Here is a 72,089-nt window from a genome sequence, read left to right as displayed (position 1 = left end):
TCGTACCAAGCATATTGAGATTGATTTTCATTTTGTTAGAGAGAGAGAGTTGCTAGACAACAGATGGCTATTCGGTTTATCTCAAGTAAAGATCAAGTTCCCGATGGCTTTACAAAGGCCCTTCCAGTCATGAAACTAAATGAATTCAAGCGTAATCTCAACCTTTCAAAAGGTTTCAATTAAGGGAGGGTGTTAGAATATGTAATAGGTCTCTTTCTGTTATGTTTTGCACCTAAAACGTATGTGTATTGGGTGTCTCCTTTTTGTACAAACTCTTGGTCGAGTTCCGGCCCTATATATCAACACGCATCCGATGAGAGACGAACTCATCGTTCCAACCCTAAACTTCAATAAACTCCACGTATCTATACCAAAAACTAGAGTATCTCCACGGAATAAATAAAAAGGCTAAAGCAGCTCTAACTTTTCAGTACCATGGAGCCGGGGGGGGGGACACCGAAGCACTCCTCAACCTTATTCGTTCAGGTCAGGAGCAGCCTAGCAGTCCAACACATTTTGGTCCTGGCTAGCCATTCTGGATTAGTTTGCACAATTTCATCAACATGTGGTAATATATGAATGAAAGGGACCACAAAAACTGAATATAATCTAATAAAATATCACTAATTAGGAAGTCACATAGTTCACACGCAAGGACCAAGGACCGGATGAAAATGCAAAAGGACGGAAGTTTCATAGAGACTAAACAAATTAGAGATAGCATTGTGTTGGCGAACAATGGCTTGCTTTTTCTCGAACCAAGCCCTTTGTTCCGGCTACATGAGGCTTAAGTCAACGAACATGATTCGCTTCTCCTCGGCGAGAAATTTTCTCTCGGCCTAAATGGCTTGGATTTCAAGAGCTCTCTTTGTGAGGTCCATGCAGCTAGCAGAAGTGGACCTTTCTCCCGGAGTCGCTTATCACCCCTCTTGGCAAGTGCCTCCTTGTTCTCGGCTATCAATCCCTTCAAGGTCTTGCTCAGTGCAAGTGCGGAAGTATCACACTTCAGGTCGGCCTTGGTGGCCCCTTGGCCGAGATGGAATGGCACCATTGCCAGGGCCTTCCTATACTAGATGGCGTAATCCTCGCCTTGGGTCTCTATCTCGGTCCCAAGGCCCTCGTCCAGGATGAAGCCACGACCATGGATCATTTTTTGCATGTAGGCATCAGGGTCCTTAACATAGTATGCCTAGGAATAATTGGACATCTAAAGCCTAGTCTCAAATGCATGCAAACGAGTAAATAGATGATTGTGACCGTACCTGGTTGACCAACATCAGGAGTGGCATTCCCTTGAACACCTTGGGGGACCTCTGGCAACGATGATCGCTGCCCACTTAGCCGGGAGGACGGCGTCTGGAGGTCCTGGACGGGCCACAAGGTCCCCGGTGGGAAATTCGGCGTGCGACGTACCAGATACGACCTTGCCACTTGGGAGGTTACCGATGTTGTGGAAGAGGCGTCGACGACCGTGTGGACATGATCGAGCGCCTCGCCCTTGATCATCATGAAGGCCTGGGCGGTGGCCTAAGTGGTGAAGAGTTGGGTGCTGGCAAGAATAGCTAAGAGGAGCCCAACATTGGCCTTCTTTGCTTTTGCATTTCCGCGCCAAGCACCGTGCTTCTTGGTCTCGAGCATCGGCTCCTTCACTGTCATTTCTTTCTGTGGGGCCTTGCCATTGATCTTTCAGATGGCAGCCGGGGCAGCAGTGGTGGGGAGGTAGGTGCAACATCCTCCACCACATGCCAGGGTTGGTGCCGGAATTTTTTTCCTTCGAGTGGCGGGAGAGGATGTGGCCATGCAAGTAGAACAGGGGGATGTGCACGGATGCAGTTGTTGTCTATGCGGCGCCTTTCAACTAAAATTTGGTCTTGGAATGGATCATCGTGCACAGCTTGGTTTGTTTGTGTTGGGTCGCTGGCCTGAGGTCCACATGTGTCCTTCTATCCACGCGGGTCAAAATGGATAGCCACGGTTCGTTTGCCTTAGGCTGTTGGAGATGTCCTTACTCTGAGAGCAGAAGCCATGATTTTCCCAATCTTCCGCAAACTCTACGTGTGACTATGTAGTGAAGTGTTCAGCTTTGCCATGCATCAGCCAATATAGGGCCTGATTGGTTCCTCACGCCATTTCCTGCATCTTGGGAAATTGGCTCTTGAAAAATTGTGCCTGGAAATGAAATCGCCTATTCATATTTTGCAACTAGTTTGGTTGTCAACAATTCCATCTACAAGATTGTAGCGGAAGCCAAGCCCCAGTTATTTGGTTGCCTCCAATCAGCGCAACGGGTAATTGACAATCGTTTGGTTACATGTAGTTTCCCTAATAGGGTTACCTCAACACAAATATGGTGAGCTTGTCAAGCATAGATACAATTGCAATCATGACGATAATATTGCATCACAAGTTCACGAACACCTGCTCGTGATATACCAACTGGCAAAATATACATGCCTTGCATTAATTTTCATCAAGCCTAGATACTCCCAAAATATACATCATTTTCATGATCATAATCAGTACCACAACGAGCACCACTATCATCAGCACCACAATAAGAACCACTACCAACACCACCACCACCACCCCATGTGAGCCTACTCCTTGATGTCTACGCACGCTTCTATTCCGGTAGACAGTGTTGGGCCTCCAAGAGCAGAGGTTTGTAGAACAACAACAAGTTTCCCTTAAGTGAATCACCCAAGGTTTATCGAACTCAGGGAGGTAGAGGACAAAGATATCCCTATCAAGCAACCCTGCAATCACGATACAAGAAGTCTCTTGTGTCCCCAACACACCTAATACACTTGTCAGATGTATAGGTGCACTAGTTCGGCGAAGAGATAGTAAAACATAGGTGGTATAGATGGTGGTAATATTGCAGGAAGTAAAGATGCAGTAAACGAACATGTAGCAGAACAGTAAATAAACGGTGTTTGCAGTGTTTGGAAACGGTGACAGAAAATAGCTTAGTTGTCGGGGTCCGGAGGCAATTCTCTGTGGTGTAAACAAGGCCTAGGGATCATACTTTCACTAGTGGACACTCTCAACATTGATCACATAACTGAATAAACAAATACTACTTTCTCTACACTCTCTTGTTGGATGACAAACACCATTCATTGTGTAGGGCTACAAGAGTCACCTCAATGTCGGAGTTAACAAGCTCCACAACATTCGATGTTCATATTTAAATAACCTTAGAGTGCATGCTAGACCAACGCAATTATACCGAGTACTAACATAGCATGCACACTGTCACCATCAGGCTATGAAAGGGGGAATAGATCACATCAATACTATCATAGTAATAGTTAACTTCATAATCTACAGGAGATCACAATCATAACCTACGCCAAGTACTACATGATGCACACACTGTCACCATTACATCATGAAGGAGGAATAGAATACTTTAATAACATCACTAGAGTAGCACATAGATGATATTCAACTAGATCACAAAGCTCATGATCACATAAAGATCACATGGGAGAGAGAGATGAACCACATAGCTACGGTACAGCCCTTAGCCTCGGGGGAGAACTACTCCCTCCTCATCATAGGAGACAGCAGCGGCGATGAAGATGGCGGTGGTGTCGATGGAGATTCCTTCCGGGGGCACTTCCCCGTCCCAGCGGCGTGCCGGAACAGAGACTTCTGTCCCCCGAATCTTGGCTTCGCGATGGCGGCGGCTGCAGAACTTTTCTCGTACCGTGGCTTATTGGTTTAGGGTTTTCGCGACGGAGTCCTTAAGTAGGCGGAAGGGCAGCCTCGGAGGGGCCCTGGTGGGGCCACACAATAGGGGGGTGCGCCCCACCCCTTGGCCGCGTCGCCCTAGCGTGTGGGGCCCCCTGGCTCCCCTCTGGTCTCTCTCCGGTGTTCTGGAAGCTTCGTGGAAAAATAAGATACTGGGCGTTAATTTCGTCCAATTCCGAGAATATTTCCTTACTAGGATTTCTGAAACCAAAAACAGCAGAAAACAGGAACTGGCACTTCGGCATCTTGTCAACAGGTTAGTTCCGGGAAATGCATAATAATGACATATAATGTGTATAAAACATGTGAGTATCATCATAAAAGTAGCATGGAACATAAGAAATTATAGATACGTTTGAGACGTATCACTCCTCATAGGTAATGCGTCCCCAGGAAGGTAGTTAACCATCTCATCATGCTTTTAGGGATCATCGCATGATACCAAGTGTCTTGAGCCTTCTGCTCCATGATGTGGCTGCGAGCACGATGGATTCCAGTCGAAGAGATGGGTGCTGCTAGAACACGGCCAACGAAGATGATCTTCATCCAACCATAGTTTTCTTTGGGCTTCTTGCTGAGATCAACATCCCTCGGGTTATACTGCAAGGAAGAAGTAAGTTCGTTAGTTCTTGGTTATCTGCGAGCTAAGGAAGAACTGAATTAACCGAAAGAAGTGCAAATTGATCCAACCTTGATATGAGCAAAGTACACATCATCGTCAATCATGATTGATGTTGTCTCCTCTGCCCATCGCACATCTATAATTGTACATTGCCCCTATGTGTGGTTTTAGTACTTAAGCACAATCCCTACGGACTAATGTTTTCATTGAGTTTTATATGAAGGAATATTCCATAGGTAATGTATGTAGTCCATGTGTTGGATTAAATTATGGATCCCATGAATATAAAGATATTCCTGAGTATTGAGTATTAGCATCAAGATCTTGAGGTTTTGATTTTAAGAGAAGAATATAAGATATGGCTCTAAGCCGATGTCATGATACTCATGAATTGAGCTATGGTTGACCAAGGTTTATAGCATGCAATCAAATGAAGAGTTATTTATGTATATCAAGATATTATGATAGAGAATGAGGAGATACAAGGTTGACCAAGACTAAAAGCAAAGATTGGATTCAAGTTGGTCAACACATGAAGCATAAAGAGTGTACCACATGAGATCATATGATCTTGTGGTATGGTAAGCCTTGTCAATTATGATTTGTGAACTAGCCCATCATATACATGTGTTTGTGTTGTCTATCTGGGTTATGTATCATTCCATGGGCATGGATAAAAAGTAAGATCTCATGTAGCTTATGATAGGATGACATCAAGTGGTGATCTTCATCAAGGTTGAGAAGGGCAAGTTCAAGATGAGCATATCGAGAAAATCATGCTTGAAGCTCGCCGTCCATTTCGTGATAATGGACATGTGAACATGTGCCATGATAAAGCTATCCCATAGTGATGTATGGGGGAGAAAACTATGAGTATTCATGAAGCAACAATGATCAAGTGAAGCATTTCGTCTTGAATGAAGCATGAAGTCTCATAATCAACATCATGCGGGATGCGCAAGGCAAATGTATGGTCTTGATAGGTATTCCTTTACTAGTCTCTCAAGGTGGTTGTTGGGAGACCGGGTTATAGGTTAGATAGCCGCACTATCAAGAGAACCTTTTGGTTGAGTAACTTGATCACATCGTCTTATGGAGCTCAATCATTTGCATGATCTGTATCTCCTTATTCATGTTTCTTCTTGGTGTTTCTCTGTGTGAGGCTTTGAGATTATATCTACCTCCACCGAAAACATAATTTGTATGCATCATCTAATGCGTTTTCGAGTTTGGAGTTTTTACTGGTTCTTTGTGTAGAAGGTCTCACCTTTAAATTCATGATAAAATATCCTTTGTTGGTCCTAATGTTTCCAATAAAATTAGTTTCATATTAATTGGAGTTCTGGAACAATGTGAGGAGAGCTTTGCTCTCAAAGAAAAAAGATGGTTTGAATGGTTTCCGCCAAACCGGTGCACCAACCGGCGCCACCGGTCTCACCGCTGGAATGGCATGACCACATCGTTCTGTGCAACAACTATCGCTGGTCTGGTTACCGTACCGAACCGGTGGCAAACCGATGTGCGAACTGGCGACCAATGGTCATACCACCTCAGGTCTGTTGGCACGCCTGGTCCATAGAAACGGTCTCGGCTGGCCACTGGTCGTTCGATTAAACCGGCGTGTGAGCCAGCGCCGTCGGCTGCTGTGCCGGACTAACCGCCATGTAGGTCAGTTCGCCAACTTGCCGCTCGGATGGCTTCGCAGAATCCCTCCAAACGGCTAGTTTTCTCATTGTACTATAAATATCATTTGTTCCGTCTTGAGAAAAATGTCAACCATTCCTTTAGCTCTCTCTCTCTCTCAAACACATTCCATTGTTGACCTTGAAAAGCTTGCTTACTCTCCCATCCCTCCCATGATTCTTGCATATCTTTGAGTGCTTTGGAAGAGGAGATCCAGATCACTCCGCCAATCAATTCCTTCTCTAAGTGGGGGGGGGGGGGACCCATTAGATCTTGATCGAGTCATTTGTTGGTCTCAACCTTTGTTATTTCTTTCTAATTCCTCTCAAGCAAACTTGTTGCTTTGGTGGGATTTGAGTGTGGAAGATTTGAACACCTTTGGTGTTCTTTCTTTGCATCCTTGCATAGTGTTGAGCTCTCAATTATGTTTTTTTCGAGTGAGAGACCATGAGCTTGTTACTCTTGGAGGGTGACCTCCTAGTTGGTTGGCGGTTGGTGCTCCGGTGAATTCTTCATGGAGGATTATGAAGAGGCCCGGGATTCTTCTTCGTGGAGCTTGTGAAGTTGTTGTGGAGCTTGCTATGTCTAGAGTGGAGGAAAACCTCACCATAAGAGAAGGGCCTTTGTCCGTCGTTAAATTGGCTCAGAGAAGAAAGTGAGCCTTCGTGGCATTCGGGAGACCTTCCTGGTAACCCACATCTCTCCAACGTTGACAACCCACATCTGAAAGAACATCTCTCATATTATGTTTTGTGTGTTTGATGTCAATGTATGTGATACACTAATGTTTGTTTAAGTGGTACAGGGATTATATAGATACATTTGTATGTGTGTTGGATGTGGTCAGTTCTGTCAAAAGAAGCAGCAAAAAGATCATCAGGCCGGATAATCCGGGCCGGATATTTCCAAAATATCCGGCCCCAGTTTTTCGGCTAAGGACTTGAGGAAGTGCGGCTCAGTATGCCTCTGGATAGGGGCCGGACATTTGCCCGGATATTTGCCCGGATTTGTCCCAGGGCCAGATTATCCGGGGCAAATATTTCAAGAATATCCGGCCCCCTCGAAATCGGCTAAGGACCAGAAGAAAAGCAGCTCTGGACAGGGGCCGGACATTTGGCCGGATATTTACCTGGTTTTGTCCCTGAGGCCGGATTTTCCGGCCCTGGGCCGGATAATCTGGCCCCCCGGAAGGCTCAACGGCTGGATTTTGGGAGGGGTATTTATACCCCTCTTCTTCTTCCTTCCTCCTTTGCTCAATCATTGCACAAGAAATCTGCCAAGCTTCACCTCCATTGGAGTCACCTCAAGAACACAAGATTTGCAAGATCTCCTTCCTCCCCCAACCAAAGCTCTTGATCTTTGGAGATTCGAAGGAGAAGACACCGATCTACATCCTCACCGAAGCGTTTTTCATTTCCCCCTCATTTGTTTGAGGGATCTCATGCTAGTGTTCCTATTTGGTTCCCTAGTTGATTTGTGTTGATGTGTTGTTGTTGATTGTTGTATTGTTACAGATTTGGGAGCCTCCAATTCAGTTGTGGATGTGTGCCCCAAGAACCTTGTAAAGGCCCGGTTTCCGCCTCGAGGAAATCCCTTAGTGGAAGTGGGCTAGGCCTTCGTGCCGTTGCTCACAGGAGATCTGAGTGAAGCCTTCGTGGTTGTTGGTTTGGCTTTCGTAGCAACCACACTCCTCCAAACGTAGACGTACCTTCTTGCAAAGGAAGGGAACTACGGGAATCATCTCCGTGTCATCGCGTGCTCCACTCTCGGTTACCTCTATCCTATTCTATCTCTTATATTGTGTAGCTATATCTTGCTTAGTTGCTTATCTTGTCATATAGGTAAATTCACTTAGTTGCATATCTAGAGAATTTACCTTTGTGTCAAGCCTAAATTGAAAAAGAACTAAAAATTGGTTAGCACCTATTCACCCCCCCCTCTAGGTGCGGCATACGATCCTTTCAATTGGTATCAGAGCCTCGGCTCTTATTTTGGGCTTAACCGCCTAAGAGTATGCCGAACGAGGAGCCTTCGGAAGGGGCCGCTAAGACGGTCTCCATGGAAGACTTCAATTCGTTGAAGTCCTCCATGGAAGCACAAATGGAAAGCATGAAAAAGATGATTGCCGAGCTTTTGACTCCGGTCCCCCCCAAGGCTCCCATCGTAGAGGTAAAGGACACGGGTGCGTTAGAAGAGGGAGATGCTTCAGCATTACCCTCCTCTACCAAACCCGTGGAAGGTGATAACTTAAACACTATCAAATCTCCCATTGCATCTCCTAGGGCAACTAGTGGAGGTGAGAGCTAAAATCGAGTAGCTCCACCTTTTCTATCTCCCGATATACCGGTTCCCCATCCCCATATGAACATTCGGGGCGACCCACCTAAGTTTTTCGTTGATAATTTTGATACTTGGCAATTTGAGTTTCGCTCTCATGTTTGCAGTGCCTCCAATGAACTTTGGAGAATCATTGTGGAAGGCTTCAAGCCATACAACCCCGACAAGTTGACTAGAAGAGAAGCGGTTGATAGTCAACTCAACAACACCACCTTGCACATGATTCAAACTAGTGTGGGGACAAAGTACTTGTCTCGTGTTCGGAACTACACCACCGCCAAGGAAGCTTGGGATGGTTTGGCCGCTAGTTGCATTGGAAGTGAGAGCACGAGAAGGAACAAGTATAATGCTCTTAAGAATAAAGCCGAAGGATTCATGAGGCTACCGGATGAAGATCATGAAGTCATGTATGGAAGACTTCTCACCGTTGCCGATGCCTTCCGACTTATTGGTGCCACCCACATCAATGACTCTTGGATCAAGGAGAAGTACATTGAATGCATGATGCCGTTTGTACCCATTGATGTCAAGACTCTTGTCGGGAGAGAATGCTATTCCTCTCTCACGTCTCAACAAGTCGTGCACGAGATGCAAGCTCTCAAGATGCTTGAGCAAAACTCTCATGACTCTCGCAATCGAGCTCTTGGGATGACAAAAGGGTCCAACCTTGCCTTGGCGGTCAACTCCGTTGAAGAAGTGTTTCCTCAAGAATCTTATAGGGCATCTTGGAGTATGTCCTATCCGGAAGACTTGGAACACCACTACCATGACCACATGGCATTCCATGCTAACTCTTTTTGGGTTGACCCATCCAAGGCCAAGGAAGACAACATCAAGAGAAACAACTCAAGGGGGTCCACTAGTTCGGGGCCAAGGACAAGATCTTGCTACAATTGTAATGACAAGCGCCATTTCATTGCCGAGTGCCCCTATGAGAATAGGGAAACTCATGGTGGAAGGCTCATTCCCAAGGACAAGAGAAAAGATTCAAAGGACAAATATTCAAAAGCCCCCAAGAAGAAATTCTACAACAACAAGACCAAGAAGGGCAAGAGGCCCTCAAAAATTGTGCTAGTGACTAGGGAAGAATATTCTTCCGATGAAGTTGAAAGCTCTAGTGATGATGAAGATGAAGAAAGCTCAAAGGAAGTGGCCGCCATTGTCACCACCAACATTCCCTCTTCATCTCTCTTTGAATCTCCCAATGAGAATCCTCATATCAAGAATGCACATTGCTTCATGGCAAGGTCCTCCTTGGACACATCTATTGTGCTATCAACTCAAGAAGAATATACCTCCGGAGATGATGATGTTGATGATGAAGAAGATGCAACCTCTAATGGATTGGTCGCTCTTGCCTCCCTCTCCACTAACTCTTCATCACCAAGTGAATCCCCCAATGAGGTCATTCATGTGGAGGAAGAAAGTTGCCTCATGGCTAAATCCTCCGAGGTATCATCTCCTAACCCCTCTATGCCTATCATTTCAAGTGATCTAGGGGTTGATCTTGCTAGTCTAAAAGTGAAACAAGAAATGCTAGAGTTTGATGATTTCATTCTTAACCTACAAGGTAATACTAAAAAGCATGTTTCAAATCTCATGGTTCGTATGGCTCAACTAAATGGTACTCTTGAGAAAAAATGCCAAATAGAGAGAGAAGATGCTCTTGAACTACATGCTCTTAGAAATGCCCTTGAGGAAAGCCAAGAAACCATAGCTTCTCTTGAAGAGAGGTTAGAAAATCTTGGAGATCCTCAAGATAAAATTAACAAGCTCACTAAAGCTAGAGATCTTGCTAGAGCTAAGACTAAAGTGCTTTCAAAGGAAAAGGCCAAATTTGGTGTTGATCATGAGAAACTTGTGAGAGATCTAGATGAACTAGAAAAGGCACACAAAGCCTTGAAGAGTGAATACTCTCTCCTCTCCAAGTCTTATGAGCAATGATACGTCCCAAACGTATCTATAATTTCTTATGTTCCATGCTACTTTTATGATGATACTCACATGTTTTATACACATTATATGTCATTATTATGCATTTTCCGGCACTAACCTATTGATGAGATGCCGAAGAGCCAGTTGCTGTTTTCTGCTGTTTTTGGTTTCAGAAATCCTAGTAAGGAAATATTCTCGGAATTGGACGAAATCAACGGCCTATTTTTCCACGAAGCTTCCAGAAGACCGAAAGGATCACGAAGTGGGGCCACGAGGCGACGACACGCCAGGGCGGCGCGGCCTGGGCCCTGGCCGCGCGGCCCTGTTGTGTGGGGCCCCCGTGGCGCCTCTTGACCTGCCCTTCCGCCTACTTAAAGCCTCCGTCGCGAAACCCCCAGTACCGAGAGCCACGATACGGAAAACCTTCCAGAGACGCTGCCGCCGCCAATCCCATCTCGGGGATTCAGGAGATCGCCTCCGGCACCCTCGCCGGAGAGGGGAATCATCTCCCGGAGGTCTCTTCATCGCCATGATCGCCTCCGGATCGATGTGTGAGTAGTTCACCCCTGGACTATGGGTCCATAGCAGTAGCTAGATGGTTGTCTTCTCCTCATTGTGCTATCATGTTAGATCTTGTGAGCTGCCTATCATGATCAAGATCATCTATTTGTAATCCTTCATGTTGTGTTTGTTGGGATCCGATGAATATTGAATACTATGTCAAGTTGATTATCAATCTATCATATATGTTATTTATGTTCTTGCATGCTCTCCGTTGCTAGTAGAGGCTCGGCCAAGTTGATACTTGTGACTCCAAGAGGGAGTATTTATGCTCGATAGTGGGTTCATGCCTCCATTAAATCCGGGACGATGGACGTAAAGTTCTAAGGTTGTGGATGTCTTGTTGCTACTAGGGATAAAACATCGATGCTTTGTCTAAGGATATTTGTGTTGATTACATTACGCACCATACTTAATGCAATTGTCTCGTTGTTTACAACTTAATACCGGAGGGGTTCGGATGATAACCTCGAAGGTGGACTTTTTAGGCATAGATGCATGCTCGGATAGCGGTCTATGTACTTTGTCGTAATGCCCCGATTAAATCTCATAGTACTCATCATGATATATGTATGTGCATTGTTATGCCTTCTTTATTTGTCAATTGCCCAACTGTAATTTGTTCACCCAACATCTGCTATCTTATGGGAGAGACACCGCTAGTGAACTGTGGACCCCGGTCCTATTCTTTACATCTGAAATACAACCTACTGCAATTGTTCTTTACTCGTTCTTCGCAAATAAACATCATCATCCACACTATACATCTAATCCTTTGTTTACGGCAAGCCGGTGAGATTGACAACCTCGTCTGTTACGTTGGGGCAAAGTTCCGTGATTGTGTTGTGCAGGTTCCACGTTGGCGCCGGAATCCCCGGTGTTGCGCCGCACTACACTCCTCCGCCATCAACCTTCAACGTGCTTCTTGACTCCTACTGGTTCGATTAAACCTTGGTTTCTTATCGAGGGAAACTTGCTACTGTGCGCATCACACCTTCCTCTTGGGGTTCCCAACGGACGTGTCAACTACACGCATCAAGCAAATTTCTGGCGCCGTTGCCGAGGAGATCAAGACACGCTGCAAGGGGAGTCTCCGCTTCCAATCTCTTTATTTGTTTTTGTCTTGCTTTGTTTTGCTTTACTTTATTTACTACTTTGTTTGCTGCACTTATATCAAAACACAAAAAAAATTAGTTGCTAGCTTTACTTTATTTACTGTCTTGTTCTCTATATCAAATACACAAAAAATTAGTTACTTGCATTTACTTTATTTAGTTTGCTTTATTTACTACTGCTAAAATGGGTACTGTTGAGAATACTAAGTTGTGTGACTTCACTAGCACAAATAATAATGATTTCCTATGCACACCTATTGCTCCACTCGCTACTACAGCGAGAATTCTTTGAAATTAAACCCGCTTTATCGAATCTTGTTATGAGAGAGCAATTTTCTGGTGTTAGTTCTGATGATGCTGCTGCCCATCTTAATAATTTTGTTGAACTATGTGAAATGCAAAAGTATTAGGATGTAGATCGTGACATTATAAAATTAAAATTGTTTCCTTTCTCCTTAAGAGGAAGAGCTAAAGATTGGTTGCTATCTCTGCCTAGAAATAGTATTGATTCTTGGACTAAATGTAAGGATGCTTTTATTGGTAGATATTATCCTCCCGCTAAAATTATATCTTTGAGAAGTAGCATAATGAATTTTAAGCAATTAGATAATGAACATGCTGCTCAAGCATGGGAGAGAATGAAATCTTTGGTAAAGAATTGCCCAACCCATGGACTGACTACTTGGAGGATCATCCAAACCTTTTATGCAGGATTGAATTTTTCTTCGCGGAACCTATTGGATTCAGCTGCTGGAGGTACCTTTATGTCCATCACTTTGGGGGCGGCAGCAAAGCTTCTTGATGATATGATGATAAATTACTCTGAATGGCACACGGAAAGAGCTCCACAAGGTAAGAAGGTAAATTTCGTTGAAGAAACCTCCTCCTTGAGTGATAAGATTGATGCCATTATGTCTATGCTTGTGAATGGTAGATCTAATGTTGATCCTAATAATGTTCCTTTAGCTTCATTGGTTGCCCAAGAAGAACATGTTGATGTGAACTTCATTAAAAATAATAATTTCAACAACAATGCTTATAGGAATAATTCTGGTAACAACTATAGGCCATATCCTGCTGCTAATGGTAATAGTTATGGTAATTCTTATGGGAATTATTACAACAATAATAGGAGTGTACCCCCTAGTCTTGAATCCATGCTTAAAGAATTTATTAGTACACAAACTTCTTTTAACAAATCTGTTGAGGAAAAGCTTGATAAAATTGATATTCTTGCTTCTAAGGTTGATAGACTTGCCTCTGATGTTGATCTTTTAAAATTGAAAGTTATGCCTAATAAGGATATTGATAATAAAATTGTTACTACAGCAAATGCCATCTAAGTTCGAATTAATGAGAATATAAGATTGATGGCCGAATTGCATGCTAGGTTGGAAAGAGAAGAAAATGAAAAACTAGCTAAAGAGAAGAATGTAGCTAAAGTTTGGACTATTACCACCACTAGTAATGATAATGCTTCACATATTGCAACACCCCCTACTATCAATGGTAAAACAATTGTTGTTGGCAATGCTTCTACTCCTAGTGCAAAGCGTGCAAAATTGCCTGAAACTGCTAAAACTGCTGAAACTGCTTGTGATAAAACCGCTGAAATTTTTCAAAATGTTGGGGACAATGATTCCATTGCTGTAGGTCATAATGATTTAGACTTTGATGATTGTCACATCTCTGAAGTTATAAAGTTCTTACAAAAGCTTGCTAAAAGTCCCAATGCTAGTGCTATAAATTTCGCCTTTACAAAACATATTACAAATGCTCTCATAAAAGCTAGAGAAGAGAAACTAAAACTTGAAACCTCTATTCCTAGAAAGTTAGAAGATGGTTGGGAGCCTATCATTAAGATGAGGGTCAATGATTTTGATTGTAATGCTTTATGTGATCTTGGTGCAAGTATTCTGTTATGCCTAAGAAAATTTATGATATGTTTGACTTGCCACCATTGAAGAATTGTTATTTGGATGTTAATCTTGTTGATAATGCTATAAAGAAACCTTTGGGGAGGATTGATAATGTTCGTATTATGGTTAACAATAACCTTGTCCCCGTTGATTTTGTTGTCTTGGATATTAAATGTAATGCATCTTGTCCCATTATATTGGGAAGACCTTTTCTTCGAACTGTTGGTGCCACCATTGATATGAAGGAAGGTAATATTAAATGTCAATTTCCTCTCAAGAAAGGTATGGAACACTTCCCTAGAAAGAGAATGAAGTTACCTTATGATTCTATTATTAGAACAAATTATGATGTTGATGCTTCATCTCTTGACAATACTTGATTCACACTTTCTGCGCCTAGCTGAAAGGCGTTAAAGAAAAGCGCTTATGGGAGACAACCCATTATTTTACTTCTGCACTTTGTTTTATATTTGAGTCTTGGAAGTTGTTTACTACTGTAGCAACCTCTTATTATCTTTATTTTATTGCATTGTTGTGCCAAGTAAAGTCTTTGATAGTAAAGTCAATACTAGATTTGGATTACTGCGCAGAAACAGATTTGTTGCTGTCACGAATTTCGACCTGCCTCTCTGTAGGTAGCTCAGAAAAATCTGCCAATTTATGTGCGTGATCCTCAGATATGTACGCAACTTTCATTCAATTTGGGCATTTTCATTTGAGCAAGTCTGGTGCCTCAATAAAATCCGTATTTACGGACTGTTCTGTTTTGACAGATTCTGCCTTTTATTTCGCATTGCCTCTTTTGCTATGTTGGATGAATTTCTTTGTTCTATTAATGTCCAGTAGCTTTGTGCAATGTCCAAAAGTGTTAAGAATGATTATGTGACCTCTGAACATGTGAATTTTTGATTATGCACTGACCCTCTAATGAGTTTGTTTTGAGTTTGGTGTGGAGGAAGTTTTCAAGGGTCAAGAGAGGAGGATGATACAATATGATCAAGAAGAGTGAAAGGTCAAAGCTTGGGGATGCCCCCGTGGTTCATCCTCGCATATTTTAAGAAGACCCAAGCGTCTAAGCTTGGGGATGCCCAAGGCATCCCTTCTTCATCGACAACTTATCAGGTTCCTCTAGTGAAACTATATTTTTATTCCGTCACATCTTATGTGCTTTACTTGGAGCGTCTGTTTGTTTTTGTTTTAGTTTTTGTTTGAATAAGATCGGATCATAGCATTCTTTGTGTGGGAGAGAGACACGCTCCGCTGTTTCGTATGAACACATATGTTCTTAGCTTCATCTTTAATGTTCATTGCGAAATTTGAACTACTTCATTCATTGTTATATGGTTGGAAACGGAAAATGCCGCATGTGGTAAATGGTTTAATGTCTTGAATAATGTGATACTTGGCAATTGTTGTGCTCATATATATCATGGTTAAGCTCTTGCATCATGTACCTTGTACTCATTAATGAATAACTACATAGAGCTTGTTAAAATTTGGTTTGCATGATTGATCTCTAGAGTCTATATATTTTCTAGTTGAGGTGTTTGAACAACAAGGAGACAATGTAAAGTCTTATAATAGCTACAATATGTTCATATGTGAGCTTTGCTGCACCTTTTATACTTGAGTTTGCTTCAAACAACCTTGCTAGCCTAGCCTTGTATTGAGAGGAATTCTTCTCGTGCATCCAAATCCTTGAGCCAACCACTATGCCATTTGTGTCCACCATACCTACCTACCACATGGTATTTCTCCGCCATTCCAAAGTACATTACTTGAGTGCTACCTTTAAATTTCTATTCTTTGTCTTTGCAATATATAGCTCATGGGACAAATAGCCTTAAAAACTATCGTGGTGAAGAATATGTACTTATGTGTCTTATTTCTTAATAAGTTGCTTGTTGAGCGGTAACCATGTTTGCGGGGACGCCATCAACTTTTACCTTTGTTGAATATCATGTGAGTTGCTATGCATGTTCGTCTTGTCCGAAGTAAGGGCGATTTTCATGATCAAATGGTTTGAGTATGCATACTTGTTAGAGAAGAACATTGGGCCGCTAACTAAAGCCATGATTCATGGTGGAAGTTTCAGTTTGGACAATCAATCCTCAATCTCTTATGAGAATATTAATTGTTGTTGAATGCTTATGCATTAAAGAGGAGTCCATTATCTGTTGTCTATGTTGTCCCGGTATGGATGTCTAAGTTGAGAATAATCAAAAGCGAGAAATCCAATGCGAGATTTCTCCTTAGACCTTTGTACAGGCGGCATAGAGGTACCCCTTTGTGACACTTGGTTGAAACATATGCTATGCAATGATAATCCGTGGTAATCCAAGCTAATTAGGACAAGGTGCGAGCACTATTAGTATACTATGCATGAGGCTTGCAACTTATAAGATGTCTTATACATAACACCTATGCTTTATTACTACCGTTGACAAAATTGTTTCTTGTTTTCAAAATGAAAAGCTCTAGCACAAATATAATAATCAATGCTTCCCTCTGCGAAGGGCCTATCTTTTACTTTATTGTTGAGTCAGTTTGCCTATTCATTCTATCCCGAAGCAAACACTTGTATCAAGCTGTGTGCATTGATTCTTACATGTTTACTTATTGCACTTGTTATATTGCTTTGTGTTGACAATTATCCATGAGATAAATATGTTGAAGTTGAAAGCAACCGCTGAAACTTTATCTTCCTTTGTGTTGCTTCAATGCTTTTACTTTGAATTTATTGCTTTATGAGTAACTCTTATGCAAGTCTTATTGATGCTTGCTTGAAAGTATTATTCATGAAAAGTCTTTGCTATATAATTCATTAGTTTACTCATTATCTTCATCATTGCTTCGAATCGCTTCATTCATCTCATATGCTTTACAATAGTATGATCAAGATTATGATAGCATGTCACTTCAGAAATTATCTTTGTTATCGTTTACCTACTCGAGGGCGAGTAGGAACTAAGCTTGGGGATGCTTGATACGTCCCAAACGTATCTATAATTTCTTATGTTCCATGCTACTTTTATGATGATACTCACATATTTTATACACATTATATGTCATTATTATGCATTTTCCGGCACTAACCTATTGACGAGATGCCGAAGAGCCGATTCTTTGGTTTTCTGCTGTTTTTGGTTTCAGAAATCCTAGTAAGGAAATATTCTCGGAATTGGACGAAATCAACGCCCAGGGGCCTATTTTTCCACGAAGCTTCCAGAAGACCGAAAGGATCACGAAGTGGGGCCACGAGGCGACGACACGCCAGGGCGGCGCGGCCTGGGCCCTGGCCGCGCGGCCCTATTGTGTGGGGCCCCCGTGGCGCCTCTTGACCTTCCCTTCCGCCTACTTAAAGCCTCCGTCGCGAAACCCCCAGTACCGAGAGCCACGATACGGAAGACCTTCCAGAGACGCCGCCGCCGCCAATCCCATCTCGGGGGATTCAGGAGATCGCCTCCGGCACCCTGCCGGAGAGGGGAATCATCTCCCGGAGGTCTCTTCATCGCCATGATCGCCTCCGGATCGATGTGTGAGTAGTTCACCCCTAGACTATGGGTCCATAGCAGTAGCTAGATGGTTGTCTTCTCCTCATTGTGCTATCATGTTAGATCTTGTGTGCTGCCTATCATGATCAAGATCATCTATTTGTAATCCTTCATGTTGTGTTTGTTGGGATCCGATGAATATTGAATACTATGTCAAGTTGATTATCAATCTATCATATATGTTATTTATGTTCTTGCATGCTCTCCATTGCTAGTAGAGGCTCGGCCAAGTTGATACTTGTGACTCCAAGAGGGAGTATTTATGCTCGATAGTGGGTTCATGCCTCCATTAAATGCGGGACGATGTGACGGAAAGTTCTAAGGTTGTGGATGTCTTGTTGCTACTAGGGATAAAACATCGATGCTTTGTCTAAGGATATTTGTGTTGATTACATTACGCACCATACTTAATGCAATTGTGCAGTTGTTTACAACTTAATACTTGGAGGGGTTCGGATGATAACTTTGAAGGTGGACTTTTTAGGCATAGATGCATGCTTGGATAGCGGTCTATGTACTTTGTCGTAATGCCCTGATTAAATCTCATAGTACTCATCATGATATATGTATGTGCATTGTTATGCCTTCTTTATTTGTCAATTGCCCAACTGTAATTTGTTCACCCAACATCTGCTATCTTATGGGAGAGACACTGCTAGTGAGCTGTGGACCCCGGTCCTATTCTTTACATCTGAAATACAAGCTGCTGCAATTGTTCTTTACTTGTTCTTCGCAAACAAACATCATCATCCACACTATACATCTAATCCTTTGTTTACGACAAGCCGGTGAGATTGACAACCTCGCTGTTACGTTGGGGCAAAGTTACGTGATTGTGTTGTGCGGGTTCCACGTTGGCGCCGGAATCCCTGGTGTTGCGCCGCACTACACTCCTCCGCCATCAACCTTCAACGTGCTTCTTGACTCCTACTGGTTCGATTAAACCTTGGTTTCTTACTGAGGGAAACTTGCTACTGTGCGCATCACACCTTCCTCTTGGGGTTCCCAACGGACGTGTCAACTACACGCATCAAGCAACTTCAAATTAGGCTCGCTTCATATGACATACCTAGCACCTCTACTCCTTCATGTGATCATGCAAATATTATTGAGGAAAATGCTAGGTTGAAGGATGAACTTGCTAAGGCCTCCTCTCCCCAAAGTAAACTTTCTTTGGATGATCTTTTGAGTAAGCAAAGATCAAACAATGGGAAGGAGGGCCTTGGTTATAATGCGAAGGCAAAGAAGGCAAACAAGCAAAAGGCCAAGCCCGCACAAGAGAAGAAGAAAACCATCACTAATGGTGAAGCCTCCAAGGGCAAAACCATAAATGATGATGATGCGGGAATTGCTAACCCTCACTATGTTTTATTTAAAGATTATTATGGTGATGTTTATGCTAAATATGTTGGCCCATATGATGCTTATGTTGCTTGGTCTATTTGGGTCCCAAAGACCCTTGTTGCTAACAAAAGAGGACCCATTGAGAAATGGGTACCTGAATCCAAGAACTGATCTCATGTAGGACTATGCCGCCGGAGGTTCAAAATGGATCCTTGATAGTGGATGTACAAGTCATATGACCGGCGGCAAGAACCTCGTCAAGGAGTTGAGGCCTAACATAAACAATATCACCGTCTCCTTTGGCGATAATTCTACATCCGAGGTATTGGGTTTTGGCAAGGTTGTGGTTGCACACAACATTACTCTTGTGGATGTCATGCTTGTCAAAACCCTTGGTTACAATTTACTTTCCGTTTCCGCCCTTGGCAAGATGGGTTTCGCCGTCTTTATTGATAATGATATTGTGGTCCTCTTGTGGAGCAAGACTCTAAAAGTCGCTTTCGTTGGGTATCGCGAACACAACTTGTACGTGGGGGACTTTTCGGGGAAAACCACGTCAAGTGCGATGTGCCTATTCGGAAAGGCGGATGTGGGTTGGTTGTGGCATCGCCGCTTGGCCCATGTCAACATGAGAACTTTGCAAAGCCTTCACAAGGGGAACCATATTGTGGAACTAATGGAAAATGTGTCTTTTGCCAAAGATCGTGTTTGTAGGGCTTGTGTTGAAGGCAAAATGCATGACTCTCCGCATCCAAGGAAGACTATCATCTCTTCCAAGAGGATCTTGGAGCTCCTTCATGTGGATCTCTTTGGTCCCATCACTCATGCAAGTCTTGGTGCGAAGAAACATTGCTTGGTGATTGTTGATGACTACTCAAGATACACTTGGGTCTACTTTCTCAAGACGAAAGATGAGACTCAACAAATATTCATTGACTTTGCCACCGAGTGATGAGGGGATTCGTCATCAATATTCCGCTGCTTACACCCCTCAACAAAATGGTGTTGCGGAGAGGAAGAACCGGACTCTTATGGATATGGCAAGACTATGATGGCGGAGTATAAATCCCGCTATAACTTTTGGGCCGAAGCCATCTCCACCGCTTGTCACTCTTCTAACCGGCTCTATCTCCGCAAGGGCTTGAACAAGACTCCATATGAAATACTCACCGGGAACAAGCCTAATATCTCATACTTCAAGGTGTTCAGGTGTAAGTGTTTCTACAAAATCAAAGGAGTTCGTTTATCTAAATTTGCTCCTAAAGCTTTGGAGGGTATATTTGTTGGTTACGGTGCCGAATCTCACACTTATAGAATCTTTGATATATCTTCCAAGATTATCATTGAATCTTGTAGTGTGAAGTTCGAAGAAAATGATGGCTCCCAAGTGGGGCAAGTTGATGTTTGTGCAGGTGATGAAATACCTCAAGATGCCATAGTAAGAATGGGTGTGGGATTTTTCCGCCCCATTGAGGGACACGGTGTGGCGTCTCGGGAAGAACTATGCTCTACCACGGTGGAGCCCTCATCTTCTCAACATCAACAAACCCTACCTAGTGAAGCAAATGATGCACCAACCCAAGAACAAGAACAAGACCCTCCCTCTTGTGTGCAAGATCAAGGACAAGATCAAGGACAAGATCAACCAAGCATTCATGATGGCTCCAATGAGGATCCAATCAACTCTTGTCCTTCTCCGAATATTGTTCAAGATCAAGCACATGAGGATGAGCAACCTCAAGAAATTGAGGAAGCTCAAGTTGAAGGTCAAGACGGGGACCCAAATGATCAAGTTGATCAAGTGACACCTCCAAGGCCAAGAAGAACCAAGGAGGAGATCGAGGCTCGTCGTCTAGCAAGAAGAGATAGGAACCTTGAACTTCGTGGACACACTCATGACAAGGTTCTTGGTGATGTAAGGGCAAAGGTTTGCACAAGAAGGCAATTGGCTAACTTTAGCAATCATCATGCTTATATCTCCTTAGTGGAACCCAAGAAAGTATTTGAAGCCCTTGAAGATTCGGATTGGTTGGAAGCTATGCACGAAGAACTCAACAACTTCAAGAGCAACAAAGTATGGACCTTAGTAGAGAAGCCAAAGGGATGCCGCAATGTTATAGGCACTAAATGGATATTCAAGAACAAGCAAGATGAGTTTGGAAATGTTGTGAGGAACAAGGCAAGATTGGTGGATCAAGGGTTCTCTCAAGTTGGGGGAATTGACTTTGGAGAAACCTATGCTCCCGTGGCTCGCCTTGAGTCCATCCGTATCCTTCTTGCTTATGCATCGCATCATAACTTTAAGTTACAACAAATGGATGTGAAAAGTGCATTTCTTAATGGTCCTTTGCATGAAGAGGTTTATGTTAAGCAACCCCGGGGTTCGAGGATCTCAACTTTCCTAACCATGTCTACAAGCTTGATAAAGCACTTTATGGTCTCAAACAAGCTCCTAGAGCTTGGTACGAGCACCTTAAGGAATTGTTGGTAGACCGTGGGTTTGATGTTGGGCTAATCGATCCCACTCTTTTTACTAAGAGGGTCAATGGGGAGCTTTTCGTGTGCCAATTATATGTTGATGATATTATCTTTGGCTCTACTAACAAAGCTTTCAATGATGAATTCTCAAAGCTTATGACCGATAGGTTTGAGATGTCTATGATGGGAGAGATGAAGTTCTTCCTTGGTTTTGAGATCAAGCAATTGAGGGAAGGAACCTTCATCAATCAAGCAAAATATCTCCAAGACATGCTCAAGAGGTTCAAGATGACCGAGATGAAGGGTGTGGCCACTCCTATGGTTACCAAATGTCATCTTGCACTAGATCCCAATGGTAAAGAGGTGGATCAAAAGGTATATCGCTCCATGATTGGATCCTTGCTTTACCTTTGTGCATCTAGACCGGAAATAGTGTTGAGTGTTGGTGTGTGTGCAAGGTATCAAGCTTCTCCTAAGGAGAGCCACATGATGGCTCTCAAAAGAATCTTTCGGTATTTGGTTGATACCCCTAGATATGGTATTTGGTACCCCAAAGGCTCAAGTTTTATTCTCAATGGATATACCGATGCGGATTGGGCGGGTGACAAGGATGATAGGAAATCAACTTCCGGGGCTTGCCAATTCCTTGGTAGGTCCTTGGTGTGTTGGTCTTCTAAGAAGAAAAATTGTATATCTCTCTCCACCGCCGAAGCCGAATATGTTGCCGCCGCAAGTGGATGCACTCAATTGTTATGGATGAGGCAAACTTTAAAGGAATACGGTGTCATTTGTGACAAAGTGCCTCTATTATGTGACAATGAAAGTCCATCAAGATTGCCTATAATCCGGTGCAACATTCAAGAACGAAGCATATTGAGATCCGGAATCATTTCATTAGGGATCATGTTGCTCGTGGTGATATTGAGCTTATCTATGTTCCTACCAAAGATCAACTTACCGATATATTCACGAAGCCTCTTGATGAAGCAAGGTTCTCTTATTTGAGGAATGAGCTAAATATCATTGATTCAAGGAGTATAGCTTGACCATCTTGCAAACACACCTTTGTCTCAAAACTTTATTTGGTTTAGATGTGGGCATGGAAATAGGGGGAGTGCGGTTTAAATTATTGAGCTATCCCTCCCCCCATAATACCAACATTAAGAAATCATTCTCTTTATATCATATGTTGATATGTGAGCTTCAATAATGAGTAGTGGCTTGGACCCAAGATATATCTTCGCGGTGCCATGCCATAACACTCATATATGGTGGCCTAGGCCACCGCACTCTTCTTTGTGAAGAGTTGGAGTTATTTGGATCTTATCGGTTTTTTTTATTTGACAACTCCTTGTTCTTATGGGAAATCACTCTAGTTTCGCCTTATTCGCTCATATCTTGCAAACTTGAGTGATCATGTACCATTAACAGTTTGAGTCTTCTAAACCTAAGCCTACACTCATCTCTAAGCCATTTCCATCTTGCTCATATGTCGTGTTTTGGTAAAAACTTGGAGTTTGAGGATTTTCGGTCGGATGATCTAGGTTGCCCCATCTTATTGGTAAATATGCTTCCTATATGTGACTTGATACATTATTGCATCACATATGAGTTTATGCAAATAACCAACTAAAGATAGGCAGGATTTCGGTGATACTGGAATTTCCGGAAACCGGATAATCCAGCCCCTTGGCGACCCGGAAAATCCGGCCCGGCCGGATTATCCACCCTAAACTAGGGCCGGATTATCCGGCCTGGGCAGATCATGAAAGGGCTGAGGACGAGGCCGCGGGGGGCAAACGGTTCACACCACCCCCACGCGCTTCTCTCTCCTCTTTCTCCTCTCAAGGTCGCCAGAGCCTCTCCTCCTCGCCGGAGCCGCCCCGTCCACTCTCCCCCGGAGTTTTTGGGTGGATCGGGTGCTCCTCCCCCTAGCTCTCATCTCCTCCAAGCATCTTCTCCAATGGATGGGGGTATGGCTCACAATCCCTAACCCTAGGTGTTGTGATTTATATATGCTTTTTCTTGGTGGATTTGGTGTCTAGTTGTTCCAAATCATGTGTAGTATACTCCTCTTGCATGCTATGAGGCCGATCTGGTCGTAGACAAGTTTTTGATTGCAAAATCTGCTAGATTCGCAGGGCCGGATTATCCGGCGCCCGCGAAGACCGGAATATCCGGTCAGGCCGGATTATCCGCCCCCCGGGGACACCGGATTATCCGGCCTGGAGCTTCATCGCCACTGCAGTTTTGATTCAATCTATCTTGTCTAGACTTGTACCAACTTATAGTATGCTTCTAGAGTACATTGGTTTACCATACATGACTTATGAGCGTTATCTTCTCTTTGCTATCCATCTTTGCTGTTCACAGGTAGTGGTTCTCGGGGTCGGAGACGCCCAAGGCGTGACCGGCCGAGTGATGAGTTTGCACCGAATGCCCCTCGCAAGTCCACCGCATCAAGACAAAAGAACAAGGAACAGAGGCAGAACTACAAGACTATGGACATTGTCTCTTATGCAGCACTCCGTATGAAGAACTGGTATGAAGAACTCCCAAGGGGTGAAGAGACAGAGGGCAGGAAATTCTGGTGCATGCAGCCGGAGTTCATCTATAAGGATATTTATGAGCCCATGAAGAAACTGCGACCCATGCAAGCTATCGATGTGGATCTTCTGGCAGTCAACAATCATTTTGAGGATGCCATCTGGGTGACTGGTAGGATGGGCTTGCAGGATCTTATGAAGATTCAATGTGATTATAGTCCAGAGTTGGTGAAGCAGTTCTTTGCTACTTTGGCCATCAGGAAAGATGCTGAGCACACTATGGAATGGATGTCTGGATCCACTCACTGTCATGCAACCATGCGCCGGTTTGCCTCTATTCTTGGGCTTCCTGAAGGAGGAGGCCGTACTCTCCATGGTCCTCAGAAGACGGATAAGAATGTGCTGTTTGATCTCTATACCTCTTCTGGTGTAGTTGGTTCTTCTACGGGGCTGCTTCCCATCTACGGTCAGTTGCTCCGTTTCTTTCGATCCACCATTGCTCCAAGTGGTGGTAACAATGATGCACTCCGGGGAGCTCTTGTGGATCTTATGTACCTCAGTCTTAAGTGTGCTCGTGATCCTAATGAGGAACGTGACTACTCTCTTGATGTCATGGACTACATCTTCCATGAGATTCATGATGCCATGGTCTCCCGGACCACCATACCATATGCATCATATATCCAGCTCCTCATCAAAAACTCCGTGTCTATGGATGAAGACTTGAGCCGTTTTCCATTGATGAAGCACACTGTCAAGAAGGCCTACAAGCTTAAGTCGGCTCCTCGTGCTGCACCCGCTCCTGACTCCTTTATGGGAGATGCTCGCTCTAGTGGTTTTGCTCCTGCTCGCCATGCTGATCTTCCTGCCATGAAGAAACAAGTGAAGAAGCTCAGTTGGTTTCAGCGTCACATTCTATGCATGAACATTGAGATCCATAAGGAGAACTATGCAGCCAGCCGTGAGCGTTCTGAGATTCAGCATACTCAGGCGGTCATTCTTCATAAGCTCAGTGGTGAGCAAGGTCCTCCACCTCAGCCTCCAGTTCACCCAGGTTACAGTGGGTGGCATTCTTCACAGGTTCCCTGGAATGATCTTGAGGACTGCATTCAGAGGGCCAACTACACTCGCAACTCTCCGGAGGCCCCGGACACTAAAGAAGAAGAAGAAGAAGCGGCGTACCAGTCCGATGATGAAGATGGCTCCGAGTGATCTCCATGGGGCGAGTAGCATCGCGCTTGTCCCCTTTTTGGCGTCTCGATGCCAAAGGGGAAAAGTGTTCTATTAGGAACTCTCTCGGGGATTTGCATGGTCGTTTGGGCACAAGCATATGCGTTTATCACTCTTTTATTGCTTGTGTTCCCTCTTATTTGAACTATTTGGTTTGCTTGTGTTCCGTTTAAAACTATGTGCTATGTGGTGTGAGACATTGTTATGGTTTTCGGATTTCTATAAGTTGAGATCAAGGCTATTATATTATGTGTGATGCTATATCTCCGTATTATATATCTACACATGGGTATGATTTCTAGCATCCTATCTCAACTTCATATATGTCTATGTCTCTTGTTAGAGCTCATGTTGGATACCTCTTGTGTTGAGGCACCTCGCTCCTACGTGTTGTGTATTTGTATTCAAATGCAAATTACTTATATGCACACATGTAGGGGGAGTGCCTCTATGTTTTGCCATCATGCTTACCTCTATAGTGATTCTCTTGCAAATCCGTATATTGTCATCAAACACCAAAAAGGGGGAGATTGAAAGAACATCTCTCATATTATGTTTTGTGTGTTTGATGTCAATGTATGTGATACACTAATGTTTGTTTAAGTGGTACGGGGATTATATAGATACATTTGTATGTGTGTTGGATGTGGTCAGTTCTGTCAAAAAGAAGCAGCAAAATGATCATCAGGCCGGATAATCCGGGCCGGATATTTCCAAAATATCCGGCCCCAGTTTTTCGGCTAAGGACTTGAGGAAGTGCGGCTCAGTATGCCTCTGGATAGGGGCCGGACATTTGCCCGGATATTTGCCCGGATTTGTCCCAGGGCCGGATTATCCGGGCCGGATATTTCAAGAATATCCGACCCCCTCGAAATCGGCTAAGGACCAGAAGAAAAGCAGCTCTGGACAGGGGCCGGACATTTGGCCGGATATTTACCTGGTTTTGTCCCTGAGGCCGGATTTTCCGGGGGGGGGGGGGCGGATTATCCGACCCTTACTTAGGCCGGATAATCCGGCCCCCCGGAAGGCTCAACGGCTGGATTTTGGGAGGGGTATTTATACCCCTCTTCTTCTTCCTTCCTCTGCTCAATCATTGCACAAGAAATCTGCCAAGCTTCACCTCCATTAGAGCCACCTCAAGAACACAAGATTTGCAAGATCTCCTTCCTCCCCCAACCAAAGCTCTTGATCTTTGGAGATTCGAAGGAGAAGACACCGGTCTACATCCTCACCGAAGCGTTTTTCATTTCCCCCTCATTTGTTTGAGGGATCTCATGCTAGTGTTCCTATTTGGTTCCCTAGTTGATTTGTGTTGATATATTGTTGTTGATTGTTGTATTGTTACAGATTTGGGAGCCTCCAATTCAGTTGTGGATGTGTGCCCCAAGAACCTTGTAAAGGCCCGGTTTCCGCCTCGAGGAAATCCCTTAGTGGAAGTGGGCTAGGCCTTCGTGGCGTTTCTCACGGGAGATCCGAGTGAAGCCTTCGTGGCTGTTGGTTTGGCTTTCGTAGCAACCACACTCCTCCAAACGTAGACGTACCTTCTTGCAAAGGAAGGGAACTACGGGAATCATCTCCATGTCATCGCGTGCTCCACTCTCGGTTACCTCTATCCTATTATATCTCTTATATTGTGTAGCTATATCTTGCTTAGTTGCTTATCTTGTCATATAGGTAAATTCACTTAGTTGCATATCTAGAGAATTTACCTTTGTGTCAAGCCTAAATTGAAAAAGAACTAAAAATTGGTTAGCACCTATTCACCCCCCCTCTAGGTGCGGCATACGATCCTTTCAACATCTCTCCAACATTGACGTACCTTACTTCGTATAAGGGAACACGGGTACATCTTCGTCTCGGCGTGCCTCAGTTATCTCTATGCCTGAGTTTACTTAGTGTTGATGGCGTGTAGGTTGGTTCGCTGACTTGTGCGTACACACTGTCGAGGTCCAAAATGAAGAAGGTGATGGTCCACCTTAAGGTTGAGATGTATAGGGACATACAAAGGCTCAACGCTTCGGCGCCTGCGAGGATGCTATTATGGTTACCTTCTCATGCGTCGGGATTAGGTGAAAACCCTAGACAATCGCCCTCTTGATGATGGCGGCGCGCTGCACCATCACCCTCTTTGGGGGCATCGTCTTAGAGCTCCGGAACCTCCTGGTCTCGCTGCAGTGTCATTAGTGGGCAAGCTCGGATCCTGTCTTGGGGGACTTTTGGTGCTAGTGCAAAGGCGTGCTCGGCAGTGCCTCTATTATACTTGTGACTTAATTGCCAACAAGCTATGGCCTTGTTATCGGCTGGCTGGGTTGGTGGTCCACGGCCCGGAGCGAGAGGGTAGATGGCCCTCTTTGGTGACACCTTCGTGGGTGCGGTGCAGCGATGTCCGGTGGTTTCACAAGGGAGGCGTTGTGCCACCCCTAGTTAGTGAAATCATGTTTTGTTATATGAATGGTTGATCATCTCTGAATGTCTTTGTAACATTGGACACTGATAACATGTTGTTAAAAGCTCGCATACAGATCCTGGATTTTACCAAGTGCTAGCCCATGTATGCGAAAATCGTCAACGCCGGGTACATGCAAGGTTAGGCAAATCCTACATCACACTTGTACACATATGTTAGGGACAAATGCATGTTTTCCAGCGATTCCAACTCTCCGGTGATTTGTATCTTGTGAAACCCTAGGACGGGACCCTGTTGATCTACCCCTAGGGTTAGGGTTAGGGTTACCAATAGATTTTTCCTTTGTTTTGCTTTGTTTTAGGACATATGTACATGGATAGCAGATGTTGGGCCTACTGGCTCCGGTTGACCCGTCTTCAAAGAGCATCACACGTGGGATCTACATATGCCATCTACCAATTCTTAAAAAATAAAACCATTTTTTTTTCTTTTTTCCTCTCACAAACATAATATAAAGTAATATGTGAGAGGAAAAAAGAAAAAAAAATGCATGTGCCGAGGGTGGCCGTCGGCATAGAAGAGGTCGGCGCTATGCCGAGGGCAACCCTCGGCGTCTTGGTTGATGCCGTTGATGCACCGTCATGGCATGCGCTACGCTGACGGCCCGGTGGATGCCAAGGGCTGCCATCGGCGTAGCCGTCTCTACGCCGACGGCCAGTCTACGCCGACGGTCACGTTCGGCGGCTGCCCTGGCCAGGCCGTACGCCGATAGCCCCGATATTTGGCCGTCGGCGTACAGTTTGGCCCTCGGCATACTGTCTCCTGTAGTGTGTCCACTTTCAATCGATAGTAACAACTGAGATGTTCCTGTTGCTGTAATGCAAAGTGAGATGCACTTTTGTACTAAACCCATGATATGTTCCTGTTTCAACGCGTGAGAGATCAAAATTACCTATGCGTGAGATGTTCTTGTAGTGTGCGCAGGTGCTACAATAATAGATTTTTATCGACGATATCCTTGATTCAAAAGTCTTCCTGAACCTGTGTGCTCATCTGATGTGAAAAATGATCATATTTTTATATGTGTGTGCAAACCTGTATCTGGTATACCTGTGTCCCAAACAACGTGTTTTAGTTGAGGTTTATTAGGAAGTGGATTAGATGGGGAAGTGGATTGGTGAGGAAGATCGATGATGCACCTTCTGAAACTCGCTCGGTTGCATCAGCATCCTCCGGCGACCCAACCGCAAATTTACCTGAACAAACACGATAAGGAAAAAACAACGCAACAAGACACATCAGGTTCGTAGAGTTAGGTGTACACTGGCCGGCCTAGCTCATCGCCAGGTGATGCCATTGCCATCCATCATCGTCGTCCCCGCGCGTTTCACGTGACCTGCAGAAAATTCCACTCTATCCTCCGCGCGTCGATCGTCCGGCAGAGAGTCCCATCTCCGAACGCAACGGAACTCGCTCTCATTTTTAATGGCCGCCAAGAGAGAACGAGATACACTTTGTCCTCGTAAAGATCAGCAGCCCAAGCCTTGTTTACTAGCATACGATTTTTCTCCTCGCATTGTTAATCCATTCATCAGTGTGCCACTATACACTAGGATAATGCACGTACGTACGTCTCCTAGCTAGCCCTAGTTAACCCCACCTAGCTAGGCTCAGCAATATTCGCGTGATGAAGCTGATGCCACTTGTTCTTTCTTGTTCATCGGATATCTCTCTCCATCCATCTCCCCATGCTTCTTTCTCCCTCCACATCCATCTTTTCCTTGGACGCGACAGCTTCAACTTCGCGCATATGATTGGTCACACTCACACGCTCTTGTCAATGCCCTCTACAGCCCCGCCCCTTCTACGCACTGGTCATCGCCAGTCCAAGGAAGTGCCGGGAGTGTATTCCCTGTTATCCTTCGGTGCTCCTCAAATCATTGGAAACTCCTACTGGTCACCTCATCTCATACCCTCCCTAGACAAGACGTCGGCGAATCACGCGGCGACACCGCGTGCGCGATCCACCGACGTACGCCTAATTCGATCCGGTGACGAACTGACATGATCGGGGTCACCTAGATGGCTTGATTAGGATAAGCAAGGGTGGGACAAGCAAAGGACAATCACGAAACAACTTGTTTAATCAGCTAGCTAATTATCAGGTATTGAACAAAATTTGGTGAGGTTTCAGAGGAGAGACGACGCGCGTAGTAGGTCTGAAGCTTCCCCAGTTTTAAGGGCCGACATGTCTTTTAGCTACCTGTAGGTGATCCAAATCGCCTGATGGGATCGACCTCTATAACTAATCGCGATACGACATCTGTTTCTTGAGAATCAAGGATTGTGAACTTCACATTTCTGTTTCTTTTAGGGGTTGGGCCGTTGGGGCGTCTAAAATAGAGTGCAATGTGTCTTACATCAGCATGAGTGCTGTTAGGAATGATGATTGACCTTTGTTTCTTCAGATATAAGGATTGTGAACTTCACATTTGTGATCATCTATCGTGGGTTGGCCTCAATGTAAACAAAGTGCACCAATACCACCATAATACCATATATCTGAGCAAATGTCAGATATAATATATTCATCTTTGCTGAACACTGATGCCATATCTTTCCCATAGGAGAATGAGAAAAATTAATCCAAAGATCCTACCACTGGACAAAAAATCACAATCTTTCAAATCACTGACAACAGGCAACAGCTCACTCAAACCTATGAAGATCACTGTCATCGTATTATTGAATAACGTTGTGATGCATTGAAGACTCTTTAGTCTCATACTCCCGTCCATACCGACTAGAATTCTGGGTTTTCACAATGATTTTCTTTTAAAAAAAGGAAATTAATTAATTGGGATGTGACCTTATGATGGTGACAATATTCCAAATACTTTTCTAATCATAATACCGATACGTGTACACTACATTTAGCGATTTGACGCGGCCATGTTCTTTTTTTCCCCTCTTTCCATTGCATGCATCTCCCATGTCTTGTTCAGCTCTTGATCTTACATCGTTGCAGATGCAATGTGTAACTTGTATCATCTTGACATTAATAAAAAAAATATTGAAAAAATATTTAGCAATTTAAGCTGGGGAAGAGATAATAGTGTCCACATTCAATACGAATCTTATGATCAACTATTGATCAAATTTCCGCCGAATCCTTTTGAAATTGGCCCGCCTGTCAGCGAGACTACCACAAAGCAACGGCAAGGGGGGTTGAGGGGTCAAAGTCATGATTGGAGGGGGACCACGGAAACACTCGTCCTTGCACATCACTACCACATGTCCAATTTCAAAAGCAAGTGGTGCCACCAAACGGAAATAAAGCTATTATGCATTAGTTATCTCATTATCTGGTGGTGTTAGGGGGGCCTCCTGTTGATGCACTTTTAACCAGAGAAGAAAGAAAGATCTGGTCATGCGGATGCAAATGTACATGTAGGGCATCATGCACTTGGTTCTGTGAGCCGTCAGCGTCGTTCCCCATGCACTTGCTTGGGAGCATCTGATGATGATGATCAGTTGGGAGATACGGAAGGTTGAGTAGGGGAAAGAGGGTTTTAGGTCTACCAACTGGTGGTTAGGGGACTAATACGTCTTAACAGACGCCGTCACCTACTGAAAGTTCTCCGACCGATCGATTGGTGTACTTGCAATCAAGGCTGCCCTGAGAGAATCACCTACAAACGGCAAGTTGGGAGCTTTTTCAGCTAGAAACACACCAAGCGAGTGAGGAAGGTATTGGACCTACTTTTCTGTGCACTGAGTGGACTAACTGAACTGCCAACAAGTATGCTGCAAGGTCACTCAAAACTGGCAAGAATCTATGAGTCTCTAAACAAGTATATACAAAATTAGGAGTTTTTTTTTCTGTTGTGAATGTTGTAGGCCATTCGTATCACACGAACCGAGCTAATCCATTGACTAATTTGAGATTTTGAATCATCCAACTGTTCAGTAAAAAAACACTTGCATGTGGAAGCATATTTAGGAGTGGTAGTATATATGCAACCACCACACGATCTTGGTTCTATCACCACGTTTGTAAGTTAAAGCGCATGTATGTATTCCATGCTTAAACAAGTTTATGTACGGAGCTTAAACATCTTATCAGTTCTTAAGGATCCATGGCCGAGATCGAACGGCGGTCGTTCACCCTGAAGTGCAACTCGTACACTCGCTAGATCTCGACCGTCCAAGTTCCTGCAGCCTGCCTAAACATGATGCACGCGCTAAGACCAACCTACATGAGAAACCGAGTGAGATAAAGAGGAGATAGGAAGGAATAATCTCGAGGAAACAAACAAAACCTGTGGTGGGGTTTCTTTAGGATTTGCAGGGAGATAGTGTTAGGCAGGTCCTTATTGGTGGCAGTATATTATTGCTCAAGGAAAGGCAGGAGGTAGGAGCTATAACAACCAAAAGAGAAGAATACCAAAAGGGACGCTATACAATCCATTTCTTGTTATTTTAGCCCCCCTCTCTTGTTTGCTAATCCCTCTTTAGAATCCTTGGGATCAGCTCTGTCCCCGCCTCTCCGGGTGGTTTCTGTCAGAACAACGTAGCACCAAGAGCGCTTGCTCTTGCTTGGCCTCAAAGCCAGTTCTTACAGAGGTATGTAACTATGTATAGCCTTACCTTATCAAGATCACCTTGATCTTTGCATCAATATCGATTTTTGGATGATCCTGTGAGCAGCACGTTTCTCTTTCTGTTTGATTTTTTGTATAGATTCTTTGGGTTCTTGCTTGTTGAGCCTAGCAGCGGGTTTCTTGGTTGTTGTTTGCTTCTTGAGCTTGCAGCAGGTCTCTCTTGGCTGTTCTTTGCTTGTTGAGCTTCCTGTTCATAGTTAGCTCCTTGTGGTTGGTGGGTGCAGCACAACCTGGAAAGATTGCTTCCTCTTTTAGCTGATTAGTGTCAAGTCTAGTTTCTGAATTTCTCAAGTAGTAGTGAAATTAGTGAGTGTTTTTCGAGCTGATATTCTCTCAAGTCAAAGAGATTCCAGCTGGTATTTCGATGAGTTCTTAATTTCTCTCAGGTCAAGTCTTCTTAGACCTTTTTCCCCTTTGATAGGTACTGATTTGGACTGCCGTTTTTGCTCCTATTAGATGCTGAGTTCATCAAGTGACTGAAAGACTTCGGTTTCTTCCTCTATGCAGGTACCACGAAGCCTTGGAAGCTGTGTTCCAGAAAAGTGCAGTAATCTGAAGTTTCAGAAAAGTGCAGTGATCTGAAGTTTATTCTCCCAGGTGGATAGATATGCTTTGAATTCTGTTGGATTCATTCTGTCCTTTCTTTTCTCTCTTTTGGGAATTGGATTTACTTCAGTTGTAGTAGCCATGCAGGGTAATTCTGAATTCTTTCACCCCTCATGTAACTTTCTGAATGAATTTGCAGTAACAATTGCCTACTCTATATCAAATTTCTGCCGAATTCAGTATATAACATGTTGTAATGATCTGAAGTTATATGACCCCTATAATTAAATTCTGGTACTACTGCAGTTTTATTTCACCAGAAAGCTGAAATCATCTTGAGGTCGTTTGGTATCCATCATTTGGGCCTGAAATCCTGGAATTCATTTTGGAATTCCATAGGTGGGCTGTTTGGTTGCCATAGAATTGTGCTGTTATTTCATTTAGGAATTCTAGCAAAATGACTCCATGGGTAAACATGATTCCAAGCTGAAACCTGTCATTTGCAATTCTCTATGGAAACCTCTACACATTCAATATTGAATTCTGCTGTCATTTGCAATTCCTGTGGCAACCAAACAAGTGTATATTTCTGAAATTACAATGTAAATGAAATGAATACATGTATTCATTTTCAAATGCTACAAACGAAATGAAATCCTGGCTTCCAAACGACCTCTATGAATTTCTGATTTGCTAATAGTTTTCAGTCCTCTTCTTGCCAGTTCAAATCTTGAAGACATGATGATAGAGTGCATTTGCTTCTGAAGAGGAGGATGGCCACGTTCTTCTCCACCTCCACTGATCAGAGGGGTCTCGCCGGAGGCGGTGGCGGTGGCGACATGTCATTCCACCACCACTACCCCATGTCCAACCAATACCCAGACGCAGCGACCGGCGGACTGATCCCGCTCCCGGCGACCATCGCGCACGGCGGTGACGGCGACGGCAGAGACGAGGCGTCCGCGTACATGAACTCGAGGGACAGCGCTGAGCTCGGCGGCCTGCAGACGCAGCTGTTCATGGGAGACGGCGGCGTGTCGGCGGCGCAGCGTACTCATCAGGGCGGCCAGCTGTCGCTCAGCCTCGGCACGCAGGTGCCGGTGTCGCTCTACCAGTACGGCCGTCCGGGCGGCATGACTCCCTCCTTGATGAGCCCGAACCAGCAGCCGACGATGGCCATGGCGGCGAGCAGGAACACACCGGGAAATATGTACGTGCATAACTCAAGGTTTCTGAGGGCGGCACGCGAGCTGCTGGACGAGGTGGTCAGTGTCCGGGATGCGATCAAGAAGAAGGGGGACAGGAAGGACGACTCTGCTGGTAACGGCGAGTCTGGCAAGGCCGATGGAGACAAGGGAGACGAGCACGAGGGGAGCTCCTCCGCGGCCGAGCTGTCCGCGGCGGAGAGGCAGGACCTCCAGAACAAGGTGACGGCACTGATGGCCATGCTGGAGCAGGTGGACCGGAGGTACAGGCACTACCACCAGCAGATGCAGATGGTGGTGTCGTCGTTCGACGCGGTGGCCGGATCCGGTGCGGCGAAGCCTTACACGGCGCTGGCCCTGCAGACGATCTCTCGGCACTTCCGATCGCTGCGTGACGCGATCGGCGCCCAGGTGCAGGCGGTGCGGCGGAGCCTCGGGGAGCCACAGGACGGCTCAGGCGCGGGGGGGCTGTCCCGGCTGCGGTACATCGACCAGCACCTTCGGCAGCAGCGCGCCATGCAGCAGTTCGGCATGATGCAGCAGCCACAGCACGCGTGGCGGCCCCAGCGTGGCCTCCCGGAGTCCGCCGTCTCCGTCCTCCGCGCCTGGCTCTTCGAGCACTTCCTCCACCCGTAAGCTATCCACCGCCCATGCATTCGATTCGATCAATCTACTCCTTCTCTGTGTTCAGTTGCCCCACTGACTGATCCTCCATGAATCAGGTACCCGAAAGATTCGGAGAAGGTGATGCTGGCTAGGCAGGCGGGCTTGTCGAGGGGCCAGGTGTCCAACTGGTTCATCAACGCGCGCGTCCGGCTGTGGAAGCCGATGGTGGAGGAGATGTACAAGGAGGAGTTCGGCGCGGAGATGGACTCCACCAACTCATCGTCAGAGAACGCCGGCAACGGAAAGCGCGGCAAGGTCGAGGACGCTGTATGCTCGGAGGACCAGGATCGCGACGAGTTCCAGAGCGCGTCGACGCACACGCACGCTGGCGCGGGGCAGCTTCTCAGCGCCTACAAGTCGGAGCCGGTGTCCGGCATGGACGCCGGGGCCCTGTCCAGCCTCGGTGGCGCCGACATGAGCGTGTACGCGCCAGGAGGCCTCAGCCTGAACCACCACGGGCCCGGCGGCAGCAGCCTTCTTCAAGACGCGTTCGCGCACCACGGCGAAGACGCCAGGTTCGTGGCGTACGGCGGCGACATGGCCGAACTCGGCGGTAGCGTGTCGCTGACGCTGGGCTTGCAGCACTGCAACAACAACGCAGGCCACGTGCCGCCGGAGCAGCAGGGCCTGCTGTACGGCGGCAATCCCGGCGACTTCGACTTCCTCAATGGAGCCGACGATCGGCAGCGGTTCTCCTCGTCGTCGTCCCAGCTGCTGCACGATTTCGTCACATGAGCGGCGGCACAGCTACTTACGGAAAGGCGCAGGTGGCGACGTGTCAGAAGCATGCATAGGCCGGCCGGCCGGCCGGCGCCGCCGTGGACACACATGCAGTACATGGTGCACGGTTAATTTGAAGCAAGTATATATATACATACACGTATACGATTGGTTTGGTAAGTGAAGTAGGTTTTGTATATGAGATGGTTGGGGGTGTAGCTGCTGTAGTAAACATACTAGATTGGTATTTTTGCTAGACTGCACAGATTCCATTGACGAATGATTATTTCATGATACGATGATCTGTTGATCCGGTCAGCTCCTTGATCTGTAATTGTTGAAATGTGATCTGCTCTGAACTTCAGAAGATGTGCAGCAATTTGCAGTTTGGAACAGGAACAAATAAACAGCAGGTTTTCGAAACTGTGTCGGGAAATGTATCATGAGAGCATCTCTAGCGAATGTAGAAAAAATGATTTCCAAGAGTGAAAACAATTCAGATCTAGAAAACTCCCGAAAAGTCACACCCAAAATATGCTAGCGCTCTCTCAATCTCAATAATAATTTTTTTGAATAGATATGAGTTTACTAGCTAGTAGAAAACGAGTCTTCTGTTCGGAGTTGTTCGAAGCATTAGTCCCGGTTCAAACGGTACCTTTAGTTCCAGTTGAAGACACCAACCGAGACTAAAGGGGTTGCGGCGGGGTTGCGGAAGGCCGCGAGCCCCTAATTAGTCTTGGTTGATGTCTCCAAGCGGGACTAAAGGTCCATCTTTATATGTATCACCGTGTCTGCCCAAGCTTATGTGTGAGCCACACTTAACTTAGAGGTGTATGTTGATTTGATTTTTCCATCTTATGCATTAGAGGTGCTCGATGCCTCAGAGCATGATGCAACTTGACTTCACACAATTCCTGGCCTAAAGATTATACCAAAATTATCTCAAGCAAAAAAAGCTCTAGAATTCACTGGCCCACTAGAGAAGCATCAAGATCACTAGGACGCATTTGTGAAGTACAAGAAATCAGAAGAAGCTTAGCAAAGGTCGGCAAAGAATAAGAAAAATGATGCGAAAAAGATATATCACCATAAGCTGGGAATAGGTGGCTACAAGACTGCCATGCCTAAGTGGGATCAAGCTGAGACCAGCAAGCGTGCTGAAGGGATCACTCTAGCTACACATAATTGGCCCCTGAGATCGAGAAATATGATACTTGCGCATGGGTCATCGTATGACCCACAAACAGCGAACATAATAATGAAAAAAATGCTACCCCACAAAGACCTTGTTGCAACAATCAACGAAGTTCAAGTGAGGAAGTTTCATCCCGCAGAGAGAACGACAAGCTGACAAAGGCCCTCAAGAATAAGGAACACCCAGGACGAACAAGAGGCTTTGGACCTTCTGTTCCGTACATGACTGGGTTTTCCGGGGACGGTGACACTTACAGAAGCCGATCGAGAGCAAAGAAGCGACAACCGTAGCATGAGGCGGACCGGTTCCAGAAGTTAGAAAGAAGTAACTGTGAATTGCATGGCATGCTAAAGCAGCTGCAGGAGCAAGTGAGCCAGCAAGGGACAATTGTTCAGCTGCAACAAGATCCTGCAATCGATAGTACCGGCGACCCATCTCAGTGGAAAAGCAGTGTGGCTTCCACGGAGGTCCATGGTGATGATGCACATCTTGATGAGGCACCGTTGGATCGCTACCCCGTGGATGATATCAGGGAGAAGACAAATTGTGAGCTACATCAGCCAATGAAGAACATATCCATGAAGGTGGCGATCGAATTTGCTTTACCTTGTGAACCTAGAGCACGTTGGCATGGCGGTGAGATTCAAGCTGGATATGCTAGTGTCGGGTGGATGAAGTTGTACAGGGATATGAGTCATTGGAGCTTGACATCCCTCGAGTTGAAGGGGGATGACACTGGGAGAAGTCTTGCGTGCTATTGTTCTATGGCCAAAGAAAAACATCGTGTCTCTAGGCTCGCCGCCAAGGTCATCATCTCCTTCGAGTAGCCATCCAACACATCCAAGGCCACCGTATCCTCTGAGTTTCCATCCACTGCCTACAATTCCACCTCTCCTCGAGGGGGGCCCTAGCACGAGTTCATCTCGATCTCCGGCGCGTCAGCCTACTCCACCCAATACGTTCCAGCGGAATAGTACCACCACCTCTAAGTGGCAGCTCAAAAATTAGATAATAACCGGGGCATATGCTCAAAAATTGGCAGCTCAAAATTACTTTCTGGCTGGGAGTAAGAATTTTTCGGTAACATCATAAAATCTGTTTCTGGAGAACAACTTCCCAAAATCTTACTTTCTTCCTATTAGAGGCTACTCTTGGCACAAAAACGATATAAAAATGATAAGGTGAGGTTGTTACCGAGGCAACAACTTCCAAGACTCAAAAAATAAAAACTACAGAAAATAAACATGGGTTGTCTCCCATAAGCGTTTTCTTTAACGCCTTTCAGCTAGGCGCAGAAAAAGAGTTCGCATCAAGTATTATCGAGTGAAGAAGAATCAATATCATAACTTGTTCTAATAATATAATCAAAAGGTGACTTTTTTCTCTTTCTAGGGAAGTGTTCCATACCTTTCTTGAGTGGGAATTGATATTTAATAATCCCATCTCTCATATCAATAGTAGCACCAACAGTTCTAAGAAAATGTCTTCCCAAAACAATAGGACAAGAAGCATTGCATTCAATATCCAAGTCAACAAAATCAACGGGGGCCTAAGTTATTATTAACCATATTAATAATATTATTGACTCTCCCCAAAGGTTTCTTTTTAGCAATATCAGCAAGATAAACATCCAAATAACATTGTTCCAACGGTGCAAATCAAGCATATCATAGATTTTTCTAGGCATAACAGAAATGCTCGCACCAGGATCACATAAAGCATTTCAATCAAAGTCATCTACTTTCATCTTAATGATGGGCTCCCAACCATCTTCTAACTTTCTAGGAACAGAAGCTTCACGTTTTAATTTCTCTTCTCTAATTTGCATGAGAGTATTTGTAATATGCTTTGTAAAAGTCATATTTATAGCACTAGAATTAGGACTTCTAGCAAGTTTTTGTAAGAACTTAATTACTTCAGATATATTACAATCATCAAAATCAAAGTCATTATTATCAGAGGTAAAAGGACTATTGTTTCCCATATTACGAAAAATTTCAGCACTCCTATCAGAAACAGTTTCAGCGGTTCTAGGTAATTTTGTAGAAGGAGTTGGGTGACGAGGGAATACCTCGGCAATGCCTACGTATTGTAGACTACGGTTTTCGGGAAGAGCGACGATGGAGATTCCGGGGACGATATTAGGCACACGACGTACCCAGCTTCGGGTCCCCTCGGTGGAGGATCCCTACGTGTTGCTAGTAATCCAGTATATGATCATATATGTGTTTACAGGGTGCCGCCGTAGGCGGAGCTATGCTGTCTATATTCTGTCTATCTGTTGTCCTCTTTATTTCGGGTGCCCTGGCTAGCTTTATATATGCAACCAGCCTAGGGTTTTACAAGAGTCCTAGTCGACTACTTCTTCGGGTTGCCTTGTTGGGCCTTCTCCATATTGGGTCTTCTCCATATTGGGCCGAGCCGGGTATACTAATAATGGGTACCCGAAGGGTATGCCCATGTCCGTAGCCCCCGAGTTTATAGGGAAGTCGAAGACTTGCGTAGAAACTCCAAGCATAACCATCTCCGGAGTCGAAGAAAATACAAGGCGAGGTCCATGTCGTAGATCATGTGTAGCGTAGATGATGTCGATGATTCTTGAAATTATCGGGTGCGCGGCAGCGCTCCCGATGGGAGTAGCCCCCGAGTCTATGGAAAGTGCTTGCACTTGGGCATAGACTCAAGTTGTACTACTCGATAAAGAACTTAACTATATTTCTGAAGGATTTGATGAAATCCATGTGCTCCCGATGGGAGTAGGCTCCACTCGAATCATAGAATCGAGTTGAGTCTACAAACCTTGATTGTCATAGATGCTGTCGAAGTTATTTTTCTATCGGGTGCGCGACCAGCGCTCCCGATGGGAGTAGTCCCCGAGGCTACAGCCAAGTGTTTGCACTTGGGTGTAGGCTCAACTTGCTTGTAATTGACTCCACAATTTTTCCTCTTTCTTATCGGGAGGGTGAACAATACTCTCGATAAGAGTAGCCCCCGAGCCTATGAGCAGGTGCTTGCACCTAGGTGATGCGTGTAGTTGACACGTCCGTTGGGAACCCCAAGAGGAAGGTGTGATGCGCACAGCGGCAAGTTTCCCTCAGTAAGAAACCAAGGTTTAATCGAACCAGTAGGAGTCAAGAAGCACGTTGAAGGTTGATGGCGGCGGGATGTAGTGCGGCGCAACACCAGAGATTCCGGCGCCAACGTGGAACCTGCACAACACAACCAAAGTAGTTTGCCCCAACGAAACAGTGAGGTTGTCAATCTCACCGGCTTGCTGTAACAAAGGATTAACCGTATTGTGTGGAAGATGATTGTTTGCAGAGAAAATAGTAAAACAAGTATTGCAGAAGATTTGTATTTCAGTATTAAAGAATGGACCGGGGTCCACAGTTCACTAGAGGTGTCTCTCCCATAAGATAAAAGCATGTTGGGTGAACAAATTACAGTCGGGCAATTGACAAATAGAGAGGGCATAACAATGCACATACATGACATGATAAGTATAGTGAGATTTAATTGGGCATTACGACAAAGTACATAGACCGCCATCCAACCGCATCTATGCCTAAAAATTCCACCTTCGGAGTTATCGTCCGAACCCCCTCCAGTATTAAGTTGCAAAGCAACGAGACAATTGCATTAAGTATGGTGCGTAATGTAATCAACAACTACATCCTCGGACATAGCGCCAATGTTTTATCCCTAGTGGCAACGAGCACAACACAACCTTAGAACTTTCGTCACTCTGTCCCAGGTGTCAATGCGGGCATGAACCCACTATCGAGCATAAATACTCCCTCTTGGAGTTAAAAGTAAAAACTTGGCCAGAGCCTCTACTAGAAACGGAGAGCATGCAAGATCATAAACAACACATGTGTAATAACTTGATAATTAACATGACATGGTATTCTCTATCCATCGGATCCCGACAAACACAACATATAGAATTACGGATAGATGATCTTGATCATGTTAGGCAGCTCACAAGATCCAACAATGAAGCACAATGAGGAGAAGACAACCATCTAGCTACTGCTATGGACCCATAGTCCAGGGGTGAACTACTCACTCATCACTCCGGAGGCGACCATGGCGGTGTAGAGTCCTCCGGGAGATGAATCCCCTCTCCGGCGAGGGTGCCGGAGGAGATCTCCGGACTCCCCGAGATGGGATCGGCGGCGGCGGCGTCTCGGTAAGGTTTTCCGTATCGTGGTTTTTCGCATCGGGGGTTTCGCGACGGAGGCTTTAAGTAGGCGGAAGGGCGAGTCGGGGGCCGGACGAGGGGGCCACACCATAGGGCGGCGCGGGCCCCCACGGGCCGCGCCGCCTTGTGGTGTCGCCACCTCGTGGCCCCACTTCGTGTGTTCTTCGGTCTTCGGAAGCTCCGTGGCAAAATAGGCCCCCGGGTCTTTGTTTCGTCCAATTCCGAGAATATTTCGTTACTAGGATTTACGAAACCAAAAACAGCGAAAACGGAAGCGGCACTTCGGCATCTTGTTAATAGGTTAGTTCCGGAAAATGCACGAATATGACATAAAGTGTGCATAAAACATGTAGGTATCATCAATAATATGGCATAGAACATAAGAAATTATCGATACGTCGGAGACGTATCAAGCATCCCCAAGCTTAGTTACGCTCGTCCCGAGCGAGTAAAACGATAACAAAGATAATTTCTGAAGTGATATGCCATCATAACCTTGATCATACTATTTGTAAACATATGTAGTGGATGCAGCGATCAAAACAATGGTAATGACATGAGTAAACAAGTGAACCATATAGCAAAGACTTTTCATGAATAGTACTTCAAGACAAGTATTAATAAGTCTTGCATAAGAGTTAACTCATAAAGCAATAAATCAAAGTAAAGGCATTGAAGCAACACAAAGGAAGATTAAGTTTCAGCGGTTGCTTTCAACTTGTAACATGTATATCTCATGGATAATTGTCAACATAGAGTAATATAACAAGTACAATATGCAAGTATGTAGGAATCAATGCACAGTTCACACAAGCTGTTTGCTTCTTGAGGTGGAGAGAGATAGGTGAACTGACTCAACATAAAAGTAAAGAGAATGGTCCTTCAAAGAGGAAAGCATCGATTGCTATATTTGTGCTAAAGCTTTTATTTTGAAAACATGAAACAATTTTGTCAACGGTAGTAATAAAGCATATGAGTTATGTACATTATATCTTACAAGTTGCAAGTCTCATGCATAGTATACTAATAGTGCCCGCACCTTGTCCTAATTAACTTGGACTACCGGATCTTTGCAATGCACATGTTTTGACCAAGTGTCACAATGGGGTACCTCCATGCCGCCTGTACAAAGGTCTAAGGAGAAAGCTCGCATTTTGGATTTCTCGCTTTTGATTATTCTCAACTTAGACATCCATACCGGGACAACATGGACAACGAGATAATGGACTCCTCTTTAATGCATAAGCATGTGGCAACAATTATTATTCTCATATGAGATTGAGGATATATGTCCAAACTGAAACTTCCACCATGAATCATGGCTTTAGTTAGCGGCCCAAAGTTCTTCTCTAACAACATGCATGCTCCAACCATAAAGGTGGTAGATCTCTCTTACTTCAGACAAGACGGACATGCATAGCAACTCACATGATATCCAACAAAAAATAGTTGATGGCGTCCCCAGAAGCATGGTTATCGCACAACAAGCAACTTAATAAGAGATAAAGTGCATAAGTACATATTCAATACTACAATAGTTTTTAAGCTATTTGTCCCATGAGCTATATATTGCAAAGGTGAATGATGGAATTTTAAAGGTAGCACTCAAGCAATTTACTTTGGAATGGCGGATAAATACCATGTAGTAGGTAGGTATGGTGGACACAAATGGCATAGTGGTTGGCTCAAGTATTTGGGATGCATGAGAAGTATTCCCTCTCGATACAAGGTTTAGGCTAGCAAGGTTATTTGAAACAAACACAAGGATGAACGGTACAGCAAAACTCACATAAAAGACATATGGTACACATTATAAGACTCCATACCGTCTTCCTTGTTGTTCAAAACTCAATACTAGATGTTATCTAGACTCTAGAGAAACCAAATATGCAAACCAAATTAGCAAGCTCTAAGTATTTCTTCATTAATGGGTGCAAAGTATATGATGCAAGAGCTTAAACATGAGCACAACAATTGCCAAGTATCAAATTATCCAAGACATTTTAGAGTTACTACATGTATCATTTTCCAATTCCAACCATATAACAATTTAACGAAGAAGAAACTTCGCCATGAATACTATGAGTAGAGCCTAAGGACATATTTGTCCATATGCTACAGCGGAGCGTGTCTCTCTCCCATAAAGTGAATGCTAGGATCCATTTTATTCAAACAAAACAAAAAACAAAAAACAAACCGACGCTCCAAGCAAAGTGCATAAGATGTGACGGAATAAAAATATAGTTTCGGGGGAGGAACTCGATAATGTTGTCGATGAAGAAGGGGATGCCTTGGGCATCCCCAAGCTTAGACGCTTGAGTCTTCTTAATATATGCAGGGGTGAACCACCGGGGCATCCCCAAGCTTAGAGCTTTCACTCTCCTTGATCATATTGCATCATACTCCTCTCTTGATCCTTGAAAACTTCCTCCACACCAAACTCGAAACAACTCATTAGAGGGTTAGTGCATAATAAAAATTCACATGTTCAGAGGTGACACAATCATTTTTAACACTTCTGGACATTGCATAAAGCTACTGGACATTAGTGGATCAAAGAAATTCATCCAACATAGCAAAAGAGGCAATGCGAAATAAAAGACAGAATCTGTCAAAAACAGAACAGTCCGTAAAGATGGATTTTATTAGGCCACCAGACTTGCTCAAACGAAAATGCTCAAATTGAATGAAAGTTGCGTACATATCTGAGGATCATGCTCGTAAATTGGCTTAATTTTCTGAGCTACCTACAGGGAGATAGACCCAGATTCGTGACAGCAAAGAAATCTGGAACTGCGCAGATAATCCAAATCTAGTACTTACTTTTCTATCAAAGACTTTACTTGGCACAACAAAACATAAAACTAAGATAAGGAGAGGTTGCTACAGTAGTAAAAAACTTCCAAGACACAAATATAAAACAAAAATACTGTAGTAAAAACATGGGTTGTCTCCCATAAGCGCTTTTCTTTAACGCCTTTCGGCTAGGCGCGAAAGTGTTTCTCAAGTAACATCAAGAGACGAAGCATCAACATCATAATTTGTTCTAATGATAGAATCATAAGGTACCTTCATTCTCTTTCTAGGGAAGTGTTCCATACCTTTCTTGAGAGGAAATTGATATTTAATATTACCTTCCTTCATATCAATAGTAGCACCAACGGTTCGAAGAAAAGGTCTTCCCAATATAATGGGGCAAGATGCATTGCATTCAATATCCAAGACAACAAAATCAACGGGGACAAGGTTATTGTTAACCATAATATGAACATTATCAACTTTCCCCAAAGGTTTCTTTTTAGCATTATCAGCGAGATTAACATCCAAATAACAGTTTTTTAATGGTGGCAAGTCAAGCATATCATAGACTTTTTTAGGCATAACAGAAATACTTGCACCAAGATCACATAAGGCATTACAATCAAAATCTTTGACTCTCATTTTAATGATGGGCTCCCAACCATCCTCTAGCTTTCTAGGAATAGAAGTTTCAAGTTTTAGTTTCTCTTCTCTAGCTTTTATGAGAGCATTTGTAATATGTTTTGTGAAAGCCAAATTTATAGCGCTAGCATTGGGACTCTTAGCAAGTTTTTGCAAGAACTTTATAACTTCAGAGATGTGGCAATCATCAAAATCTAAATCATTACAATCTAAAGCAATGGGATTATCATCCCCAAGGTTGGAAAAAATTTCAGCAGTTTTATCACGGGCAGTTTCAGCAGTTTTAGCAGTTTCAGGTAATTTTGCGCGCTTTGCACTAGGAGTAGAAGCATTGCCAACACCAATTATTTCACCATTGATAGTAGGAGGTGCAGCAACATATGAATCATTAGCATTGCTAGTGGTGGTAATAGTCCAAACTTTAACTACATTTTCCTTTTTAGCTAGTTTTTCATTTTCTTCTCTATCCCACCTAGCACGCAGTTCAGCAATTAATCTTATATTCTCATTAATTCTAACTTGGATGGCATTTGCTGTAGTAACAATTTTATTTTCAATATCCCTATTAGGCATAACTTTCGATTTCAAAAGATCAACATCAGAGGCAAGACTATCAACTCTAGAAACAAGAATATCAATTTTATTGAGCTTTTCCTCAACAGATTTGTTAAAGGCAGTTTGTGTACTAATAAATTCTTTAAGCATGGCTTAAAGTCCAGGGGGTGTATTCCTATTATTGTTGTAAGAATTCCCATAAGAATTAGCATAACCGTTACCATTATTATAAGGATATGGCCTATAGTTATTACTAGAATTGTTCCGATAAGCATTGTTGTTGAAATTATTATTTTTAATGAAGTTTACATCAACATGTTCTTCTTGGGCAACCAATGAAGCTAATGGAACATTATTAGGATCAACATTAGTCCTATCATTCGCAAGCATAGACATAATAGCATCAACCTTATCATTCAAGGAAGAGGATTCTTCAACAGAATTTACCTTCTTACCTTGTGGAGCTCTTTCCGTGTGCCATTCAGAGTAATTAACCATCATATTATCAAGGAGCTTTGTTGCTTCACCAAGAGTGATGGACATAAAGGTACCTCCAGCAGCTGAATCCAATAAATTCCGCGAAGAAAAATTTAGTCCTGCATAGAAGGTTTGGATGATCATCCAAGTAGTCAGTCCATGGGTTGGGCAATTTTTAACCAGAGATTTCATTCTTTCCCAAGCTTGAGCAACATGTTCATTATCCAATTGTTTAAAATTCATTATGCTACTCCTCAAAGATATAATTTTAGCAGGGGGATAATATCTACCAATAAAAGCATCCTTGCATTTAGTCCATGAATCAATACTATTCTTAGGCGAGAGATAGCAACCAATCTTTAGCTCTTCCTCTTAATGAGAAAGGAAACAATTTTAATTTTATAATGTCACCATCTACATCTTTATATTTTTGCATTTCACATAGTTCAACAAAATTATTGAGATGGGCAGCAAGCATCATCGGAACTAACACCGGAAAATTGCTCTCTCATGACAAGATTAAGTAAAGCAGGTTTAATTTCAAAGAATTCTCGCTGTAGTAGCAGGTGGAGCAATAGGTGTGCATAAGAAATCATTATTATTTGTGCTAGTGAAGTCACACAACTTAGTATTTTCAGGGGTAGCCATTTTAGCAGTAATAAATAAGACAAACTAGATAAAGTAAATGCAAGTAACTAATTTTTTTGTGTTTTTGATATAGAGTGCAAGACAGTAAATAAAGTAAAGCTAGCAACTAATTTTTTTGTGTTTTGATATAATGCAGCAAACAAAGTAGTAAATAAAATAAAGCAAGACAAAAACAAAGTAAAGAGATTGAGAAGTGGAGACTCCCCTTGCAGCGTGTCTTGATCTCCCCGGCAACGGCGCCGGAAATTTGCTTGATGCGTGTAGTTGACACGTCCGTTGGGAACCCCAAGAGGAAGGTGTGATGCGCACAGCGGCAAGTTTCCCTCGATAAGAAACCAAGGTTTAATCGAACCGAGTAGGAGTCAAGAAGCACGTTGAAGGTTGATGGCGCCGGGATGTAGTGCGGCGCAACACCGGAGATTCCGGCGCCAACGTGGAACCTGCACAACACAACCAAAGTACTTTGCCCCAACGAAACGGTGAGGTTGTCAATCTCACACGGCTTGTCTGTAACAAAGGATTAACCGTATTGTGTGGAAGATGATTGTTTGCGAGAGAAAATAGTAAAACAAGTATTGCAGCAGATTTGTATTTCGGTATTAAAGAATGGACCGGGGTCCACGGTTCACTAGAGGTGTCTCTCCCATAAGATAAAAGCATGTTGGGTGAACAAATTACAGTCGGGTAATTGACAAATAGAGAGGGCATAACAATGCACATACATGACATGATAAGTATAGTGAGATTTAATTGGGCATTACGACAAAGTACATAGACCGCCATCCAACTGCATCTATGCCTAAAAAGTCCACCTTCGAGGTTATCGTCCGAACCCCCTCCGAGTATTAAGTTGCAAAGCAACGAGACAATTGCATTAAGTATGGTGCGTAATGTAATCAACAACTACATCCTCGGACATAGCGCCAATGTTTTATCCCTAGTGGCAACGAGCACAACACAACCTTAGAACTTTCATCATCTGTCCCGGTGTCAATGCGGGCATGAACCCACTATCGAGCATAAATACTCCCTCTTGGAGTTAAAAGTAAAAACTTGGCCGAGCCTCTACTAGAAACGGAGAGCATGCAAGATCATAAACAACACATGTGTAATAACTTGATAATTAACATGACATGGTATTCTCTATCCATCGGATCCCGACAAACACAACATATAGAATTACGAGATAGATGATCTTGATCATGTTAGGCAGCTCACAAGATCCAACAATGAAGCACAATGAGGAGAAGACAACCATCTAGCTACTGCTATGGACCCATAGTCCAGGGGTGAACTACTCACTCATCACTCCGGAGGCGACCATGGCGGTGTAGAGTCCTCCGGGAGATGAATCCCCTCTCCGGCGGGGTGCCGGAGGAGATCTCCGGACTCCCCGAGATGGGATCGGCGGCGGCGGCGTCTCGGTAAGGTTTTCCGTATCGTGGTTTTTCGCATCAGGGGTTTCGCGACGGAGGCTTTAAGTAGGCGGAAGGGCAGAGTCGGGGGCCAGACGAGGGGTCCACACCATAGGGCGGCGCGGGCCCCCCTGGGCCGCGCCGCCTTGTGGTGTCGCCACCTCGTGGCCCCACTTCGTGTGTTCTTCGGTCTTCTGGAAGCTCCGTGGCAAAATAGGCCCCTGGGTCTTTGTTTCGTCCAATTCGAGAATATTTCGTTACTAGGATTTACGAAACCAAAAACAGCGAGAAAACGAGAAGCGGCACTTCGGCATCTTGTTAATAGGTTAGTTCCAGAAAATGCACGAATATGACATAAAGTGTGCATAAAACATGTAGGTATCATCAATAATATGGCATAGAACATAAGAAATTATCGATACGTCGGAGACGTATCACTAGGCATAGGCTCAAGTTGTACTACTCGATAAACAACTTGGCGCAGCCCCTCTTTTTATCGACTCCAGGCCGTTGCTAATTTTATTTGACATCCATATCTATATTGTACAGGGATAATGGTAATTGGGGCTAGTTCATCCGACGGATCAGGTACTAGTTAAGCTGCTCTAGTGGCAATCCGCAAAAACCTACTTCAAGATCACGTCCCTGGACATGATCTCGGGATATCGGTGCGAACTTCGACGAGTGCCGCTTAAGGTCTTACCATTCCGTCGAGTCCCGATAAAATTTATCGGGTACCTAACGCGTCCGTTAGGATTTTTCTTCGTATCTCGTTGATACGGATAAAAGTAGCGGAGCGCGAGTCTTCGGCGATGCCACGCCCAGCGAGAACGGATGCGGGGTCTTACCTTCGCAAATTTGCGGCATTCAGAAATTGATCGCAACTTTGGCGTTCTGAGAATATATTGTCGAGTGCCTTGTTCGGCTGACACAATGACCCATTTTGCGGGTTCTTCTATTTTTCTCTCGGGCTTGATGAGACAGCCGAATATATTGGTCCATCTATATTGTCGGGTACATCACCGATGCTCTTGCTTGGAACAATATGACGAGTCAATGAACCCGAAGATTTGTCCACTTTTTTTTTTTTGGGTTCCTTCTTGATGAAAATTTCGTCAAGTTCCTCCTTCAGGAAAATTTCTTCGGGTCCTCTTTGAGGACAATTCTTCGGGTCCTCCCTGAGAAAAAAATTTCGGGTCCTCTCTGAAGATAATTCTTCGAGACCACCTTAAGGATAATTCTTCGGCACCTCCTTGAAGGTAATTTTTCGGGACCTCCTTGAAGATAATTCTTCGGCACCTCCTTGAGTAAAATTTCGTCGGGTTCTCTTATGAAGAAAATTTTGTCGGGTTCTCTCACGATTTTATCGGGGTCCTCCCTGAAGAAGATTTTGTCAGGTCCTGTTCTCTCTTGAAAACAATTTCGTCGAGTTCTCCCTGTAGACAATTTCTTCGGGTTCTCTCTTATATACTTTGAAATTTGCTATCTCCTGCACAAATAAACGAACTTTTTCTATCTTTTCCTTGACTCTCTTTTTCGCATGCGGTGTCAGATGCTCGGATTCAATGATATGTAAAGTGAATATATGCCGCGCAGCCCCCGAGGGTCGGGTGCGATGAAAGTAAATGATAATCAACTTTGCGTAAAAAAGAACACTTAGCTTATTGGGTACGACGGAGGCGATGCGATGAAGTCTTTGAGTGCCGAGAAGAAGTCAAGCTGAAGTAGAAAACACCAAACAGCGAAAGCAAATGCCACCATATTTGTTGATGAAGAAATAGCCGAGCCCCCGAGCGCTGCTGGGGTGATATGATGATTATTGCTTAGATGTTGTGTCGCAGTTGCGACCCGAGGCAAAATCATGGTCGAGCCCCCGAGTGTTTGCTATGATATCGAAAGAAATTGATGGAGTCGCGGCGTCATATACGGTAAAACCATTTAGGATGAAGCCATTGTCCATAATGTAATATGAGCCCATGAAGATGAATCGAAGATGAAGTATTTGAGATGAATCCAATTGAAGATTACGCCATTAAATATAGAGCATATATTAAAGATAAATCCGCCGATATCATAGAGGATGACCCCATTGACCCGAAGAATCCCGTAATAACCATAGAAGATGAATCCGCTGATATCATAGAGGATGAATCCATTGAGCCGAAGAATCCAGTAGTAACCATAGAAGATGAATCCATTGAACCGAAGAAAATAGTTCCAGTAATAACCATAGAGGATGAATCCATTGATCCGAAGAATCCAGTAGTAACCACAGAAGATGAACCCATTGACCCGGAAACGCATCTGGTAATATTGTATAAGTGAACCAATAATAACCCAAAGAAAACCAATCCAGTCATCCGAAGAGAATAAATCCACTGAGTCGAAGAAGATAAATCCACTAAGTCGAAGAAAATAATTCCACTGAGCCGAAGAAAATAATTCCACTGAACCGAAGAAAATAATTCCACTGATCCGGAGAAGATATATCCAGAGCCGAAGAAAAGAAGTTCACCAAGTAACCGAATATATTTGTGATAACGAAGTAATGGTACAGCCCCCAGTGTTAGGTGTATTTACTGGAATGAGGTAATGACGTAGCCCCCGAGTATTCGGGTGTGGCAAAAGTAAATAATGATTCACTCTTGGAAGAAAAACACTTAGCTTTTTTTTTATCAGGTGCGACGAAGTTGTCGCTGAAGTAGATTGTGTAGCGTACGTAGTTGATGCCTCAGAGTCGAGCGGCGTTTAGCCGATAATAGTATGGCCAGTCCACGACGACCGAGCCCCCGAGCATGGCGAGCGCGCAACGGCGGATCTGCGACGGTGAGTGAATCTATGTGCAAATAACAACACTAACTGAAAAGATACTTGGCCGAAACAAATTATGAAGAATAATGAATTGGAACGATATCACCCGAGAGTCCCCGTGTCTGATGCCTGGGTCGAACAGAGTCGCGACGGATCTGTCGAAGTACTGGTCTTCTGATGTCTCGTTTGATGCAGCGTTCTTGTTCATGCATGGATTGCAAGATTCTGTTGTGTACTCAATTCGATGACACACCTCCACTTTATACTCGTTAATTACTGAGCTCTTTGCTACCGGAACTTGTGCCATCAAATCTGCCTTCACGTGAGGGAACAAAGACTTGATATTTTTCTTACTTTTTGCTATGTATGGAAATCCATTGAGCTGTCTCTAACTCTTCATGCAGGCTTCCCAGTTTGACCGTATCTTTATACTATTTAACCGGTGCCGATCGAATCACCCGAGGATTCATTGCTCGTATCCATGTGTTCCCGTTGCATAGGAACTGTGCGCCGTCGTTCTCGTCGATCCAGACGAGGTAATGATGTGTAGGCGTGGGCTACATCACGAACCTCTTCCCAAGCTTACGGCAATTGAAATAGATCCAGCTGATGATGACGACGCAGATGTTGCAGGCTAGTAGATGCGATCTGGGTGTCGAAGAAGATGAAAACTCCATGCTGGCTTAAGCGGAGCTTGGATGAAGCTAAAATCGCCGGCGCAGATCAATCGGCCGATGACAAAAGAGGATCCCGCCCGGATCACGAAATCCAGTCGTCGCAAATATCCCACAGTCGGCGCCAATTGACGAGGGAATACCTCGGCAATGCCTACGTATTGTAGACTAGGGTTTTCGGGAAGAGCGACGATGGAGATTCCGGGGACGAGATTAGGCACACGACGTACCCAGCTTCGGGTCCCCTCGGTGGAGGATCCCTACGTGCTGCTAGTAATCCAGTATATGATCATATATGTGTTTACAGGGTGCCGCCGTAGGCGGAGCTATGCTGTCTATATTCTGTCTATCTGTTGTCCTCTTTATTTCGGGTGCCCTGGCTAGCTTTATATATGCAACCAGCCTAGGGTTTTACAAGAGTCCTAGTCGACTACTTCTTCGGGTTGCCTTGTTGGGCCTTCTCCATATTGGGTCTTCTCCATATTGGGCCGAGCCAGGTATACTAATAATGGGTACCCGAAGGGTATGCCCATGTCATTGGGACTTTTCCTACACCATTTATTTTACCATTAATAGTAGGAGGTTTTCTACCATTTGATGCTTCAGTACTACTAGTGGTGGTAATGGTACAAACTTTAGTCAAATTATTATTTCTAGCAATTTCATCCTCTCTTTCCCACCTAGCATGCAACTCCGTCGACATCCTAACATTGTCATCAATTCTAACTTGAATGGCATTCAAAGTTTTGCTTTCTTTAACATCTGGAGGTATAGCTTTCAGTTTAAGAAATTCAACATCAAGAGCAAGGCTATCAATTTTAGAAGCAAGAACATCAATTTTGCCAAACTTTTCCTCAACAATTTTATTGAAAGCATTTTGTTTACTAATAAAATCCTTAAGCATGACTTCAAGATCAGAGGGTGCACTTCTATTGTTTCTATAGGAATTACCATAAGAATTTGCATAAGCATTACCATTATTATAAGGATATGGCCTATAATTGTTGCTACCAAAATTATTCCTATAAGCATTGTTATTAAAATTGTTACTTTTAATGAAGTTCACATCGACATGCTCTTCTCGAGAAACCAAAGAAGCTAAAGGAACATTATTTGGATCAACATGAACTTTACCATTGACAAGCATAGACATAATGTTATCAATCTTATCACTCAAGGAGGAGGTTTCTTCAAAAGAATTTACCTTCTTACCTTGTGGAGCTCTCTCGGTGTACCATTCGGAATAATTTATCATCATATCATCAAGAAGCTTTGTTGCAGCCTCCAAAGTAATGGACATAAGGATACCTCCAGCAGCTGAATCCAGAATATTTCTTGAAGAAAAATTCAGCCCTGCATAAAAAGTTTGGATGATCATCCAAGTAGTCAGTTCATGAGTGGGATAATTCTTTACCAAAGATTTCATTCTTTACCAAGCTTGAGCAATATGTTCATTATCAAATTGTCTAAATTTCATTATGTCACTTTGCAAGGATATAATCTTAGCAGGAGGACAATATTTTCCAATGAAAACATCTTTGCATTTAACCCAAGAATCAATACTATTTATAGGCAAAGATAACAACCAATCTTTAGCCCTCCCTCTCAAAGAGAAAGGAAACAATTTTAGTTTGATAATATCACCATCTATATCTTTATACTTCTACATCTCACAAAGTTCGACAAAATTATTAAGGTGAGAAGCAGCATCATCACTACTAACACCAGAAAATTGCTCTTTCATAACAAGATTTAACAAAGCAGGTTTAATTTCATAGAAAGCTGCTTCAGGAGCAGGTGGAGCAATAGGTGTACAAATAAAATCATTGTTGTTTATACTAGTAAATTCACACAACTTAGTGTTTTCAGGAGTACCTATTTTAGCAAAATTAAAACAGAACGACAAAAATAAAAGCTATAATAGAAAAGAAAATTGTGTTTTTGATATAATGAAGCAAAGAAGATAAAATAGAGCAAACTAAGAGCAAAATAAGAGATGAGAGACTCTCCTTGCAGAAATCCTCTTTCTCCCCGGCAACGGTGCCAGAAAATCTCTTGATGGAAGTTGACGTGGGAGTTTACTTGTGCTTCACCACGCAGCAACTAGTGTGAGATAACTCTTTCAGTTCCCCGGCAACAGCGCCAGAAAATCTTTGGTGGTGTGCTTGATGGAAGCGGTTGGGAAACCCCAAGAGGAAGGTGTGATGAGCACAGCACCAAGTTTTCCCTCAGGAAGAAATCAGGTTTAATCGACCAGTAGGAGAAAGGCGTAACTACTGAAGGTGTTGCTAGCTGACTAGTGGCAGGGCGCACAACCGGCGTCAGCAACAACGTGGAACCTGCACACAACACAACCAAAGTACTTTGCCCCAACTTGAAGTGAAGTTGTCAATCTCACCGGTTTGTTGAACACAACTGCATTACATCATAATACATAGACCGTAATCATAACTGCATCTATGACTAATAATCCACCTTCCGGTTAGCATCCGCACTCCTTTCAGTATTAAGTTGCAAACAACAGATTATCGCATTAAGCAATGTGTGTAAAGTAAAAAAGTAGAATTATCCTTAGACAAAGTGAAAGGACGAGATGTCGCCTAGAGGGGGTGAATAGGCGTTTAAAGACTCTTATGAATTTGGCTTGTAAGAATGCGGAATTAAACTAACGTTTATTTCGCAAGCACAAATCCTAAATAATCTAGGCTCAACCAAGTGCAACAACAACAACTAGAGATAAGCAAGATAAGCACAATATATATGAACAACAAGTGATAGCAAGATATAATATATACTTCAAGCTCGATGGCTATCACAAGGAAAGTAAACTCGGGTATAGAAATAATCGAGGCACGCGGAGACGAAGATGTATTCCCTTGTTCCCTTCCTTTGCAAGAAGGTACGTCACGTTTGGAGAGGTGAGGATCCCACAAAGGATTTCCCAACGCCACGAAGGCTCACCTTCTTCTCCGAGCCAAACCCACGAAGGATAATGGCCCTTTCCTTATGGTTAGATTTTCCTCCACTCCGGAGATGGCAAGATCCAAAACCACTTCACAAGCTCCACGAAAGAGAAGCCCGGGTCTCTTCACAATCTTCCTTGAAGAGATCACCGGATCACCAACCGCCAAGCCAACTAAGAGGTCTCCCTCCAAGAGTAACAAGCTCACGGTCTCTCACTCGAACTAATCGTGGTGGAGATCTCAACACTATGCAATGATGCAAAGCAAGAACACCAAAGGTGTTCAAATCCTTCACACTCAAATCCCACCAAAGCAACAAATGGTAGGATGAGATTAGAGAGGAAGAACAAAGAGGAAATACACAAATGACTCCAAGATCTAGATCTCAAGAGTTCCCCTCATAAATAGGAGGAATGGATTGGTGGAGTTGTAGATCTGGATCTGCTCTCTTAGATCCCTCAAGAATGAGCAAAAATCATGGGGGGAAACAAAATATAGGGCAAGTTCTTCAAAGACAACAATGGAGGAGAGAGAGTGGAAGAACTTTCCCAACCCAAGGTGGAAGAAGGCCTATTTATAGTCTAGGGAGAAATATAACCGTTGAGTGAGAAAAACGGGCAGAAAGTCGGGCAACCCGGCATACAGATCAGAGGGTCGAACCAGGTGCCGGGCAACCCGGCAGCACACTCGGCAGGCCGGGCCACGGGCCGGGCCACCCTGCAGCAGCACCCGGTAGGCCAGGCCAGAGGTCGGGCTGACCAGGAGGCTGGGCCGGTCAGCACCACACCCGGTGGGCCGAGCCAGATGCCGGCCCGCCCGGCAGTAGCACTCAGTATGCCAGGATGGGTGTCGGACTGCTCAGTAGCAGCACTCGGTCTGCTGGGCGGTGGGCCATAAATTGCTTCACACAAAAACCTTTTCTTTTTCTTTTAAATAGAAAATGCTCCCGAATTCCAATTTACATGAAACTAATTTTGTTGGAAAGATAACGACAAATAGAACCCCAACAAAAACTGGAAATATGGAGACTCCTCACATGATATTTTTAGATATTCTAGAGAGGGAGTCTCCCACCGTCAAGAAATGGTGAAGACGTCCAAACTTGAAAACGCAGTAGAAGATGCATGCGGATTCCGTTTCGATGAACTTTGGCTTGTTGTAAAGCTAGCAACAAGCTCAAGAACCTCACACGGAGAAACACCAAGAAGTAATAGGGATATGCAAAGTATGCAAAGGGTTGAGCTCCCTAAGACGATGTGATCAGGTTACCCAACCGAAAGCCCCTCTTGATAGTGCAGCTATCTATCCTATAACCCGGTCTCCCAACAACCACCTTGAGACCGGTAAAAGGAAAACCTACCAAGGCCATACCTTTGCCTTGCCCATCCCGCTTGATCTTGATGATAACTCTTCAAGCTCCACTCAAGCCGGAATGCATCACTTGATCATTGTTGCTTCGTGAAGACTCACAAATGCCCCTCCATACACCATGATGGGAAAGCTCCATTGATGCACATCTTCACATGTCCATTATCACCAAATGGACGACAAGCTTCAAGCATATGATCCTCTTGAGATGCTCAACTTGAACTTGCCCAACTCAACCTTGATGACGATCACCACTTGACGCCATCCTCTCATGGGTTATATGAGATCTCACTTTTGATGCATGCCCATGGAAGGATACCTAACCCACATAGACAACACAAGGGCAAATATATGATGGGTTAGTTCATAAAGCATAATTGACAATACTTACCATACCACATGACTTCACGTGGCACATTCTTCATGCTTCATGTGTTGACCAAACTTGAATCTATTCTTCACTCTTTGTATTGGTCAACCTTGTAACTCTTTGTATTGGTCAACCTTGTATCTTCTCATGCTCTATCATACTATCTTTAAGTGTATAAAGAATTCTTCATTTGTTTGCATGATCTAAATCTTAGTCAACCATGGCTCAACTTATGAGACTATCATGACACTGACTTAGAGCCATAACTTGAATTCTTCACTTGCAATCAAGCATTCAAGATCTTGATCATTCATTGCTTATCACATAAGCTAGAGCATGGCTAATATTGAGTTTCACATAAGAACTCCATCTTCATTTCTTCTTCTTGATCATATCACATATATGTCTTAAAATCGATGATCTTGATGCCCATACTCTAGGTATATCTTTATCTTCATGGCATCCATACTTGAATCCAACACATGGACTACAAGTAGTACATATGGAATATTCCTTCACGTAAACTCAATGAAAACATTAGTCCATAGGGGTTGTCATTAATTACCAAAACCACACATAGGGGCAATATACCCTTACACAAAGCATTGTTGTTTTCTCCCTAGTAGAAACAACACATCTACAACCTTAGAAGTTATTGTCACTATTTCAGCTTACTAGAGGCATGAACCCACCATCTAGCATAAATACTTCCTCTTGGAGTCACAAGTACATACTTGGCCAGAGCATCTACTAGAAACGGAGAGCATGCAAGATCACAAACAACATGTGACAAATATATAATCGATCTCAACATAGTATTCAATATTCATCGGATTCCAGCAAAGACAACATGTAGCATTACATAAGGATGATTTTGATCATGATAGGCAGCTCACAAGATCTAAACATTAGGCACAATTTGGAGAAGACAACCATCTACTGCTATGGACCCATAGTCCACGGAGGAACTACTCACACATCACTTCGGAGGCGAGCATGGCGATGTAGAGGCCTTCGGTGACGATCTCCCTCTCCGGCAGGGTGCCGGGTGATACGTCTCAAACGTATCTATAATTTCTTATGTTCCATGCTAGTTTTATGACAATACTCACATGTTTTATATACACTTTACATCATTTTGATGCATTTTCCGGCACTAACCTATTAACAAGATGCCGAAGCGCCAGTTCCTGTTTTCTGCTGTTTTTGGTTTCAGAAATCTTACATAGGAAATATTCTCAGAATTGGACAAAACAAAAGCCCACGGTCTTATTTTGCACGGAGCCTTCCAGAAGTCCGAAGAGGATACGAAGAGGGGCCGCGAGGCGGCCACCCCACAAGGCGGCGCGGTGGGGCCCCTAGCCGCGCCGGCCTATGGGGTGGGCCCCTCGGCCGCCCCCCGACTCTGCCCCTTCGCCTATTTATTCTCTCCGTCACGAAAACCCTAGTACGGAGAGCCACGATACGAGAAAAGTTCCAGAGACGCCGTCGCCGCCAATCCCATCTCGGGGGATTCAGGAGATCGCCTCCGGCACCCTGCCGGAGAGGGGAATCATCACCGGAGGACTCTACATCATCATGCCCGCCTCCGGATTGATGCGTGAGTAGTTCATCCTTGTACTATGGGTCCATAGCAGTAGCTAGATGGTTGTCTTCTCCTCTTGTGCTATCATGTTTAGATCTTGTGAGCTTCCTATCATGATCAAGATCGTCTATTTGTAATGCTACATGTTGTGTTTGTTGGGATCCGATGAATATGAAATACTATGTCAAGTTGATTATTGATCTATCATATATGTGTTGTTTTTGATCTTGCATGCTCTCCGTTGCTAGTATAGGCTCTGGCCAAGTTGGTACTTGTAACTCCAAGAGGGAGTATTTATGCTCGATAGTGGGTTCATGCCTCCATTGAATCTGGACAGTGACAGAAAGTTCTAAGGTTATGGATGTGTTGTTGCCACTAGGGATAAAACATCAATACTTTGTCTAAGGATATTTGTGTTGATTACATTACGCACAGTACTTAATGCAATTGTCTGTTGTTTGCAACTTAATACTCGGAAGGGGTGCGGATGCTAACCCGAAGGTGGACTTTTTAGGCATAGATGCATGCTGGATAGCGGTCTATGTTCTTTGTCGTAATGCCCTAAGTAAATCTCATATTAGTCATCATGATATGTATGTGCATTGTTATGCCCTCTCTATTTGTCAATTGCCCAACCGTAATTTGTTCACCCAACATGCTATTTATCTTATTGGAGAGACACCACTAGTGAACTCGTGGACCCCGGTCCATTCTTTTACATCTGAAATACAATCTACTGCAATCTCTGTTCTCTGTTGTTCTTTGCAAACAAACATCATTCTCCACATCATACGTTTAATCCTTTGTTTACAGCAAGCCGGTGAGATTGACAACCTCACTGTTAAGTTGGGGAAAAGTATTTTGATTGTGTTGTGCAGGTTCCACGTTAGCGCCGGAATCCCTGGTGTTGCGCCGCACTACACTCCTTCACCAACAACCTTCACGTGGCCTTCATCTCCTACTGGTTCGATAACCTTGGTTTCTTACTGAGGGAAACTTGTTGTTGTACGCATCACACCTTCCTTTTGGGGTTCCCAACGGATGTGTGCTTCACGCGTTATCACCGGGAAGAGCTTCAGAACCCTCCCAAGCTAGGGCCTACAATGGCGGTCGCGATGGAACTTTTCGTGGATGGAGGCTCGGGTGTTTAGGTTTTTCCTAAGACAGTGAATAAATAGGCAGAGAGAATAGGTTGGTAGGGTGCCTAGGGGGCCCACACCACCCCCAGGCGTGGCCAGGGGCCGCGCCCAGGCATGGCGTGGCCGCCTCCTGGCGCCCCTCCGTCTCTCCTCTGGACTCTGTCTTCGTTTCGGTAAAATAGGAATTTTCCCTTTTGTTTCCTCCAATTCTAAGAATATTTCCTTTACAATTTTTCTGAAATACAAAAACAGCGGAAAACAGGGAACTGGCACTGTGGCATCTTGTTAATAGGTTAGTTCCGGAAAATGTATAAAAGTGAAACGAAGTGTAAACAAAACATGTATAAATTGGTGTAAAACACGCATAGATCATCAAAAATTATAGATACGTTTGAGATGTATCAGTGATCACACGATCTGAGTTGTGGATCGGCTGAATTAGGTTCTATCAAATGTTGTTCCATGACAGGACAATTATGAAGGTGTAGTTCGGGCCGGTAGAGCATCAAGCTGCATGAAGTGGGCTTGGAGAGATATTCTCTAGACCCTCTCAAACAATATGATTTAAAAGCATGGCCATGAGCGACTAATAAGTGTTAGCTGAGGCAGCAGACCAAGAGTTAGTTAGAATCACATATCACACGGGAAGAGAGTTGACATGTTAGAGAGATGAAATTAGGTCGTATATAGCTTGACAAGGTACATCGTGAGGCGAAACGGGCATGGATAAAATTCACATTGGAAAGGTTTGTCGTCATGAATCTGTGGTATCTTAGAGTCAGCATGTTCTACTAGGAGCTACTATCAACTGATCGGTTGTGAGTCAGAAATCAACCATGTCCAAGATATCATAATCCAAAGAAGGTCAGACACTTAAGAGAAAAGGAGCAAGTCGGATGTGATCCGACTAAGAATTGAGGTGGATGTTATCTGATTAACAAGTGAGTCGGCCAGGTTGGACCTGAGCCAGACATGGATGGTGTCAACGAGTTGGACTCGCGGTGACCATATTAGGGTTCGAGTAAGTGGACCGCAAGTATTTTATGGGCCTCACTTACTCCCCTATATATAATGCAGGAGGGGGTGCGTCACATGCAAAATTATACCACTCCCATGTGTTGAGAATCCTAGCACCTCCACTCCACTCCAGCCGCCATACCAGACCTAGACGTAGCTGCAAGTGCTCCTCCTTGTACGTGTAGATACTAGCAGAGGTGTTGTGCGTTCATCACTTCAACAAGATCGCGGGATCGGATTGGATCGAGAACTGCATTGCACCAATGCGCTCCCTCAAGTTCTGCACCTACACGTCTAGTGGTAATCCTCGTGGCATTATACCTCAGCTGGATGTTGGGGATATCCCGTAGAAAAGTTTTTGTTTATCTCTACATGGCCCAAGAGTGGTATGAGAGCTATAGACTCTTTTTAGGCCCTAGATTGCGCATATGTGATATGAGGGTAGTAGTAGTTTGAATCTATTTGTTGCTTCGTTGGTTGATCTATGAGATAGATCTATTCTGTACCTGTTTGATTGGATCATTTGTACTCCAGAGTGAATGGGTAATCTAGTACGGATTATCAATGATATTGGTCAGGTCTACGCATGGATCATATGTGAGTAAATTTGTTTTATTCTGTGGAAAAAATTCATGATCTGGACCGCCGGTGCTACCTTGTCATAGTCTTAGATGCGAGGTGTTGTGAATGGCATGGCTTATGTGCATGTGATGTGTGCAATCTGTATGTGATCTGTGAGTCATGGTATGTCAGTCGGCTAGAGCCAAAGTGTTATCACTTTATTGTATGATGACATGCATGTCAACTTTCCTATCTATTTTGATTAGTAGCTAGTGTAGGTTTTGGAGAACTCGAATGATGTTGACGACCTGAAATGAGGCGACACGTCGCAAGAGTTGTTTGCATGTCAACTTCGTGGAGACTAAGATCGCCATGAAGAGAGCTATACCATCTCACATGTTAACATGATTATTTGTGTTCTTGTTATGTCTCTATTTTTACATCCATTACATAGACGGTAGTAAGTAATCCCTCGAAGAACGTCCAGTCGATCGCCTTGCATGCAATCACAAGTTGGACATTCTTGGTAGTAGGCTCATAAAATTGGGGTGCTGCCAATTATTTCTGACAAGACATTTTATCATTTTTGATTGAGAATTGTATCTGTGGCTACTGTTGTTTTTTCAGTCTGTCTGTCCCTAATAATTAACTCGCGCTGACCACGCCCTATAGGGATCATCGAATCGATAGAAATAAGCCATGTTTGAAGAGGTTCATATACGGAACGCCTAGAAATTATACTTGGAGCAGGAGATTCAATTAAGCGATATTCCAAAGCTATAATTTCGCCTTTCCCATCAATAGCTTTAGCCAAAGCATTTATAACACGACCCAAGTAAGCCTCGCTCATGGGTATCTGAGCAATTCTTCATGTTGCTTTTACAAAACTTCCCTCTTGTATCATCAACAAATCGCCCATTAATAGGTTCGAGACAAACTCTAACAACAAAAGCACTCAGTAAGCTAGACATGTCCATCACAAAGATTGTGGAAGTTGGGGCGACATCAGTTGGGAGTCAGGGCATGTGATGCAACCCGACTAACATGAGTCGTATGAGATGCAATTGACATGGTGTTGTCTACCCAGATCACTTGGTATCTAGTGGTGATGCTAAATCTCACTAGCCGACTTTCTTATTTAGGCCGACTTTCTTATTTAGGATCGTGAAGCACTTAGTAGCCATGGAATGATTGTTGGTTCTAGTGGGAGCATTAACATTAAAATGTGCAATATGCTTGCTCTTTTATGAGTACATGGCCTATGTGGTTTGTATGTTTTCCCTTGTAGATCGATCAATAGCGCCAAATAGCACTACTCGATAGTTGTCCAGTTCTGCATTAAGGTTGATCCTAAAGAAAGATAATTCTAATAGAACTAATTTCACAAACTAGCATCGCAATCTGCAAATTGTTCTCAAACATAAAAATGACCATGTTCTATACAATCCACTTCCATATGAGCCGGATGATAATGCGAATGTCTACCATAGGACTAGAGATAATTCCACGGAAATTAGTTGTATTATACTTGCTCACATGTAACCGTATTTGTAGCAACAGTTCGAGGATATTGTGGCCTACGATCGAAAGCCTCAAAATTATGCAAAGATCGAGAGGTATTAAGCTCAAACTTTTTCTAGGCTACAAACTCAAATACGGTGATCCACTTAGTCCGAATGTTGTAATAATCTCATACTTTATGGTAATAAAAAGCCGTATGCATCGATTGATGCAGAGGCTGGGATGGCCCATTTCGAAAAAAAAACTTAGTCCGCATGTAGTAAAAATTGTGGGTTACGTATAGTCTATGGATAGGATGGGCTCTCTATAAGCGAAGAGTTCAGTATGGATATAATTTTTGAACTCTCTTCCTAGTGAATATAGACAGTTCATCTTGAACTATCATATGCATGGTATGGATAAAAAGCTCATTGAATTATTTCCGATGCTCAAGATGGCATAGTCTCATCTTAAGAAAGGCGCCAACCAAGTGTTGGTGCATAATAAGACTAAGTTCAAGAAAAGTTCTTGGCCAAAGAATAAGACTAAATCGAAGGGAGGCAATGTTAAGGGTCCAGTCCCGAGCGCCGCCTCATGGACATAAAAAGCTTATGTATGTGAGTGGTCATTTAGTCCTCATCAATTCAGTTCTTATCAATATGGTGCTGTTATCTTTCTTCAAAGTACTGAAATGAAAGTTTTTTCTTCTAAATTTGAGCATTCTGTATGGCCAATCATCTGGATTCAAAATTGAATCTTTCTCGCAATGTTACAACTATTTTTGGCAACTAGTTGCGGGGTATAGAATGCACAAGGGTGGGATCGGTTGCCTTATTATGGTCATTCCGACTTTAGAAATGACTTATTATGGTTACTATGACTATGTAAAAATGATGTGGGTTTTATGCTAAAAAATCATCTCATACGCGACTCCGGTCATGGGCTGTTATTCAGAAACCCGGATTAATGTGTCCTATTTGAAGAGATTTACTCGCGGTTGAAAAAGGTGGCGAAGAATAGTTTTACCTGAACCAGTGACCGCATAGTTTGTGGATCAGACTAGGCATTTTTCATAGTCATGTTACACTTGTGTAATTTGCGCTTTATCTTCATCCTTCTTTCTCTGGGCCGTGTGAACCCTAGACCTAGAGGCCCCAGGTGCTTGTATCGTCTTGATGCAAATTTTAAGTTTAATAAAACACCATTTGTTAGAAAAGATAACTGTTTGGAACAGTAAAAAATAATCTTAGGGCCTATTTGATTCGCAATATTCTTAAACACATGAACAGAAAGACTACATGATTAGAATGTCATGTCCAGTTAAATCTTACAGGATTTGGAACCTACGGATATTTCACTCACAGAAAAACCAAAGAAACTGTAACATGGGTTTGAGTGGATGAAAATTTTCCTGCAATGCAATCCTATTGGAAAAAATAATGTGTATTCCTGAGAATTTTAATCCTGCCAAACAATGCACATGGAAAAAATTTCAAAAGATGACAATCCTGCAAAATTCCTATGGCATTTATTTGAATCAAACGAGCCCTTAGATAGTTTAGGCTTATTCATATGACAGAGAGCATCACACACAAATTGGTTCCATGGGACAACAAGGACACAAACTAAGAGAGTTAAAATTCTAATAGTCTAATAAAGTTTTCAATTTGGGAGTGCAAGTGTTTGTACTGACACATGTACCCTGTTATATGTGTTCATATTGACGCACTTCAGCCGATCAGCAAAATATCGCAGAAAAGCACAGGAAGTTAATTTCAGTTACTTCATGGGTTCTTCCTCACTGAGCTCTGGTGTTTACCTGCAAACAAAACGAAGTAGTAACTGATGCATTCAACCCCCAAGCAGATCTTATTCATCATTAAAATATGCATACCTCTTGTATAGAGATCTAATGTCCTGTCGCAATGTAACGCTTTCGAGAAACTCATCCCCGCTCTCTGAAACATCCACAGAGGAAAGCTCAAAAGCATCATTGCCACTAAATTCATTCGACTCGAACCACATCTTGGAAACCCATTCCTTTCGGAAGGCCGTGTTGTGGTCCTCCTCTTCTGGTGAGTCAGCTGCAACAAGGCGGTAACAATACACCATTTTGGACTGGCCTGGTCTGAATGCACGTCCGAGTGCCTGGCGCATCACAGAAGGATTTTCATGGACATCTAGAATGACGACACGTGATGCACCAACAAGGGAGATGCCCTCGCCGCATGCCTTGATAGAACCGAAGAAAACTTTAGCATCTGGTGAGTTATTGAATCTCTCGACCGCCTTGTTTCGCTGGTCTGGGGTCGATTTACCAGTTATTTTGAACATGTGCACCTCTGGTTTCAATCCTTTCTCTCTGAACATCATTTCCAAGAAAATCAGAGAACGCAGATACTGGCTGAACACGAGTACCTTCTCTCCTGCAGCTTCTGAAAGACACAACAGATTGTATAAGAATTTTGCCTTTGCCCCAACGCTGATATCAATTCCACTTATGATGCCACCAATCTTTCTGATGACAATATCTTGATTTTTCCCTTTATCTTTCTGAACATCCTTTAAGCACGGATGAAGAGAAACAGCGTTGCATTTTATTCTCTTGCTAAATTTATCCAGTCCTACCAAACCCCTAAGAATCTCTTCCTGCTTGGTACTCATATTCAGGAAAATGGTGAAGTCCACAAGTCCGGGCAACTCCTCAGAAAGCTCGCCTGGATAATAGTGGAGCACATTTGCAGTTAGCTCACGTAGATTCTGGATGATCATCGCTCTCACGTTATCATTTGCATCCTTTTGAAGGTTCGCTTCAACCAAATCAGCGAACCACTTATCTGAAATGTCCCTTGACCTTGCACTCTTCCCCAACATGTCCACCTTGCTTAGTATGCGCTTCACTATTGCACGAGATCGCCCCATCTTTAAGAATCTTGGCCGTACAAGGTTCAGAATGTTGAAAACCTCCCTTACCTTATTCTGAAACAAGGTCCCCGAGAGCACCACCTTTCTAGGAGTTCGTATACTTCCAAGTGAATCAAGTAATTTAGTCTCCTCATTTCTCGGAGTGTGGCCTTCATCTAGAATGACAAGGCTTGGGACCTTCAGCAACTTCTCTTGGACAGCTTCTGATTTACATGTTTGGTCAGAAATTATGTGTGAGAATTGCTCATACCCTACCAACAATATGCTTTTGTTTTCTTCCCACAAGTTCAAGACTTTAAGTTGTTCAGACCGGGTACCAGCTTTGGAGGAATAGAAGTCATACAGGGGAATTTTCTCAATCTGCCAATGGAGAAATTCTGTTCTCCATGTTGCCAGAATGCCCTTTGGAAGAATAATCAATGGCCTCCCTGCAGGGTATCTCGCCAGGAAGCTTTGAACAAAGCTAATCACCATAAAGGTCTTTCCAGAACCTGGTGCATGTGCTAGAATACAGCCTCCAGGGTCGTTCTCATCTGCCAAGTTCTTGATCAAGAAATTAAAACCTTCAACTTGGTGAGGTTTCATCTGTTCTGAATGCTGAGGGTGGATTGATAGAGCATCAGGAGCCACTTCAAGAATATTTCCTGAAGGATTGGTAGTTGCCTCCAGATCAATAGAGTTTCTGGGTTCTGACGGGTATGTTCTGTATGATTGCTTGCGCTGATGCATGTAAGAGAAAATCAGAGATGTGGCTCCACGAGTATGGAAAATACAAGGAAGCTTTTTGTTCAAGTCCATACGTTTTAACGAGGGGGGTAGATTTACGAATGACTCGGTTTTTTAAACTAAATCCCAGTACACTTCTCATTCAAAAGAGAAAGGAGAAAGTATAAGTTCAAAAATAATATCAACTAGGAAATCCTACACTGATTTCCACTCTTGGATTTCTAGCATTTAAGATGAATCCTGTATTTTTTTCCCTTTTACATATCTAACAAAAAAATATAAACGTGTCCGGTAGAATTGCAACTGTTTCACATAAACATCAAACAGAATTAACTGCATTAGTTAAAACTTAAACCCATGTAGAGAAGTTCTGAAAGGGTGTTCATATGGGAAGCTTGTTTCATCTATCAGTATTAGTGACAAATAACTGATAAGAACTTATGAATGATAGATTTCAGCAGTAATCGTCAATGAGTTTTATTGGCAGGCAATGCTTTAACTAGTTGATATTGTGATGCCGATGAATTTTTCTCCTTTATGTAGTCATGACGAGAAATTCATAATCTGATTTAGCAATTATCACTAGAGTACACAAGAAAGTAAATTAGACTAATTTGGATCAGAAAGTCCATACCTTTTTCCACTGAAACTCTAAAATATTCTCAATGGGTTTCTGGATCAGACCACAAACACGGCATACATCGCCCAAATCATCTTTCCTTAGGAACTCATGAGGACAAATATCCTCTTCCGACGGAAGAATACTGTGCTCACTTCCAATGTGCTGGTTAGGTAAACTGTATTAGTGAGACTCTCATCAAGAAGAAGGTGATGCTAGACAATAAACAAAGCAAGCGAGTAAACTAATATTGTTAAGAAACATCAGAATAATGATGCTAAAGCATCAAAATATGTGTCAGAGGACAAAAAAGGTTTGGATGTAAATGCAAAAAAATCATGTTTCAAGAGAACCAGTTAGATCATGTGCTCCAACTTTAGACCTCTAGGTAATGGAATGTGAAATACGGGAGCATAGCTGACCTCGGAGTCAAAAACCATATTTTTTTGGTAATATGCACCAAGTAAACAGAGAAATGGTGCTCGACTATAGGCATGTAATACAAATATTATATTCTATGGGACGTATTTGCCGAGAACCATTTCATCAATGCAGGCATGAAAATCATTATCATGAAATTCTTGTGAAATAAAATAAGGCAGTATCATGCACTCCATCATTAAAATAGTGATATCTAACTTGATCTAAGAAATAACTGAAGATAAGATATCACAATACAATTTGAATGAGTTAATAGTTGCTTATATAAATACCTTCGAACATGCCAATGCAACATCCATTTCCCTGAAAAGATCTTCCATCCCATCAACTGGATTGTCATTGTTACCATAGTGACCATTTTCTGTTGACTCACTTCGTACAACCTCACAAGATAATTCATAAGGATCTACAACAGATATATTATTATTGTCTGTGTGTCCTTCACTTTGGACATCTTTAGCTTCTCCGTCCCTCCCTTCTTTCTCCTGGTCATGCCTCTGTTGAAATGCAAGATAGTGAATATTACTGGGGAAGAAATTCCATTAATCAATCCAAATATTTTTATTAGTAAATAATATGATCACTCATATAGTCATACATAAACCAAATCAATCATTTTTTTTCCTTTTCGAATTGAGTGAGCATATTACCTGGAAAAAATGATGAAACTAAAGCCCAAATTCTTTGTACTCAACATGGCAAAAGCAGTATATTCAAAGATAAATACATATTATTATAAAACGAACAAATTGAACATTTAATTTAAAGGCATAATTGAGTTGCTTCAAGCACAATACGACAATATCTTACTAATACATGCATTCAGTGCCCAAGGACTTTTGATGCTATTAAGATATGATATTGACTATGCATCTAGATAAGATATTAATATCATAATGCTTAGTGATTACCAGTAGTTTTCTTATTGAATGATATACAACAAAAATATTAATAACAAATACTGAAGAGAACCAGACCTCAATGTAAATGTTTGTGTCATCATGTCCTTGATTGATCAGTTGTTGTGGCGGCTCTGAAGTACTATGGACATCAAATAGAGCAATTTCCTTGGGCTTGAAACACAGTTGACAGTTAGTCAGTAATAAGTAGTTTCAAACAGCGCAATATATCATACTAGCATAAGGTTAGAGATACTTGACACTGTTGAGTAGTGGCGGATCTTGATTAAATAGTGAGGGGCAAACATGCATTATGTATCATTCTTTGTAAGAAAGATGACTTTGGTTTAAGAAACGTATTTTCAATGAATTTCTATGTGTTACAAAAAGAAACTCAAATTGGAAGGTGTGTGCATCAGTGCATGGGGTGGTGGGTTGGAGGTGGCCTCCCTGGCCACTAGTCCGGAACTGTAGTTAACAATCACATAAGCTGTTTGTTGTGATCATGGGAGTGAATAATGTCTATTGCATCCTCTTGTATTAATGCAGTGAAAAAAGTAAATAGTGTTGTACATTAGATGGATTCAAAAACAGATAATTCTCATGATAAGTTGAATACCTCACTGTCAACACCCACGTCATCCATTCCTTGCTTAACTACAAGTTGGACTTCGGAACTGCAATAATCATCATCCAGCAAGATGGTGCCCGTGTATTGGCCAGACTGCTCAGTAAGCAAGCGTTCTTGGATAAAATTGGCATCAGAATCAACTACACAAGTTGTTTCCTCGTCAGCAGAATCAACTACAAAAGTTGCTTCCTCCGCTCCAATATTGTCCATGTTACCATGGACATGATCACCAACATAGTGTGGATCCATGTTGGTAACATTATCAGAATTAGTATTTTTCTCACTTTGTAAAGCACCATGTAATCTTGCATCCGATGACTTGAGCGCTGGACTGGCATAGCGAAGCGTGATAGGTACTAATTGCAACTGCTTAAGGGTGTTGATAACTTCATGCCTCTTGTTATTGATTGCCTTGTAATCTTCAGTGACACTCCCATGCTTCAAGTCATCGAATTGTGCGAGAAAGTTCAGACGGACAGATCTGTTCTGACTAATGATGCTTGATGGGGATTGGGTGCCTGGCGAGCTATTATTCTCAACGCCATGTTTCTGCCTCTTGCAGCTAGCAGGATCCATACTGCATAAGAGAAACAAAAACACTCAATATACTGGGGCATGTAATGCAACTATGCTGAAAATGTGTCAAATGAAGTTTTTAAAATGAGCGGAAGCCATCAACATTTTATAAATGGCATCTAGAAATGGGAAAACAGAACTACGGATAGAAAAGGTTTATGGGATAGAAAATGGTAGCAGTAAGATAAAACATCACCAACTTATCATGCACATGAGGTATAGGTCACTACCATGAATAAACTTAGGTGTTCTGTTCATCACTTCATCTCTCTGTACAGTGCTATATGTAAATGAAAAACTAATTCTCCTTTTTGTCCCGGCATGAAGTCAAACATAGGAACATTAGAAAACAAACTATGATAGATAGCAGTCACAAATTCCTCTCCTGAGTATCAGCTTATGCACTTTCCACTGAAACTACTTACAAGTTTAATTAGGATACTCTCTGTTTTTGAGCAACCCTTCGCTAGACCCCACAATGTGCGGGAGCTTTCAGCATTGGTTACGCCCTTTTGTGTTTTTGAGCAATGAAACATGACCCATTGATTGAACTAGCTTGCAGTCTTGATGAAGCAGAGTATCACAGTTCAATACCAAATTACTAAGCCGAGCAGATTTGTTATTTATTCCAGAGCTGCACTACCACTCATATCAAAAGGGGCAAAAGAAAAACATATGGAACTTGATGAAGCAGAGTATCATCACACACAGCCACACAGGTTTGAATATAAAAAAACAATGTACTCCTAGTTAATAGGTAACGAAAATGGCCTAAATAATCGTCCTCACTGTACTTAATCTATGCTTCATAGGACATAGAAGAGCACTTTGTTCTAGTATTAGCTACTCCTATAATAATGAAAATGGCCGAATTTATTAACGTGAACTGCAGTACTCCCCGAACTTAGAAGAGTACTCACGATCCAGCAAATCGGAGAAGAGTTCCATCTCGAGCACACAAACGGATTCGCCCACGAAAATACTAGACGGTTTGCCTCCCCTTCTCTTCTCCACCGAAGAAGGCAAAAGGGAGGCGGCAGTTCCCTCCCCGTCGAACGCCGGTGAGGCCATGGGTTCCCACCCCTCCGTCCAGTGCTCCGGCGGGGGTCCTTTGCGGCAGGCCGTTGATCTGCATTGATATGTTCCTGGAACATGGGTTGATCTTGCCAGTCTTCTCTTCGGCGGGCGATTCAGGAGCGCGACGGAGGGCGTGATTGGATTCGGCAGCAGTTGCGATTGCAGAGCACAAGGACCAGGATGGACGTCTTTGCTATTTGTTTATTTCCTGGGGACTTTAGTGAAAATGTTCCTGGGCAGATGTTTTTCTGGGTGTTTCTGTGCAAGTCTCAGACGTCAGCGACCAACTAGCACACCAGACCTACCTATTGCCGGGACTCCCAGCCTCGAGAAACCACTTGATTCGGACCTAAAACCTACGAACCCGTCAGTACTATGCTAGATAAGTTAAGTCAGATTATCCTGCCCGAACCAGAGGCATTGATCGGTGCCCAACGGCGCCGGCCCCCCAAACCGGAAGAACTGCACAAGCGAAATGAGGAAATGCAGCAGAGATGGGAGATGGCGGAGGAACTACCTTGGGGAGAAACGGAGGTGTCTAAAGAGCAGGAGGAAGAAGTTTCTTGAGCTGCTTGGGGCTAGGGCGTGTGACCCCTCTGGTTCTTGCAGCGAGAGAGGCACTGTATTTCTGTTCGTATTTGCTAACGTTGGGTGTTGTGGGCGCCCGTTCACATGACTTTGGGGAGGAATTTCATTATTTGTAATGGACTTGGAGTATATGCAAAGTTCCTGAGCCATCTCCAAAGTTGGTTGTTTGGTTAGAGAAAATATCTTCAAGGAAAGTTGGAGATATTTGTAAAAGACCAATTTAAAGGAGCTCCATCGAATTGTGCAGCTTGGAGGTGATGGCTAGCTTTGTGAGCTCCATCGAACTTTGGAGATACTTGTAAAAGACCAATAGGACGTGGGAGCTGTTTCGTCCACATCAAAGAATAAACGTGGCGATCCTAGGGTTTCTCTCGCAGTCAAGACAAAAAGTTGTTGGGTGCTTGTCCTTCTTAATCTGGTCGGAGTGTCGAGTTTTGGAAGGCTCCACATGCGAACTCCCTTGGACGACTTATACCTGTAGATTGCTGGATCGTATGGAATTCGATCATGTTTTTCCATGTTTTTCTGACCGTTTGGTTTTGGGAGAGACCGGCCCTAAACGTTGTATCCGTTGCCATCATAGGACACATCCTTTTGGCTCCATGGTGAAGTCAGAGGCGGAGAATGGCACAGAAGCCGAGTTTTGAGGACTTTCTTTTTCGAGAATACACCCTGGGTGGTGTATCAATCATATAGAAAGAAAGGCCAAAGACAGCTGGTACAACGCCAAAAAGGCTACAACTCCACTCCACGGCGGACGGTACAACACCAAACATGGCTAGCACGATACAAACGCACACCTAGCTTACAACACAACCCACAACCAACCTCCAAAAGCCCGCCTTGCATCGTCGCCAGCCAAGAATGGCGAGGAGGCGATACACCAAGCTCCCAAACCGCCTCACACCAGATGAAGAAAACTCCCGAAAATCCAACCCTGACTCCGAGTTGGCGTAGATCAACGCACTACCCACCCTTGAGCGGCTGAGAGATGGCGAGTGGATAGCAGGGCCAAAACCAAACCGGAGAAGGCTTCCACCAAGAATCCTCACCAACGGCGTACATTGCGCCCCGGCCAGAAGCTAATGCTCTAAGCGGTGGGCAAACATCAACTCCATCAAGTGCACCCACGACTCCAAACAACCAAAGCAAATGCATCCAAGGAGGGAACACCACAGTTGTGCCGCCGCGCGATCCGAGGATGGATCTAGGATTTCCCCCGGTGCTCAAGGAGGGGAAGCATGAGCATGAGCATGAGCAGGGCCATGACGACGCCTCCAAGAAGGTGACGGCGCCCACAGGCGTAGCCATCGTCAAGAATGCGCAGGGATTTCACCCCAACCAGCCATCACCCCCAAAATCCATCTGATAAGTGCAGAAATGAGCATCCTTTTGGCACACCATCACGAGAGGTGCGCCGAAACGATAGTTGGCGTAGTAGGAGGCTCTGATGGCCGGCCCATGACCACAACCAGATGGGACTGGACAGTGGAGGTCTAACCCACTACCATCAGGATGTCCGCCCGCACCACCACGGTGCCTAGCAGCCAGCACCCAATCCACGCCCGCTGCCGAGACAGCCCCGTAGGCCAGCCCCCGGCCCGAAGACCGTTGGGAACCTGAAGCTCGAATCTGCAACAACAGGCCCACTGTACCACTGCCGGGTAGAGGCCCCGTCCACCTGCACCATCAAAGCGCCGCTCTCACCGCGAGATCCCACAACACCGCGCCGCCGAGTCCGCGAGGCACCACACCGCCGCCTCACAAGGGTAGAAGGTTGCCGCCCGTGGGGAGAGACCCTGTTGCCGCCGTCACTGCCCGTGCTTTGCCCAGTGTGACCTCTAGAGGCGCGAGTGGTCGCCCAACACTAATTTTGAGGATTAGTGTTGGTTGTTCGACGCTTTGCATCGATGGTGAACTTGCTTGGTGTTTCAGACTTCATAGCAGCAGCATGCTAGTGGGGGCGTCGGCATAGGAGAAATTCAATGCCCTATCTTTTAGGGTGAAAATTCAAGGTTTAGCCTTAACTAGTTGTACATGACCTTGTTAAAGGTATTGTTTTGAGAGCGGAGACTTTCTCCAGGTTGAAAACTAAGATCTATGATTGGGAACAACGACGATTGTGCATTGTTTTTTTTTGGAGGTGTGGTTTTTAGAGAAATTCGACTTTAGATGGTTTCTCTGTGGTGCTTGTGGTGCTGTTGTAAGGACTAGAACAATACTCCTTCCCTTTAAAAATGTAAGATGTTTTAGGTGTTTATAAAGTAGACTAGATACAAACTAAAATGAGTGAACTTATATACTAAAAATAGATCAGATACAAACTAAAATGGATGAACCAAAGAAAGTGATATCAGAACTTTTGCTTTTTTAGCTTTTTTTCCGATGTGTGT

At 43.6% G+C, this 72,089-nt stretch overlaps 2 protein-coding genes across 4 annotated transcripts; one reads left to right on the top strand and one right to left on the bottom strand.

Annotated features, from left to right (window-relative positions):
- Positions 1-31,780: 31,780 nt before the first annotated feature.
- LOC124701524 (BEL1-like homeodomain protein 7) lies at positions 31,781-35,609 on the top strand. 3 transcript variants are annotated; one of them, XM_047233605.1, is made up of 4 exons: positions 31,781-32,116; positions 32,576-32,661; positions 33,408-34,537; positions 34,628-35,609. In XM_047233605.1, the coding sequence occupies exons 3-4, from the start codon at positions 33,474-33,476 to the stop codon at positions 35,304-35,306; spliced, it is 1,743 nt and encodes a 580-aa protein (XP_047089561.1). In that variant the 5' UTR covers positions 31,781-32,116; positions 32,576-32,661; positions 33,408-33,473; the 3' UTR covers positions 35,307-35,609. The 3 variants fall into 3 exon arrangements, with proteins under 3 accessions (XP_047089561.1, XP_047089560.1, XP_047089559.1); XM_047233604.1 differs by having other exon boundaries at positions 31,782-32,116; positions 33,423-34,537; XM_047233603.1 differs by lacking the exon at positions 32,576-32,661 and adding an exon at positions 32,662-32,751 and having other exon boundaries at positions 31,791-32,116; positions 33,423-34,537.
- A 27,117-nt stretch (positions 35,610-62,726) lies between these two features.
- LOC124701523 (protein CHROMATIN REMODELING 35-like) lies at positions 62,727-68,031 on the bottom strand. Its single transcript, XM_047233602.1, has 6 exons — positions 67,444-68,031; positions 66,903-66,998; positions 66,198-66,422; positions 65,500-65,649; positions 63,109-64,859; positions 62,727-63,033 (listed from the first exon to the last, which is right to left on the bottom strand). Exons 1-6 carry the CDS (start codon positions 68,029-68,031, stop codon positions 63,030-63,032), a joined length of 2,814 nt encoding a protein of 937 aa, XP_047089558.1. The 3' UTR covers positions 62,727-63,029.
- Positions 68,032-72,089: the final 4,058 nt, after the last annotated feature.

Source organism: Lolium rigidum, chromosome 3, assembly GCF_022539505.1.
Source record: "Lolium rigidum isolate FL_2022 chromosome 3, APGP_CSIRO_Lrig_0.1, whole genome shotgun sequence".
Classification (NCBI taxonomy): domain Eukaryota; kingdom Viridiplantae; phylum Streptophyta; class Magnoliopsida; order Poales; family Poaceae; genus Lolium; species Lolium rigidum.
This window is presented reverse-complemented; position numbering and strand designations above follow the sequence as displayed.

Bases quoted from the DNA above. Each gene is read 5' to 3' on its own strand.
- LOC124701523 (XM_047233602.1), bottom strand. From the start codon at position 68,031: ATGGATCCTGCTAGCTGCAAGAGGCAGAAACATGGCGTTGAGAATAAT. The intron at 66,999-67,443 runs GTATTCAACTTA...CTGTGTTTCAAG, and splicing joins ACGTGGGTGTTGACAGTGAG to CCCAAGGAAATTGCTCTATT. The intron at 65,650-66,197 runs GTATTTATATAA...TTACCTAACCAG, and splicing joins TTGCATTGGCATGTTCGAAG to CACATTGGAAGTGAGCACAG.
- LOC124701524 (XM_047233605.1), top strand. From the start codon at position 33,474: ATGGCCACGTTCTTCTCCACCTCCACTGATCAGAGGGGTCTCGCCGGA. The intron at 34,538-34,627 runs GTAAGCTATCCA...TCCATGAATCAG, and splicing joins TTCGAGCACTTCCTCCACCC to GTACCCGAAAGATTCGGAGA.